The 60,948-nt window shown below is 39.7% G+C and overlaps 9 protein-coding genes and 1 pseudogene across 9 annotated transcripts; 4 read left to right on the top strand and 6 right to left on the bottom strand.

Moving 5' to 3' along the window:
- Positions 1–4,122: 4,122 nt before the first annotated feature.
- Positions 4,123–9,015, top strand: LOC115675386 (uncharacterized). The gene is made up of 7 exons (XM_030598013.2): positions 4,123–4,385; positions 4,682–4,743; positions 5,152–5,287; positions 5,668–5,740; positions 6,661–6,726; positions 7,260–7,516; positions 8,877–9,015. Exons 1-6 carry the CDS (start codon positions 4,249–4,251, stop codon positions 7,473–7,475), a joined length of 690 nt encoding a protein of 229 aa, XP_030453873.2. The 5' UTR covers positions 4,123–4,248; the 3' UTR covers positions 7,476–7,516; positions 8,877–9,015.
- On the bottom strand, positions 8,381–8,914 carry LOC115675564 (uncharacterized). The gene has a single exon (XM_056318456.1). It carries the CDS (start codon positions 8,912–8,914, stop codon positions 8,381–8,383), a length of 534 nt encoding a protein of 177 aa, XP_056174431.1.
- Positions 9,016–11,737: 2,722 nt separating the features above from the next.
- LOC115675563 (uncharacterized) lies at positions 11,738–13,001 on the bottom strand. The gene is made up of 2 exons (XM_030598288.2): positions 12,361–13,001; positions 11,738–11,909 (listed from the first exon to the last, which is right to left on the bottom strand). The coding sequence occupies exon 1, from the start codon at positions 12,925–12,927 to the stop codon at positions 12,379–12,381; it is 549 nt and encodes a 182-aa protein (XP_030454148.2). The 5' UTR covers positions 12,928–13,001; the 3' UTR covers positions 11,738–11,909; positions 12,361–12,378.
- A 10,829-nt stretch (positions 13,002–23,830) lies between these two features.
- On the bottom strand, positions 23,831–25,672 carry LOC115675565 (uncharacterized). Its single transcript, XM_056318579.1, has 2 exons — positions 25,309–25,672; positions 23,831–24,054 (listed from the first exon to the last, which is right to left on the bottom strand). The coding sequence occupies exons 1-2, from the start codon at positions 25,625–25,627 to the stop codon at positions 23,846–23,848; spliced, it is 528 nt and encodes a 175-aa protein (XP_056174554.1). The 5' UTR covers positions 25,628–25,672; the 3' UTR covers positions 23,831–23,845.
- A 3,495-nt stretch (positions 25,673–29,167) lies between these two features.
- Positions 29,168–32,414, top strand: LOC115675632 (transcription factor TRY-like). Its single transcript, XM_030598359.2, has 3 exons — positions 29,168–29,816; positions 30,032–30,119; positions 32,030–32,414. The coding sequence occupies exons 1-3, from the start codon at positions 29,756–29,758 to the stop codon at positions 32,151–32,153; spliced, it is 273 nt and encodes a 90-aa protein (XP_030454219.1). The 5' UTR covers positions 29,168–29,755; the 3' UTR covers positions 32,154–32,414.
- A 1,622-nt stretch (positions 32,415–34,036) lies between these two features.
- LOC115675629 (protein SEH1) lies at positions 34,037–38,678 on the bottom strand. The gene is made up of 8 exons (XM_030598357.2): positions 38,453–38,678; positions 37,858–37,969; positions 37,489–37,589; positions 36,837–36,914; positions 35,933–36,088; positions 34,990–35,102; positions 34,657–34,783; positions 34,037–34,346 (listed from the first exon to the last, which is right to left on the bottom strand). The coding sequence occupies exons 1-8, from the start codon at positions 38,609–38,611 to the stop codon at positions 34,218–34,220; spliced, it is 975 nt and encodes a 324-aa protein (XP_030454217.1). The 5' UTR covers positions 38,612–38,678; the 3' UTR covers positions 34,037–34,217.
- A 2,014-nt stretch (positions 38,679–40,692) lies between these two features.
- On the bottom strand, positions 40,693–41,978 carry LOC115675630 (uncharacterized). Its single transcript, XM_030598358.2, has one exon. It carries the CDS (start codon positions 41,849–41,851, stop codon positions 41,315–41,317), a length of 537 nt encoding a protein of 178 aa, XP_030454218.2. The 5' UTR covers positions 41,852–41,978; the 3' UTR covers positions 40,693–41,314.
- Positions 41,979–47,200: 5,222 nt separating this feature from the next.
- LOC115675585 (probable GABA transporter 2) lies at positions 47,201–49,019 on the bottom strand (annotated as a pseudogene).
- Positions 49,020–52,111: 3,092 nt separating this feature from the next.
- LOC130140085 (glu S.griseus protease inhibitor-like) lies at positions 52,112–53,020 on the top strand. Its single transcript, XM_056318457.1, has 2 exons — positions 52,112–52,205; positions 52,824–53,020. The coding sequence occupies exons 1-2, from the start codon at positions 52,112–52,114 to the stop codon at positions 53,018–53,020; spliced, it is 291 nt and encodes a 96-aa protein (XP_056174432.1).
- A 4,566-nt stretch (positions 53,021–57,586) lies between these two features.
- LOC115675584 (subtilisin-like protease 4) lies at positions 57,587–59,849 on the top strand. Its single transcript, XM_030598307.2, has one exon. The coding sequence runs from the start codon at positions 57,627–57,629 to the stop codon at positions 59,847–59,849; it is 2,223 nt and encodes a 740-aa protein (XP_030454167.2). The 5' UTR covers positions 57,587–57,626.
- The last annotated feature ends 1,099 nt before the right edge of the window (positions 59,850–60,948 follow it).

Here is a 60,948-nt window from a genome sequence, read left to right on the forward strand (position 1 = left end):
ATTTGCATAATTGATAAGTCAACTGCTTAGGAGATGTTGTGCGACTTTAGTAGTGGGACAAAATCACACAAGATACACAAACACTAGAGCGAATAAAAAACCAATCTTTTCTCGAAGATCATTTATATGGGGTCCCTACCAAGTGGTACATACCCTTTTCAGGTACGCAAAAAATTTCCTCCCCTTGGGAAGGCCTATATAAAGAGGGATTGAGAGCAAGCATGGGACAAGACAAAAACATGAGTGAAAAGAGGGGCTCATGACTCGTGAGTTGCAACTTTTACAAGGCATTGGTTGCTCACTCTCCCTCAAGGGCTTCTAGCCTACTAATCAACTCAAGAAGTGGGGTGCGTTCAAAATGGCTAGAAGAACTTGGGGGAGTACGAACAAACAGTGCCCTTGCTAATATCGGTTTCAGGTCAATTAGGGTTTGGTTGGATTTGTTGCTTCCTTGTTTGTGTATCATCGGCTCATCGAATCGTCCATACGTAAGAGCCAAGGTACGTCTTCACCTCACTCTCCCTCAAGGGCTTCCAACAACGGTGCGTTGCACGCATGGTCATGGGCGCACGATGCGATACGTTGCCTGAAGTCCTTGAGGAGAGTGAAGATGAAGGTGTGTTGTTCATGTAGGTTCTGTTTTGCCATAGCATATATGCGTCATTTCTATTTGTCGAGCTTGAGTCATCAAAGTTTGGCAAGAAGTGAAAGGGAGCGATCAAAGGGGTGGCATTAAAGTTCGCAAGTCGCTTGACTCGAGCATTAGTAAGCCTGTCCATTCGCCCATGGGGAACTCTTCTCTCACAAACTATCTTAGATGAAGCTTTGAAGGAACGGTAGGTTATTTTTTTACTTTAAAATAGGAGAGATCAATTTCCGGTCCGGTCTGATCCACCTAAGAATTGGAAACCGAATCAGGAGGACCGATTTCCAATTTCTGAATTGGGGATCAAGCTGGCTGGTCCTAAGACTAGGAACTGGACCCGCCGGACCGGTAGTCTGGTTCGGTCCAATGGAACCAATCACTTGATAATTTCACATCCATCTTGTTCTGATCGACAACCCTAGTATTCTCGAGCTAGAAAAAGATCAAGGAGGGGAGGTGGCGGTGACACCATGTGAGGGTACTTGACCTGATCGACAACCCTAGTGTTCTCGAGCTTGATGTTGAGGTACTGATCGACGGAGTGGAGGGTGCCTCTAATGGCCAGATGACTTCTCTGCCCACCAACTCCTTAAAGTAGGAGAGAACAACTGAAACACACAACACACGCTGCATCATCGAAAACCTCTCACCACAACACTAAGTTAAAAAATGAAACACCGCTTCGATTCTGAGCGAGCAACAGAGAATCGCGAGTGGCGAAAACCCTAGGCAACCACGCATCTGAACAACGTAATTGCGTCGAGTTAGAGAAGAAGAGGCTTAAGAGAGAAGTACCATCGATGTGACTGTAAACTCCCCAAATGACTCCGAAAGGGACGCGACTCACTGATTGAAAGAGCGAGGCATGAGATGCAAGAGGGAAAGACTAAAGAGCGAGGCGTGCGGTGGAGGCACTGAGGCAAGAGGGAAAGATTGAAGCCGCATGAGAGGAGAAGGAGAATAGAGATTAGTGCTTACCGGTTTATGTTGCTGTTTTTTAGGAATTTAAAAAATTAAAAATATATATAGTCGGTCCGGTCTGATTCCAACCTTAGAACCGGGAACCGAACTGAAAATCATCAGTTTCATGGAACCGAGAACTGGACAGGCACTCTTTGAAACTACCCAAAATCGTTTGGTTCGGTCCGGACCAATTAATTTCTGGTTTGGTCAATCTATCTTGCTCACTCCTACTTTGCAATACCACGTGAGTTATACCATGTTAGTTCACGTGCAAGTTTTACGGTTTTACCCAATAATTTACTTTTGACTGTCATTTTAGCAATTAATTCATGCAAATCTCCAAATATCCATCACTAATTCTTATGCATATTTTCCTAGCTAATTCTGCATCTATGATTCTTATGCTTATTTTGGTAATAGTTTTTAATCGATGTACGATAATAATAGAATCATGCATGTTTTGCTAGTAAACATTTAAAAACAATAGAAAAGTTGCTTGAAACGCATGAAAACGGGGGGTTTTGAGAACCGAAGGGATGACAAACGAGGTTCTCAATTGGGCACAATATAACATACGTAACGAGCTTTTTGCATTGGTAATATGGCCCTTGAAATTCTTCTTGACTAAAAAGTTATACCCTATTTATTCAACGATTATCAAACTCGTGTTCTAAGCCAGCCTTTTGATTTTCTGGTTATCCTAACACTCCTAAAAGCCTTCAGCGGTTGTGTCTACATCACTATTATATAATTAGTACGATTAATACCACCAAAAACCCAAAACTAGTACACCTATGATAAATTTACCTCGAACAGATTTTTTGACAATAAAAAACCTTAAACTTATACACCTGTGACAAATTTTACTCAAACTAATTTTTTGACCACCAAAAATCCAAAATTGGTACACTTGTGATAAATTTACCCTCCGTTAAATTGAATTAATATTACGAAAAATCACAAATTTGTAAAATTGTGACAAATGGAGGCGTAAAACCCTAAACTAATACACCTGTCAATTGCTGCGTGTCATCCAACTTAGCAATTTACCAATAAAATTTAACCAAAATTAACGAAAGGTAAATTTATTACGGGTGTACCAGTTTGGGATTTTTTGTGGTACTAACCTAATTATTAATGTATTTTGCAAAAAGTCAAAGAGCAATAAAAAAATTCTCTCTTTTTCTCCTCCTTTCAATATTAACCACACCTTTTTAGGTTATCGCCACCTTTCCATCGTATCAAATCTATACCAAGATTAAACTACCTAAAAAATTATCTTTTAGTTACCCTGTTGCCCTCCTCAGCCTCAAGTATTTGTAGAATTGCAATCAAAACTTTATCTTAGAAGAACCTATTTGTTAATAAAGTATTTCAAAATTTTATAGAAAAATAAAAATGGATGATATGATGCCAAATGAATATTCTCCATGCAATTATACATCTATTAAATTATCTCCCATAAACATTTTCCTTTAAATAATAAAAACTAGATAAATCTTCTTTCTTTAGATTCAAAATAATGTCCTTCCGGCATAGTTAGGCGATAAGTGATAAAGAACATTTTTCTTAGAACTATCTTATTAACACTTAGAAAACTATAAAAAAAAAAGGGAGGGGAAAATCCAAGAAATAATAATAATAATAATAATAATAATAAGGGGGAGGTAAAATCGGAATTTGAGAAGGAATCTAACTTAATATTTCCTCTGTCTGAAGGCATTAAAAACTTGGGATGGATTGAAAACAATTTTGAAATGTTAAGGTACTTCCGTAATATAATTAAAAGTTCAGGATATTATCAAAAATGTACTGCCAATAAAAAAAGGGAAAGTCACAACGATCATTTTTGCCATGCACTTTCTTGAGTGATATTATCGAAAATTTTGCCAATAAAAAAGGAAAGTGACATATACGATCCTGAATTTTTGCCCTGTATGCAATATAATTATTGAACTTTTAATTTGTTCAATGTGATTTTTGAACTGTAGTATAATGTGCAATGGGGTCCTTGAACTTCCAATTTATTCAATGTGGTATCTGAACTTTTGGTATATGTTCAATTTAGTTCCTGAACTATATGAAAATGTTCAATGTTGTTCCCTAAACTTAAATTAATGGAAGGAGAATAATGAATATTTTCTTATAGTTCGGGGATTAAGTTGAATATATATCAAAAGTCTATGGAACACTGTGAACAAATTAAAAATTCTGATACCACATTGCACATTAAGCTAAAATTTAGAGACCATTTGTGTCATTATCGTGATTCTAGCTCTCCATGCCTATTTACCTCGAACTAATTCCAAATATAACCATCAATTTTATCTTGAATGATAATTCTAGTCTGAACTTTTTTTTGTCTCAATAAAAATCACCTACTTTTATTCGAGTCTCAAATTTAATTCTCGTGAATATGAAATTTTTAAATAACTCGGGTAAGATTTGTGATATAAATGAAAGTTGGCGTTTTTTTTTTGTTTTGGGAATTAGACCTATTTCCCTCCCATAATCTGGCGCGCGAAAACACGCGGAAGAAAACCGTCGATCGTCGTCTCGATTCCAGCGAATGTGAAGAGGGAGTCGACTTCCAGTTCCAGCTGCTCGGCTTCCCTCTGCGATTTCAACGCCAAGGAACGATGGCTTCTTCTTCGCCTCCTCCTGCGAAGCGCCTGCGCGAGAGCGGCCCCTCGCCGCCGCCGCTCGAGAAGTCCTCCCCCGTGGTGGTCCTCGCTCACGGTGCCGGCGCATCTTCTTCCTCCGATTGGATGGTTAGGTGTCTCTCTCTTTCTCTCTCTCTCGCTCGCTCGCTCTCTGGTAATTTTCGTACTCGACGCTGTTCTCGTTAGTGTCGTCGATTTTGAGCGATTTGTTGGTCACGATTGTCGAATCGGTTCGCGATTTTTTGGGCTTTGTCGTCGGAAATCTCACTCGCGTCCGTGCTGGTTCATCTGCTTGGCGGAAGTTGAATCTGCGAAGGCGATCGTTTTACTGTTCTGCAGAAGAGAATGGTTTGGACATGTTTTTCCATCATGCTTGAGGACTTAAAGATTGAATCGTGAATTCGTGCAGATGGAAGGAAATGTTGGGCAAGGCACTGCATGCTGTTGAAGTTATCACCTTTGACTACCCCTGTATGTGAAGCTGACACTCACAGAAATTATTTTTTTTTCCTTTTAATCTCTCTATTTGCTCTGCTAACGATCTAATGCAGTTTTGTTCTTTTTTAGTTCCACATTAAAACTGGTATAGGCGTCTGAATTATTTACACTGTCTCCACAAGCAAGTCGATAGTTTGACATTATTTCGACGTTTTGGCCGAAGATAACTACTTAGTGCGCATGACCCTGCTTGTGGAATTCAATTTTTCCCCGTAAGAACGAATATTAATAAAAATTTCTTCTTGTTGTTATTCACATCTCTTGCTGTATGTGGCTTGTTTTACTGAGTCGAAGTCTAGCAGTTTGTCATTATGGTTGTTTTACAATGTCACTATTTAGCTACTTTCTTCATTGATTGAAGATGGATCTTAAATGTGGCAGATATATCTGGTGGGAAACGAAAAGCTCCTCCCAAGGCTGAAAAATTGGTTGAGTTCCACTCAGATGTTGTCAGAAAGGTTGTTGCTAAGTATCCCGGCCATCCGTTGATTTTAGCCGCGAAATCTATGGGTTCAAGGTTACACTTACTTTCTCACTAAACAAAGACTTGTTACAAAAATTTCTGCGTACTTGTTTGTCATGAATCCCAAACTGGTTTCCAACACGCATATGTGGGAGACTGCTGCCATTGCTTCTGTTCTCTTACCATGTCTGTAATTCTAGTTAGCATTTGTGTTTGGAAGACAACTCTAAGGATGCATCCCATTGATATATACCCATTAGTACACCTGGTGAAAAAAACTTAGTTTTCCTTCCTGAGATTTTGCGATAAATCTTCTCATTGCATCTCTGCTACCACCAGCTACTAGCTCATGCAACATATTTATTTGGACATAATGGTATCAAACTTGTATTGCTGCATTCTAATATTTATGGTTATACAATGTCCATTTGTAGGGTCAGCTGCATGGTTGCTAATGAGGAAGGTGTTTGTCCATCTGCAATAGTTTGCTTGGGATATCCTCTAAAGGTGCTTCTTCTATTCGTTTTCACTTGATGGTGAGCTTTACATTGCACTGCGACAGATTGCTTTCTAAGGTGTCCTCTTCATTTGGTCTGCTTAAGTTTGATTTCTTAGAATCTTCTCCTTTATAGTAAGATACTATTGTAGCAGTAAAAGCTTGTTAAATCATCATTTTAAACAATACCCCTTGGCTGAACTCTTGAATCTTCATGAAGTATCTGTTGACTGCTTTGATTTTATGATATCCTCTGAAAGAGGTGAAGAGAATTCTTTACCCTCCTTCGATGAGTCTGAAGCATTAGTAGCATTTATTGTCTTCCTGTATAGTATGTACTGTAACTTTTGCAGTCTCTGCTGAAAAGTATACTGGAGACAAGAGCTTAAGAAAACTAATGAATGAACAACTTCAAAATCAGATGATGCGTAGATCTTCTTTCTGTTGGGCAAAAAATTACCAAGAAGGAAATTAACTACTTCCTACAGCGGTTCCTGCTGCACTTGATTTTTTCTCAAGGAGTAAGAGTGATTCTCTTGAGACCAAAACCTTGAGTTCAGTCCCTAACTCTCCCTACATTAGTTGTCTAGGTAGAGAGAAGAAGTTATTTCTTCAGCTTGTTGAGATTCTAGTTTCAATCTGTGGACCAAATGGGTGCAGCGATGACCAAATTCAGAATATAGGTCGCTCTCACCCTCATAGGCCTGATCTATTTTGCAGTAAGGTAGTATGCAGTGACTAGGTCTATCTATGACAAGATCCAGTAATGAAGTTTGTCTTCCATTTGCGAAAGTCTGCAAAGTTTTATTCTTGAACTATCAAAGGTTGCTTTTGTAATCTTCCAAGCTTGGCACAATTCTCTAATCTTGCTTATCATATGCTTATCTGACTGAGAAACTTGTGATATGGATGTGTTGATGAAATGTTTCAGGGCATAAATGGAGCTATTAGAGATATGACTCTGCTGCAGCTTTCAGTTCCCGTAATTTTTGTGCAGGTAATGCTTTCTATCATTGTAAAAGATTTATTAATTAGACGTTACTGTCAAAAGAATTGAAGTTCTGGAAATACTGCACAAAGCTTCAGAGTTGAATTATGCTGAGGCAGACTCTTAATGAGAGTTGCCAAAAATTGGTTCATGTGATACCATCATGAGCTTAATAGTTTATTTTGGTCTTGAAGTGGTATTCAGTCTTTGGTTTTGCTTGTTTTGATATTTCTGTTTCTCTCTTCTTTGTGCTCTCATCTTTAACCAGCAAAGCTGTAGTTGCAATTGGGAGAAAAAACACGAAATCTGTTTGATCCAAGTACATTAGATTTTGGATTATAACTCCACTTGTTCATTGAACTGGACTTGATGTCTTCCCTATTATGTTCTCCCATCCTAATATTTTAGGAGGTTGCCTACAATAATGCTCTAGTATTGATCATGGTGTGGCCATAGTCTACTGTATGTGTATATTGGTTTTAAAAGAAGTACCTGCCAGCGTTTCATTCTTCACATCTAATCATAGTGTCTTTTCTTAAAAGGGTAGCAAAGATGGTCTTTGTCCCCTGGAAAAGTTGGAGGCTGTCTGTGAGAAGATGAAATCCACTACTAGGTTGTATGTGATTGATAGTGGTGATCACTCTTTTAAGATTGCAAAGAAACTTTTGCAAAGCTCGGGGTTGACCCAAGATGAAGCTGAAGATCTTGCTGTCCAAGCTGTTGCTGAATTTGTTTCCAATGTGATTAATGAAAGATGAAACCTCGTGTCACAAAAGCTTTACATGCAAGTGATGTGAAGGTTGCACTTTCTTCAGCCTTACCTCACAAATTTTTTTTTTTGTTTCTCTAGTATTTCAGATTTTTATCATGGAAACTACTTAATCCGCGCTGTGATTGTTGAGGATGGGACATTGTAGCTTGCCTGGCGTGTCTTGATTATTTTTCCCTCAAAAAGAATCAATTCCTTTCTTGAAGAGAGAGAGAGAGAGAGAGATCTGTACTTTATATGTTACATATACGACGATTGTAATCAGAAGTTATTTTATTCTTACTTTGCATAGCCACTTTACATATATGATGATTGTATATCAGAAGTTAGAGAGAGAGAGAGAGAGAGAGAGAGAGAGAGAGAGAGAGAGAGAGAGAGATCTGTACTTCATACATTACATATGTGAAGATTGTAATCAGAAGTTATTTTATTCTTACTTTGCATAACCACATTACATATATGATGTTTGTATATCAGAAGTCATTTTATTCTTACATTGCAGAGCCATCATCCTTGTAGTCAATGATGGAGACTCACATTTATTTAGTTTTAACATAACTTCTGATTGTGAGGCCAAATTTGTTCCCATGCTTTACCTTCTGCTTTTCACTTCTGCAGACATAAGAATATAGAAAATAAACAGTTTTGTTAAATTGAAGAAATATAAGTTAGCTCTTGATAAATGCATCATTCTTTCATTTTAAAGTAAGCTAAAGAAGTGTGCTTAAACATGGTTTATTGCTAGTTACTAGTGACTGTAATCTAGTAGATGTATATGTAATCAAATCTGTAGTGTTACTTGTGTCTAGTCATGAATTTTATCATAAGCAATTATCTGGCAATGGGGAAAGGGGGTCATGAATGCCTGCTTAGAGAAGTGGAAGATGCATATGATCATTTCATTGGACTTGCCTTTTTACGACAGTCATCATTGTCACTCTCACTGTCACTGCTGCTGCTGCTGCTGCTGGAGCTTTTTTTTTCACCACATCTGTAATCCTTGTTCTTTTTCTTGAAAAGGCCCTTCACTTTGTTCTTCTTCTCAGAAATCTTTTCTTTCAAGGACTTTTCTTTCTTCCCATGGCAATTCACATTATGAGCCGCCTGTTTCTTAACATGGTGGCCTTGTGCTTGGCCTTTGCAGTGAGATTGAGCCTGGGCCACATGGGTATTCCCATTGCAGTGAGTCTGCGCTTTAGGAATCCCTTGGTCTGGGTGGTGAGCATATGTTTGGCCACTGCGCTGGGTCTGGCATGCCACCACAGTGTGGCCAGCTTCTTGTCCCTGGTGCCCTTGGGGTTGTTTATATTCGCTGCTTGATTTATATACCCAATGAGTCATCTCAGTTTTTTTCTGGTCAGATGTGTGCTCATGGCTTTTCTGGTTGCAGGTTTGTTCAGCGGGCTTTTGCAACTGGCAGGAGGCCATGGTGAAGAGTTAGACTTGTTCTTAGGAGTTTGCTGGGCTTCTCTTGTACTCACTCAATTTTGATCAATGCCATGAAACGATTATATAGCCATCGATTGTGCAGTAGAGTGAATGAGATTCCTTCACCTTTTCTGATTAGATACTCCGCAATTAATTTGCAAGTTGGGACAGAGAGAACATATTCTGTTAACAAGATGCAATCAAACATTCCGTCTCCTTTTTATCTGAAAGGCATCCACTCACACTGATTCCAGCCATATTTTTCTGCATAAGGTGAGTGACTACGTACATGATACCTCCCTCTTTGTTCTTTCTCTGTACTATTATAATATATTTTATTGAGTGGGGATAAATTCTGTAAGATTGCTACCACACTCTACAACTTTGGGATTCTTCGAAAGGCGTAGAAGGCAATAGGAAGATATGTATATGTGTATTTTGTTGAAAGAAGGTTAGAATATGGTCATATTTGGACATATTTTGGTCTAATTAACCTGGCGTCTGGTTATTGGCCAACAAAAAGAAAACCTGGCATCTAGTTAGAGTACTTTATGCGACTGCTTTCGTATTTCGAGTCTTATGATGTCACTTCTATGGTGATGGGTTGTTAAGAATATGTGGACCGGAATGTCTACAGATGGTGAAAAAGAAACACGTCAGTCAAAGAAAGGATTGAGAGTTTCTGATACTTCAAGCAGTATGTGGTAACCTCTAGCCAGCCAAGATTGACTTATCTTTGGACCTTGCTGGCCATATTGATATACATTCGAAAGATAATGACCACCGCAAACAGTTCGCTTCTGCCTATATCCTATCGCAAGCATGATCAATTTACATTTCAGAAATGTCACAATAATGTGACACTATGGTATAATTACACGATTGAGAAAGGTATTGTGCACTCTTCGTCCACTATCACTCTAAGTTGTGGCTGCTCTTGCATATGGACCGCCTTTTACATGGTATACAAGTTTTGCATTTTTCTATCTTAAAGATTACTTTGTATTTTTTCTATGATCTAATTTTTAGTGGATTTTTTAAAATAAAAATAAAATGATTTTAGGCTCCGTTGGTTTCATAAAAAATGAATAATTTGAAAAATATTTTCGTAAAGATGATTGCGTGAAATAATTACTTAATGAAGAATGTTTTTATTATTGATAACAATTTGTGTCTAGATATCTTCGTAAACGATGAAAATATTTTTTAATCATTTATTTATGTAAGCAATATAAGTGATTATTTTTAGAAACTTTTTTTCAAATTATTCATTTTCGGCGAAATAAATTTGACAGCGTGAGCCAAAACTTTCTACTTACCAAGATGTGAGGGTTGACATAGCGCTTTCACAGACCTAAGTTGTCCTAGAGTTGGTCGAAAGTTGATATAATTTGAGAGTTATGACCCTTCGATTGGAGTTCCTCATATTTCATGCAACGCTGAGCGGATTAGACGGGGAATTTTTCGTGGAAATATTTATATCTTCATAGACTAGTTGAGGATCTTTCTTCAAATAGAATTCATTAATGTCGACATTAATCAGTATTCGAGAATATACAGTATGCTCCCCAAGATATATTAAAACCCATTTCAACCATTGTTGCAGTGGTCTCTGAGCTTAGCCGTGTCTTTTAGTTCTAATTACACATGGCCAACATACATAATGAACAAGCAATGATGATACCTTGCATTTCTTGGTTTAGTACCTTTTTCTTTTTCTGATTTTGATTAAATGGGGATGGCAGTGACAAGGATGCCTTAGTCATCTCTACTAACTTAGTATATTGCACTTCAATCGCTAGTGCTCACAAATTGCCCTTTAGAATCGTGGTCATGCACAGTAAACGACAAGATTTTGGCTATAAGTGGGGTTAAGGACGAATTATGGGTGCTTCAATGTTCACTTTGTAAGGGAGAAAAATCCGAGAAAGTGAAAGCTTTAGAAACTAATGGTTGCTAGCTTCCACATTCCTTCTTGGTTAGCCATTCTCCTCATATGTTAAAACATAAATTCGGTCTTTTTTTTATTTAGTGAGGCCAAAGTTTCTAAATCTCTTAACGAGGTGAGATGGTTGGGTTGGGCATTTGCCTTGGTTTAAGCTGATCGAACTTTTCTTAAGCAGGTTAAATGGTAACAGTGTAAAGTTGTTGAAGTATTCTTGCCCATTCTTGAAATGATCTTTATCCAACCCAACTTCTTAGGTTTATATCTTCATCATGTACTTTTCCATCATTGAGGACTCCCCTGAATACATTTTTTTTTTATGTACGCTACTTGCTGCTGCCTTTTGTCAAGTAGACTTGTGCACCGCTCTACAGTGCGTAATATTTAGGAGAAGCGGCCTTTGAAGGTGATGTTTTAGTGATGAAGAAATTCTTTAAGCTAAAAGAAAGGGTTTGAACAAATGCATGTTCTTTTCAACTTGATGCTTAATTGCTAGATGTTGTTAAGATCATGCAATTGAGTGCATCAACAATGTGATGTCTGCTATATCTCTCTTTCTTGCTCCAACGAGACTAGTAGTAAGTTCCAGGTCAATTACTCTGTTAGATGGATATGTGAATTCATCTTAGCTCATTTAGTTACATTCAACTGAACCTACATAAAAATGCTTCCCGATGTCTGTCAAAAGGGAGAACAATCTTGACGCTTTGATTTGTCAGCATCCCTCGGATTTATTTGTCAATTTCTTTATCAGTGGTATCAGTGGTGCTTTTAGTTCTGCGAAGTCAATTACAGCACAATAATTGTTTGAACGAGACCGCTGTTTTACCTGATTAAATTAATAATCAAGGGACATGAAGCAGAGGAAGAAAGAGAGATTTCCGAAGCAAATTTATTCATTAGCATTCGTAGTACAAGACACCATATAGGTGCAAGTTTTGCATCAAGGGTCTATAATAAGTCACGTCACTTTATTGTCCTTATTTATTTAGGATAGGATGACATGGAACTTTCTTCTAATCTGATGTCAAACAGCTGCTTCCCTTGAGCCTGCAAAACGCGGAAGTTGTTAGAGTGGGAGCTTGATACATATGAGTCTCAGATGAGACCATATGGAGGAGAAATTTTGGCCACCTTGTTCTTGTTACAATGAGCGTCTCATAAACTAAGACTGATATCTTCCTTGAGGCACTTGATCATATTTGCATTGGTGTATAAAAGATGTCGAGTATAAATATATTAGACAACACAAGTAAGGATACCAGCAGCTTTTCGTTTTTTAGGATATTTACCCTGGCAAATTTGACTGTTGGAGTTTTGTCTAGCCTGTGTTGTTTATTTGCATATGTTGAGATAATATGTAAAGATGTTTCCCTGTAACGAAGTTATCGTTCAATTGCTCAATGGATCACAAACCCTTGAGGAGTAATTATAATCTTTGTAAGCATATTCGTTAATCCTTAAGTTATGTGAAATAGTTAGCTACCAAATGGTTGTCTACCTTTTATATCTTCACCTTTCAGCAGCGGTCGTTGTCGCTCTCGCTCTCGCTGCTGCTGCTATCACCAGATTTGCATTCCTTGGATTTCTTCTTGACTATGGTCTTCTCTTTCTTCTTGTATTCACCCTTCTTGTTAGACTTCCCATGGCAAGAACTCTCTTTCTTGTGGCTATAAGCTTGAGTAATGTAGTGACTCTGGGCATGTTGGCCAGGGTGATGGCCATTCTTTTGGCCCATGCAGTGAGTCTGGGTTTTGGCCATGGCATACTCACTGTGGTGACCATGAGCTTGTGCCGTGTGGCCATGGCCATGACCCACGTAGCCGTGGCCATTGCCACGAGCCATGTGGCCATGGCCATGACCCATGTAGCCGTAGTCATTGACATGACCCATGTAGCCGTGGCCATTGCCATGACCCATGTAGCCCTGACCCAATGGAAGGTGTTTCTCACTCTGGCCATACCACTCGGTCTCGCTGTGGCTCATTGCTTGTTCCATGCGATTGCCATGGGGGCTCTGTTGGTAGTAGGTTTCCTCAGCATTCTTGAAGCACCGGACTGAGGCCATGGCAACTGAAGCAAGAGGGCTTTTGTATAGTTCTCTCAGGCTATTTTTTGTGCTTGCTTGCACTGTGAGGCAGTCATGCAGAGCAATTTATAGGCATGGGGTTGAGTGGAATTCTCTCGCTTTTGTTACATTACTCTTTGATTCGCTTTTGCAAGATGGGACAAGATAGCATCTATTCTGTCTCAATAAGGTAAAATTCCAAACTTTATTCTCACCGGACCATTGAAAATATTCCAATGTATATGGAGGAAAATATTTTCCAAATGTCACTAGTTTGCGTATCTCCATCTAAATAATTTGTTTCTGGATGATCAGAAATCATGTGCAAGTCACTATCACGAATCCAACCGGGAGTGTTCGCAAAACAACTTTTTTCATGAAACTGGGAAAGAGGAAATAGAGCTCTTTTGAACGGGTTGGATTCTGTCGAGTGTTACTGCTGTTTTCTTTCTTTACCTTCGGTTGATAAAATGGCTTTTTACTTGGCCTTCCAGTAGTTTGTTTTGGAACACAATGCTGCATAGCCTTTGATAAAAAGAAACATTCGCGACATGTAGATTGTAGGGTGATCTTGTTTAGTTCCTATGATAATTAAGCCAAACCACGTACTATTAACTCCAATTTCGGATTGACTGCAAAGTCGCGAGATTTCTGATGGACTCTGTATGCTTGGGGAAGGACATGTTTAATTGGAACTAGGAACGACTTAGAGACGCTATAGGCCGTAGCTCAGTGTCATGTTAGTGGATGGTCGAGATTCAGACCTCACAAAAGAGCGAAACTAGAAATTGATGCCTGTTTAAGAATGGAAGATATGCCATTGGCAACATACTGTCGATAGGCATGAGAAAGGGCTGATCCCAGTGTTTTGTGATTGCTTTAACAAGTGATGGAACCAAGAAAATCGACATGTTATGTGCGCTCCTTTCGTACTCATCATGATGTTATAAGTGCTCTCAAATTTCATCTTCTCTTCCAAGGGAATAGTAAGTTCGGGAGAGCGACTGTTATTTGATGATTGGATTCGGCAGATCGCCGTGCCTCATCTGAAGGGTAATCTTTCTTGGATGATGACCCACCTGACATCTTCTTTCAGACCCGGAAATGTTTACCTGAAGAACTGATATATGCTGTCCACGAATTTTCATGCATTTGCAAGTCTGTGCAAGCTTCCCTTTGATGTAATTCTCCATGCAAATGAAATACCATAGATCCTTGAACTGGTATAGGACTCAATAAGCTAATCACCTTATCCTCTGGGCTTTAGTTCATGTCCCTACAACCTCTGTTAATAGAAGGCATATTTTTCTTGAAGGTTTTAATTGATAAACCATGACCTAGAACTAGTAAAACTGATCAATCACATTTGAATCAATGTTTCCAAGATAATCTGATCGATATTATTTTTTTGTAAAAAAAAATTGTAAAGAACTAGTTCCAAGGCCCGTTTTAACTTGGAACTAGCCTCGAATTGCTGGAATCGCTCCCACTGAGCTAGGCTCAAAGCCTAAACTGAAGATCTAACCTCTCCGACCAATTTCAAGTTTTGGAAACTTGGACCCAAATCAATTCGCCAGGAACCGGCTAGGAACAAAAGCGACAATGCTGGCTCTGGCCAACTCTTGATTTCACCCTGGACCACTGGTAACCCCTATAATTCGAATGGTAGTCCTACCGCAACACAGGTCATGGAGATAACTAAATAAGGACCATAAAAGTCACAAAACAAAATAGTGAGGACTAAAACCTAACACCTACTGAACTTCAGGGACTCTGAAGTACTATCTTGAGGGTACGCCTTACACAGTTGTTGGATCACATGAGATTAAAAGGCCAATGCGATTGACCAGATGGAACAGACAAGAATATGGGGCCCAGGTTGGCGCAAAACTACCTCTTGGTTTCATCCTCAATCGCAGAATGTGCGCTTTCTGGTAGGCCCATGATCACAGGACCGTCAATCTTGGCGCACTACTTTTCCATATGAATGATACAGGCATCTTTTACTAAAATAACATGAGGAATACTAAAGGTAGAGGAAAATGTTACTAAAATCAGTGCTGAAGCAAATGAGACTTTGATGAAATCTCTAGTACGTGTAGCATTGCTTAAATACTATTCATTATCGACATAATTAACACCTATGAGGTGCTTAAATAGATCCTTTAAAGAAGTTCCGTACAATCCTCTTATGGACCCACTTTGCGACGATTTAGTAGCCGCAGATTCGCAAAATAATAGATCTCAACCATTTATCGAAGCCATTTTGAGTTTATGTATATTACGACACTTTGTTATATGAGTTACGACAATATATATTGTTACGATATATATGATAGAGAGAGTAATCTCTTGAGGACAATTACAATGTCCGTGTCTTTTATTGATGCACGTGCGAGGATATTAGTGGAAACAGAAGTCCCATGAAATAATCGATATGGCAAAGAACAATGAAATTATCTAATTGGTGCATGAATCTATACGATAATAAGTGAGAGACTTTTCTCCTAGAGAGCAATCTCTTCCGCAGTCCGATCAAACATCCGTTTACAGTTCAAGTAAAAGCTAAGTGTACCTCGTTGTGTTTCTTATGAGTGACAATGGTGGAATGAAATAATTTCCAGTTTGAACTTTGGCATAAAACTGAAAATAAGACTAGCCACTGCACTCAGCCAAACATTCATTGCTCTCTACGGGGAAGACTGGATAGTCAAGTTCCACTTCCTTCTCTCCGCAAGAGCTCTGAGAACGAACTGTCTAATCGGACCTCCAAAGAAGTATGCAGGTGGATGAAAGTTCCACAAGAATTCTCCAACACGCCATGCATCTTATTCAGAGATGAACATAGTGATTTTTATGCAGATTTTGAGGTGCCTAGCAAGGATCACTTAGAGGGGGGTGGATAGGAAATTTTAATGGTTCTTGATAAATTTAAAGCGAAATTCAATATATCAAGAACAAAGTCTGAACATAAAGTGCAATGTTCTCTCTCTAGATCACCCCTTTTAGCTCACAAAGAACAAGTATAGAAGATCGAAGGATACTCAGACTTTGGAATTGTAGATTCTAAACTTTGTCACTTGCTTCTGCTCCTCGGTACCTTGTTCTCCTTTAATACTCCCCACTTCCAATCTGGCCATTGAACAATCTCCAGAGGATCATCTTCCAATCTCCACGTTGGACAGATTTGTATTAAAAAGATTGAGTAGTCTTTAAGGGATAAAATCTGAATCTCCGTTGAATCCGATTGTCCATATAATTAAAGTCTTGATTTCCATAAGTAGAGTTTTCTTCACTTCGAAAGTGACTTGTCCCGAGATTCATTTCCCAATCATTGAAGATGTTTAGCATATTCAATCATTGCAAAACAATCTTCAAGATTTAGTTAATCAATACTTTTTAAATGTGAAATCCAAACCAGATCACTAGCCATTATATACGTTTGGAACTTTGTTATGATCTAAACTTGTGTCACGATATGATCTTACGTTCTAAACTTACATCCTGATCTTGTGTCAGGATGGGAACATAAATTGTTCTCCGATTTTGAAACTTATTCATATAAAGTTTGAAGTTCTTCGTTTGAGTCTAAAGTCTAAGCCTCTTTTTCTTGAGATAATTTTCACAATCTAAACTTGAACAAGATTAAGATTGTCATATCTTCTCTTTCAAGAATAACTTCCTGAATCAAAATACTTCAAAACATTTATCAGACTTATAAAACACGTGGATAATTTTGTCAATTTCAAAATCTATTATAAGATTTTTTCAACAGATTTCACTTCATAATGAGATTGGTAGTATCAGCTGAAGATGCCTAGAAATGTGGTTTCAGGATTTAATAGTTACTTCTTGTACCCATCTCAGAAATTCGATCTTCTTTCAATTTTTTTCATGGAGTAAATCGGACAAGTCAGAGGTTTTGTAATATCAAAAGGGTGTTCTACGTCCATATATGACATTTGTTCAATTACCAATCAAGTATCCATATCACAAGTTTTTGTTTAATTTGAGCTGCTAAGAAACATTTCACCTTACTAAAGTAGTGGCTCTTGGTATTCTTTAGTCGCATTGTTACTAACATTGACAAGAAGCTAAAACATATACACAATTTGATTAAAGCACAAAAAACATGGATTTAATACCTGCATGAACACAAGCACCAACTCCAAGGAACGTACATTCCAAGCTGAGAAATAGTGAACCCAAATTAATGTCCCTTAGAGAGTGGAAGGTCGGAAGCTGGGAGAGAACTATCATAACGGCCGTCACCATTGCTATGGAGTCGTACAGTTTAAGGGACCCATTAGGACAAAGGTTTGAGTAGTACAGTCCAAACAGGAAAAAAGTTGTATAAAAATATGGATTAATATAATAAAAAATCTCATACTGATAAACTTGTGATAAATTTATATAAAATTAATTTTTTTTGATAACAAAAAATCTCTCAAACTAGTACATCTGTGACAAATTTACCATCCATTACTGTCACATTACTGAGTTTGATGACACATGACAATTGACGGGTGTACCGGTTTGGGATTTTACCCTGTGTTGGTCACAGGTGTACTGATTTATGATTTTTTTTGTATTAATCCAATTTAACGGAAACTAACAGAGGGTAAATTTATCATAATTGTATCCATTTGGGGTTTTTGGTAAAAATTTAGTTTGTTGTAAATTTGTCACAGGTGTACCAATTTGGGGTTTTTTATGGTCAAAAAATTAGTTTATGGTAAATTTGTCACAAATATATTAGTTTGGATTTTTTGTGGTATTAACCCTAAAACTAAATCCATTTGTATCCAAATTGATACAAGAAAAAAAATAAATACAGCAGGCAGGAATACATCTAAATCATGAAATAAGCCTGCATTAACTTATTTTTTGGGAGACTCCCCAAGAGCCACATGTACGCCGAAATATTGCTTATGGACAACCTACAACAGTACTCTTTTTCACACTTAGTTCAAAAAGATTTCAAAGTTATAACTTGATTAGATTATCTAAGAACCATTTCCATTCCTGTTTGTTATGCGTGCTTTCAACCAGCACAGGCTTCATGAATGCTTCCGGGAGTTCCAAATCCTACAGTGAAGCAAAGCTAATAGACTTTGCCGACACCAGGGAGAAGAGTCATGGGATCTTCAATTAAAATTTCCAAATCCAAGACAGTCAAATGAGAAGTGCCAATCTGATTAGCTAGCTTAAACTCATGCCTAAGGAAGGCTTGTGCAAATTTATTCCCTTGCTTTACCTTCTGCTTTTCAGTTCTGCAGACATAAGAATATAGAAAATAACAGTTATGCTAAATTGAAGAAATATAAGTCAGCTCTTGAAAAACGCATCATTCTTTCATTTTAAAGTAAGTCATCTAAAGAAATGTGCTTAAACACGGTTTGCTAGTTGCTGGTGACTGAAATTTAGTAGATGTATATGTGATCAAATCTGCAGTGTTACTTGGGTCTAGTCATGAATTTTATCACACGCAATTTTTCTGGCAATGGGGGAAGGGGATGATGAATGCCAGCTTAGAGAAGTGGATGAAGCATATGATCATTTCGTTGGACTTTGCCTTTTTACGACAGTCATCATTGTCACTCTCACTGTCACTGCTGCTGCTGGAGCTTTTTTTATCACCACATCTGCAATCCTGATTCGTTTTTCTTGAAAAGGCCCTTCACTTTGTTCTTCTAAGCAATCCACATTATGAGCCGCCTGTTGCTTACCAAGGTGGCCTTGTGCTTGGCCTGTGCAGTGAGATTGAGCCTGGGCCTCATGGGTATTCCCATTGCAGTGCGTCTGCGCTTTAGGAATCCCTTGGTCTGGGTGGTGAGCACATGTTTGGCCACTGCGATTGGTCTGGCATGCCACCACAGTGTGGCCAGCTTCTTGTCCCTGGTGAACTTGAGGTTGTTTATATTCGCTGCATGATTTAATTACCCGATGAGTCATCTCAGTTATTTACTGGCCAGATGTGTGCTCATGGCTTTTCTGGTTGCAGGTTTGTTCAGCGGGCTTTTGCAACTGGCAGGAGGCCATGGTGAAGAGTTAGACTTGTTCTTTGGAGTTTGCTGGGCTTCTCTTGTACTCGCTCGAGTTTGATCGGTGCCATGAAACGATTATATAGCCATGGATTGTGGAGTACAGTGAATGAGATTCCTTCACCTTTTCTAATAAGACACTTTGCTATTTAGGAGGTGCATGATAATCATTCTATTTTCATTTATCTATTTTTCTATTTTTCTATTTTCTAACATATTTCGTAATGCAAATCGTTTTCATAACGCAATTTCATTTTTCTATTTGGAACAAATTTCTATTCCAAAAATAGGTTTTGAACAAAAATCAGAAGTAAAAATTTTCTACTTTTCTATTTCGCCCCGCGAGCGAAATAGAATTGAGAAATAAAAACTATTATCATCGTTTGCTCTCACTACTAGTTTTGGACATTTTTTATTTTTTATTTTGTTCACGCATTTTTTCATTTACAATTTATATAAATATTTTCCTCTGTCACCACCAATTGCCTCACGCCCACCACCATTGCCTCACGCGCCCGTCGCCTCCCACCGTCCGTCATTCTCTGCTGACCGTCGTCTATCGCCGTCTACCTCCCGTCGCCATCTCCTGCCGGCCGCCGTCCTTTGTCGCCACCCACCTCCCGCCGCCGCCCAACATAGACCACCTCCCGCCACCACCCAACACCGGCTGCCTCCCGCCCAATGCCAACCACCTCCCACCGTCCGCTGCCTCCCGCCCGCCGCTGCTCGGGAGGGAGAAATTTTATGTCGTTATCAAACGAATTTCTATTTTAGAAACAAAAATTTTATATCCTTATCAAATGCCTGTTTTGGCTCAAAAACTCATGCATGAAATAGAAATAGAAAAATCTATTTCTTGCCAGAAATTGATTTCTGGAACATATCATTCGCGCCCTTACTTACCAAGTTGGGACAGAGTGAACATATTCTGTTTACATGATGCAATCAAACATTTTGTCTCCTTTTTATCTGAAAAGTATCCACTCATACTGATTCCAGCCTTCTTTTTCTATATAAGGTGAGTGAATACGTACATGATACCTCCCTCTTTGTTCTTTCTCTGTACTATTATAATAGATTTTCTTGAGTGGGGATAAATTCTGTAAGATTGATACCACACTCTGCAACTTTGGGATTCTTTGAAAGGCCTAGAAGGCAATGGGAAGATATATGTATATATTTGTGTGTGTGTATATATATATGTGTATATTTTGTTGAAAGAAGGTTAGAATACGATCATATTTTGACATTTGTCTAATTAACCTGGTGTCTGCTTATTGGCCAACAAAAAGAAAACCTGGCATCTAGTTAGAGTACTTTATGCGACTGCTTTCATATTTCGAGTCTTGCGATGTCACTTCTATGGTGATGGGTTGTCAAGAATATATGGACTAGAATGTCTACCGATGGTGAAAAAGAAACACCTCAGTCAAAGAGAGAAATGAGAGTTTCGGATACTTTAAGCAGTATGTGATAACCTCTAGCCAGCCAAGATTGACTTATCTTTGGACGTTGCAGGCCATATTCTTTTTTTTGGTCGAAATTGCAGGCCATATCGATATACCTTCGAAATATAATGACCACCGAAAACAGTTCACCTTTGCCTATATCCTAAGGCAAGCATAATCAATTTACATTTCAGAAATGTCACAACTCAGAAATGTCACGACAGTGTGGCACTATTGTATAATTACACGATTGAGAAAGGTATTGTGCACTCTTCGTCCACTATCACTCAAAGTTGTCGCTGCTCTTGTATATAAGTCACCTTTTACATGGTATACGAGATACTTTGCATTTTTCAATAATTTATGTCTAAATATTTTCGTGAACGATGAACATATTTTTTGATCTTTCATTTGTGTAAGCAATATAAATGATCATTTTTAGAAAAAAATTTCCAGATCATTTATTTTCGACGAAATAAATTTGGTAGTGTTAGGCAAAACTTTCTGCTTACCAAGATGTGAGGGTTGACATAGCACTTTGACAAACCTAAGTTGTCCTAGAGTTGGTCGAAAGACGATATAATTTAAGAGTTACGACTCTTTGATTGGAGTGCCTCGTATTTCATGCCATGCAGAGCGGTGAACCATCAATCGAAACAAGGCAAGTCATGGATCAGACACGGGCTTTTTGGTGGAATTAATAAATTTCAACATGGTTCAGAATTAATAATATAAGATACCGCATGCTCCCCAGGATATTAAAGTCCTCTTCAACGATCGTCTCACTGATCTCTCAGAGCTAGCCATGTTTCTTAATTCTAATTACACATAGCCAAGATGCATGATAAACAAGCAATGATGATACCTTATATTAATTGGTTTAGTACCTTTTTCTTTTTCTGATTTTGATTAAATAGGGATGGCAGTGACAAGGATACCTAATGTTTACCCGATGTAATGCCTCAGTCATCTCTCTATTAACTTAGTATATTGCACTTCCATCGCTAGCGCTCACACATTGCCCTCTCGAACCGTGGTCAAGCACGATAAACGACAAGATTTTGGCTATAAATGGGGTTAAGGACGAATTATGGGTAGTTCAATATTCACGTTTGTTGCGAAAGCAAGCGATCGAACAATAAATTTGATAGAATAAAAAAATAAATCGGATACCAAATTTACGTAGTTCGGTCGTAGTGATCTACATCCACGGAGAGAGCAGCAATTCCATTATAAATCAAACGATACAACGGAAATTACAACCACACTCGAGTCACTCAAACACTCTCGGTATTTCCCAAGTCCCAATTACACCTAATAACTCAAACAGTATTTAGTCCTAATTCCTCACGAAATAATCTCCCAATCCCATGAAGGAATTATCCACAAATTTTTACCACAAGAATTTAATTGGCTTTAACACTTAAGCTTTTCTTTGAGGCTCTTCGCAAATAACATCCCCTTCATATATAGGCAAGAATTGGATCCAAAATCGGAAATCTCTTTTTAGGAAACCTTCTCCAATTAGGAAACCTTTTTCAACTAGGAAACTATTCAATTAGGAACTTATTCAAAATATGAAACTTTCCTTTTTTAGGCTCAAAATCGAGACATATTTTAACAACATTTTAAGGGAGAAAAATCTGAGAGAGTGAAAGCATTAAAACTAATAGTTGCTAGCTTCCGCTTCCACTTTCCCTTTTGGTTAGTCATTCTCCTCATATGTTAAAACATAAGTTTGGTCTTTTTATTTAGTGAGGCCAAAGTTTCTAAATCTCTCAATGAGTTGAGATAGCTGGGTTGGGCATTTGTCTTGGTTTAAGCTGATCAAACTTTTTTTGGGTGGGTGAACTAGTAACAGTTTAAAGTTGCTACCCACTTGCGCATGGCCGAGTTGGTGGGCGTTTTCCTTCCCTCAAAGAGGTTCTGGGTTCGAATCCCCGCTTGGTTCCGTAATTTAAGTAGGGGGCCCTGGCGGTGGGTTGCTGGGCTAGTCTCCTCTGAGGTATAGGCGCCACGATTACCTGTGCGGGCTCGTCCCCGGGAATGGTGGCGGATCTTCGGTTATAAAAAAAAAAAAAATAGTTTAAAGTTGCTGAAAGTATTCTTACCCATTCTTGAAACGATCATTATTCAACCTTACTTCTTAGGTTTATAGCTTCATCATGTACTTTTGCCATCATTCAGGACTCCCCTGAATAAAAGATTTTTTTTATGTACGCTACTTGCTGTTGCCTTTAGTCGAGCAGACTTGTGAAGCCCTCTACAGTGTGTAATATTTAGGAGAAGCGCCTTTTGATGTTAGAGTGATGAAGAAATTCTTTAAGCTAAAAGAAGGCGTATGAACAAATGCACGTTCTGTTCTACTTTATACTCAATTGCTAGATGTTGTTAAGATCATGCAGTTGAGTGCATCAACGATGTGAGTGATTTCTGCTATATCTCTCTTTCTTGCTCCAACGCGACTAGTAGTAGGTTCCAGGTCAATTACTCTCTTAGATGGATATGTGAATTCATCTCAGCTCATCTAATTGCATTCAATTGAACCAACGTTAAAATGATTCCCGATGTCGGTCAAAAGGGAAAACAATCTTGACGCTTTGATTTGTCAACATCCCTTGGATTTATTTGTCGATTTCTTTATCAGTATTAGCAGTGGTTCTTTTAGTTTTGCAAAGTCAGTTTCAGCTCGATAATTATTTGAATGAGATCGCTTTTTTTTACCTTATTAAATTAATGATCAAGGGACATGAAGCAGAGGAAGAAAGAGAGATTTCTGAAGCAAATTCATTCATTAGCATTCATAGTACAAGAGGCCATATAGGTGCAACTTTTGCTTTGCATCAAGGGTCTATAATAAGTCACGTCACTTTATTGTCCTTACTTATTTAGGATAGGATGACAGGGAACTTTCTTCTGATCTGATGTCTAACAGCTGCTTCCCTTAAGCCTGCAAAACACGTAAGTAAGTTGTCAGAGAGCGAGCTTCATACATTTGAGTCTCAGATGAGACCATATGAAGGAGAAATTTTGGCCACCCTGTTCTTGCTACAATGAGTGTCTCATAAACTAAGACCGATATCTTCCTTGAGGCACTTGATCATATATGCATTGGTATATAAAAGATGTCGAGTATAAATATATTAGACAACACAAGTAAGGATACCAGCAGATTTTCCTTTTTTTAGGATATTTACCCTGGCAAAATTTGACATGTTGGAGTTTTGTGTAGCCTTTGTTGTTTATATGCATTTGTTGAGATTATATGTAAAGATGTTTCCCTGTAATGAAGTTATCATTCAATTGCTCAACGGATCACAAATCCTTGAGGAGTGATTATCATCTTTATAATCATATTTGTTAATCCTTAAGTTATGTGAAATAGTTAGCTACCACCTGGTTGTATACCTTTTATATCTTCACCTTTCAGAAGCGGTCGTTGTCACTCTCGCTCTCGCTATCGCTGCTGCTGCTGCTACCACCAGATTTGCATTCCTTGGATTTCTTCTTGAATATGATCTTCTCTTTCTTCTTGTATTCGCCCTTCTTCTTAGACTTTCCATTGCAAGAAGAATTCTCTTTCTTGTAGCCATGAGCTTGAGTAATGAAGTGAGTCTGGGCATGTTGGCCAATAGGGGTGTCAACGGGTCGGGTCGGGTTTTCATGATACCCGACCTGATCCGAAACAATGAATATATGTGCTTGGCCCGACCCGAAACAAGACCGAACATGATATAGCCGCACAATCGGGTCGGGTTCGGTTCGAGTCGGGTCATGTTTGAGCGGGTACTTTTGACACCCCTAGTTTTGGTTACTTGTCAAACTGAACACACAGAAGCAAGACCCTTTTAAGTATTCAGAATGCTTTTGAATAGAAATTCTGTGTTAATTGTAGTTTAGACTGAAATCGACAGAGGATTTTGCTCCTGAAAAGCAAGGGTTCATCGTGATACTATTCAGTTCTTGATGTTGCGAGAAGCTGATCAATTTGGGAATTCTGATGTTGATAGGTGAGACTTCAAGAGTTGTTCAATGAAGAAGGGTGTGAGGCAAAGCTACGGTTGAGTGAAGACGGGAAGCCTCACGTGACAGATAACTCAAATTACATTGTAGACTTGTATTTCAAGACTCCGATTAAGGACTGTCCCGCCGCCTTGGTCATCTTGATTCGTGCCCCCGATTCGTGCCCCCGAGACGGCGACGCCTTGGTCATCTTGCGAGGATCGTGAGTCGCCGAGAAGCGATCGCCGCTCAAGAGGTCGTCGCCGATGGCGTCTCTGGACCGCTTGCGATGGTGGTTCCCAGGGACAGAGACGGCAGCGTTGTTGTCGCCGGTCGATGATTTCACCGCGCAGAACTCGGGGATGATGCGGTATTTCCGGAGGCGGCGGCGCGATGGCCGCGAGATCTGGTTGGACGGCGTGGTCTCCGGCAGAAGGATGAAATCCTCCGCCGCCTGGCTAGGGTAGAAACAGGTCGTCTCGTTGGTGAGCTTGAGGACGCCGCGGCCGTCGATCTCGGCGACGCCGCTGAGGGTGATGTTGCCGGCAACGGCGGCGCGGCGGAACCCGAGGAAGAAGAAGTCGGCGGCAGGGTCCTGGGAGAAGGAGGGATCTTAAGGGTTTTGGCTATTGTTTGGGTTGGCTTATTGTTTGGGTTGGGCTTGGATACCCAAGCCTAATAGATCCAAACAATACCCAATTCTTTTTATTGTTACCCAAACAAGTTAAGATCCAACCCGACCCAATAAGAAAATTTCGTGTTCGGATCGGGTCGGTTTGTGTTTCGGTTCGGGTATTGTGTTTGGTTTTGACACCCCTATTGGCCAAGGTGATGGCCATTGTTTAGGCCCATCCAGGGACTCTTGGCTGTGGCCATGGCATGCTCACTATAACCATTGTTTAGGCCCATCCAGGGAGTCATGGTTTTGGCCATGGCATGCCCACTGTGGTGACCATGAGTTTGTGCCATGTAGCCGTGACCATGAGCCATGTAGCCGTGGCCATTAGCTAGGTAGCCATTACCACTGCTATGAGCCATGTGGCCATTGCTATGAGCCATGTAGCCATAGCCCAATGGAAGGTGTTTCTCACCCTGGCCATAGCACTGGGTCTGGCTGTGGCTCATTGCATGTTCCATGCGATGGCCATGGTGGCTCTGTTGGTAGTAGCTTTTCTCAGCATTCTTGAAGCACTGGACTGAGGCCATGGCAACTGAAGCAAGAGGGCTTTTGCGTAGTTCTCTCAGGCTATTTTTTGTGCTTGCTTGCACTATGAGGCAGTCATAAAGAGCAATTTATCTGCATGGGGTTGAGTGGAATTCTCTCGCTTTCGTTAAACTCTTTGATTCGCTTTTGCAGGATGGGACAAGATAGCATCTATTCTGTCTCCATAAGGTGAAATTCCAAACTTTATTCTCAATGGACCATTGAGAATATTCCAATGTATATGGTGGAAAATGATTTCCAAATGGCACTAGTTTGTGTATCTCCATCTAAATAATTTGTTTCTAGATGATCAGAAATCGCGTGCGAATCACTATCACAAATCCAATCAGTAGTGTTCACAAAACAACTTTTTTCATGAAAATGGGAAAGAGTAAATAGAGCTCTTTTGAAACTGGTTGGATTCTATCGAGTATTACTGCTGTTTTCTTTCTTTTTCTTTGGTTGATAAAATGGCGTTTTACTTGGCCTTCCAGTAGTTTGTTTTGGAACGCAATGCTGCATAGCCATTGATAAAAGAAGCATTCGCGACATGTAGAGTGTAGGGTGATCATGTTTAGTTCCTATGAAAATCCAGACCGCATACGATTAAGTCCATTTTTTGAGTTACTGCGAAGTTGCGAGATCTCTGATGGACGCTGTATGCTTGAGGAAGGACATGTTTAATTGGAAGTGAGAATGACACAGAGACGCTATAGGCCGTGGCTCATAGTGTCACGTGTAGTGCATGGCCGAGATTCAGACCTCACGAAAGAGCAAAAGGCCTGTTTAAGAATGGAAGATGTGCCATTGGCATCATACTCTCGATAGGCATGTGAAAGGGCTGATCCCAGTGTTTAGTGATTGCTTTAACAAGTGATGGAACCAAGAAAATGGACATGTTCTATGCACTCCTTTTGTACTCATCATGATGTTATAGGTGCTCTCAAATTTCATCTTCTCTTCCAAAGGTATAGTAAGTTCGAGAGAGTGACTGTTATTTGATGATTGGATTCGGAAGACTGCCACTCCTCGTCTGGAGGGTAATCTTTCTTGGATGATAACCCTCCTGACATCTTCTTTCAGACCCGGAAATGTTTACCGGAAGAACTGAAATATGCTGTCCACGATTCTCATGCATTTGCAAGTCTGTGCAAGCTTCCCTCTGATACAGTTCTCCATGCAAATGAAATACCATAGATCCATGAACTGGTATAGGACTCAATAATTAAGCTAATCACCTGCATAGTCACTTGACCCTTGGGGCTTTAGTTCATGTCCCCACAACCTCTGTTAATAGAAGGCATATTTTTCTTAAAGGTTTTAATTGATAATCATGACTTAGAACTAGTAAAACTGATCATTCACATTTGAATCAATGATTCCAAGATAATCTGATCGATATTATTTTTTTGCAAAAAATAAATGTAAAGAACTAGTTCCAAAGCCCGTTCTACCTTGGAACTAGCCTGGAATCGTTGGAACCGCTCCCACCGATCTAGGTTCAAAGCCTGAACTGAAGACCAAACCTCCTCGACCAATTTCAAGTTTTGAAAACTCGGACCCAGATCAATTCGCCAGGAACCGGTTCGGAACAAAACCAACAAGGCGGCTCTGGCCGATTCCTGATTTCATTCTATAGTTCGAACAGTAGTCCTACCGCAACACAACTTGTAGACATAACTTAATAAGGACCATAAACGTCACCAAACAAAATCATGAGGACTAAAACCGAACACCTATTGAAGTTCAGGGACTCTGAAGTACTGTCTTGAGGAGAAAAAGTGTACACCTTACATAATTGTTGGATAAGATGAAACAGACAAGAATATAAGGAAGGATATGGGGCCTAGATTGGCGCAATCTACCGCTTGGTTTCTTTCTCAATCGCAGAATGTGCGCTTTCTGGTAGGCCCATGATCAGAGGACTGTCCATCTTGGCGTACTACTTTTCGATGTGAACGGCACAAACATCTTTTACTAAATACCATGTGGAATGCTAAACGTAATGGAAAATCTTACTAAAATCAGTGTTGAAGCAAAAGAGATTTTTAATGAAATCTCTGAGTACGTGTAGCATTGCTTAAATAGTAATCATTGTCAACATAATTAACACCCGTGAGGTGCTTGAATATATCCTTTAAAGGGGTTTTGTGCAATCCACTTAAGGACACGCTTCGAGCTGATTTAGTAGCCGCAGACTCACAAAATAATAAATTTCAGCGATTGATCAAAGACATTTTGAGCTTATATATATTACGATGCTTTATTATATAAGTTACAACAATATAAATTGTTACAATCTGTATAATAGAGGGAGCAGTTTCTTGAGGATCATTAGATCTGTATGTATTTTTTTATTAATGCACGTACGAGGATATTGGTGGAAGCAGAAGTCTCATGAAATAATTGAGATGGCAAAGAACAATCAAACCAATATATCTAACTGGTGCATGAATCTATACGATAATGAGTGAGACTTTTCTCCTAGAGAGCGATCTCTGTTGTTGTGTAATAGTGCTTGAATATGTAAAAACAGAGTTGTTCGACAAACTTGAAATCACGTTCTGACGAGTAATCTGAATGTCGACGAATGATCTGAGCCCAACGAATTCACGTTGTGTCCTTAAGACAATTTGTCCCATCTACCGGTACCCAAGGTTGTTGAACAATTGTCTCCCAGGATAGAACGGATCGCCTTTCTAAAGAAGCGGCACTTCTTCAAAGGAAATGTTCGAATGCAACTTCGTAGAATAATTGCACAAATGACAATGATGAAGAAACAGAAAAATGAACATGTCTAGAGTGCGTCGGGAAAATGTCTCGCGGGAATAAATATGCCACGAAGAGTCTCGATCGAACAGAACAGTTCGGTTATTTATGTGGCGAAAATGAAGAGTTGCGAGCAATGAAGACTCGCTCGAACCGAAGTGGTTTCCGTTCAGTTCGTGAACAGTCGCGAGCCGAGCCTCGAACCGAAATGGTTTTCGTTCAGGCAAACCGAACCTTCACAGACAGACATGTTTTTTGTTTTTTTAGTAAAGTAAGTAGTATATAACTTTTCAACGCGCAACTTATAGCATAGAAGGCCGAACACAAAAAACCTCGTACCACGAACAAATATGTTTGTTTGTCCAAAATAAATAAATCAATAATTTCTAAATAAACAAAATGTGTCTGTTTGGGAAAATATAAAAACCGATGGAATGGATCTGGAACCGAGCCGGCTGGACGGCGGCGGTGGGGCGGGGGGGGGACCGATCTAGCTTGGCGTAGGTCCTCTCCCTTCCACAAAAGTGGGGTACCCCTTGGGGCCCAAATCTATTTGAGAGGCTCATCTAAATAAATCATTTCCCATCACAACTTCTATTCAATGTGGGACTATTTCCATCCACACTTCTCATTCACAATTTATAAATTTTGGACACTAAAATCCCAACAATCTCTTCTGTTGTCCGAGTTCAAGTAAAAGCTAAGTATGCTCAGTTGTGTTTCTTATGAGTGACAACTGACAATGGTGGAATGAGATAACTACAAGTCAACACTCTCTCTCTCTCTCCAACATACTGTGTGTCGGGTCGCTAGCACCAGCCATTCCATGCGAGACTTTGCATGATAATCATTACCTTCCCCAAAACCAGTCTTCAAATATTTGGGCTTCTTGCGCAAATTTTTCCACATTTCTCCCCTTTTTCCTTGTCTTGTTTCTGGTCGTTCTTATCGTGATGTATTGCACAAACTATTTTCGATGTCTCTCATTGGCATAATATACATATTATATGACACTACTTTGTGGAGGCTTGCTTTCTCTGTTGAGCCCCTCCATTTCAAGCGAGAGTTGCCACTTTATCACCGAACATTTTATATAGCCCCATCTTCTTCTCTTTTGTCTTCTGTTTCATCGTTTCTTGTAGTTGGTGATATCTGCGAAGCTTACACTTCTGTTCCAGTTTCTTCCTTCTTATGTCAAGTCAACTCTTTTTCCTTTTCTTTCTCTTTCTTCTCTAAACTAGTTACTTGAGTTGATTCAAATCCTTAACCTAAACTCTCTCTCTCTCTCTCTCTCTCTCTCTCTCTCTCTCTCTCTCTCTCTCTCTCTCCTTCCCTCTTTCTGTGTGGCATGAGAAGAAGAAATGGATGAACGGGCACGCAAGCAAGCCAAAAAATCAACAACTTCAAGCACCAACTCAGAAGGTTCCCTTCTTACACTACCATCAAACTTTGCTCATTTGCTTCTTCTTGATTTATCTACACAAACAAATAAAAAGCAGCTCCTTCAATGTTCACTTTCAGTATTAATTTTGGGTTTCCTTTTAGCAAATTCATTGGCTTCTCTTATTTTGAGGGTAAGGATCGTAATCAGCTGTATCATTCTCTTAACGCAATAAGTACTATGGTTTAATTTGCAGAAGTGAGTAGCATCGAATGGGATTTCATCACAATGACGGAGCAAGAAAAAGATCTCATTTACAGAATGTACAGACTAGTTGGAGACAGGTAATTATCGGAATCTCAAGCTCAATGTCTCATGCTAATCTTTTGACTGGTTTGCATGGTTAATTACAACCGCAAGCTCTCGTGTGCGTGCATTTGTGTGAGCGTGCGCATGTGTATAGATGATCACATCATAAAGATCACTGGTTCGAAAGGGGATCCATATGGAAATAAGTGTACTTTACTACTTTTTATTAGCATGTATCATATTGGGTCAATTAATAACTCCTTCACAGACCCCAAAAGGACTGTTCTAAGGAGGCTCATGCTCAGCCATAATAACTTTTCATGTGGTCCTCTAGTAATGGATATTGAAGAAGGCATGCACTTCCCCTTGCTAGGCTACACACTTTATTTTGCTTCTTTTTTTTTTTTTTTGATAACCGAGGTGTCCGCGCGGCCGGCGAGCTAGGGCTCAAACCAGCGGTGATGCCCGACTAGTCCTCGAGAGGGGCTAGCGCAGCATCCCACCGCCACGACCCCCCACTTAAATCACCGATGGGCGAGTTTGAACTCAGGACCTCTCGTGAAAGGAACTGAGCGCAAACCAAGGAACTGAGCGCAAACCAACGCGGCCACCGATGGGTGGGTTATTTTGCTTCTTTTTTCTCACTTTTTAACCCAAAAATGAACAAACAAAAGAATCTTCTGGTCGCCCATGAGAGAGAGAGAGAGAGAGGTGATGATGAAGAGGTAAGGCAGAGGAATAATTACAAGAAAGGCACGCTATGCAACAGCATCATATCGAAAGGTTAAAAAAGGGGGCCCAAGGCTAGGAAATATTTTTATTCCATGACAAAAAAACAACTAGTTTGGTACGGTAATATATATTTGCATTGCAGCGACTTTAAGCTAGGAGATCATCAGTACATCTATTATTATGAGTATATTACAATTGAAAGGGTCCAGAGTGGGTCTTGATAAGTGATGTGGGGCCAATGGAGATCAAAACAGGTGGATCTTTTGCTTGACCTTGCATTTAATTGTTGCCAATTGTGTTCATGTTACAGCTCAAGGACACATGCGTTAGCTGCAATTTGCTTTTCATGCCCATTGTCACCCATGTCTAGATTGTTCATGGGGGATATGCCAACGCTATTTTGTTGTTAGAATCAACTCGTAAACAAAGTGGACACTTCTATGGTACACTAATGTACCATACAATTGTATGGTGATGTGTTATATCAAGTGCAAAAACGGGTACCATGAGATTTTCAGTTTTATGCTTTTACGACACGTTGTTATACCGGCTAAAAGTCGTAAAAAGATGTACGGTACACTGATGTACAGTAGAAGTATTCCAAATTGTTGACTTGGAGTGGTAAAAGATTAGCTTATTCCCTTCTTTCATATGAGCAGAGATTGCTGACCTTTGATTTGTCTGACTAGGGTGCTTTAGGAGCATACCCCTTCTCTCTCTTGAAAATGACTCACTTACAATCCACCGCAACATGTTTCGATAAATTGACTTTATATATATATTTGTGTTCGAGCATTACTCAACATATAGGAGGCTGAAAGATGTACAGTGTGGGAACATATGATAGAAAGAGACGAAGCTCCAATCATAAAGTTGATTATTTCAAATCGACTCCACTTGATATCGATGAAGATTAAAAAGTGTTTACTGCAATTCACTTTTCAGATAATATGTCAAATTTTAAGTGATGATCTTTACACAAAGGCAATTACCTTTGATCTAATTAGTATCTCTAATCTAGTTTACAATCTCCTAAGACCTTGAGAGGGGGTGCTTATATCCCAAGTGGATTCATCTGGTGTCATGGAGAGTTTTATTCTTACGCGATTGAACAAGTCAAAGTTAGTGACTGAGTTTTCCTTTACTGAGCAATTATTCACTGAGAGAAGGAGATATTAGTCGTGACATACGACAATGTGGCATATGACTGCAGGTGGGATTTGATAGCGGGTCGGGTCCCGGGTCGCAAAGCGGAAGAAATAGAGAGGTTTTGGATCATGAGGCACGGAGAGGCGTATGCAGAGAAGAGGAATGACTTCAACTCCAGGACTCGATGATGATGCTACTTCAGGAGCTCCTTTTCTTTTGGATGTTCACAAAAACAGGTTCTTCGGATTGGCTCTCCTCCGCACAAATCACTTTCACAAATATCATCTTCGAAAACTTTCCTTACTTAGATTGACTTTGTAGAGGTTGGATCAGTCTCATCGCAACCATCCCCATTAGTCATAATGGCCTCACCCTCTTGTAGGGGATATAACATGTTCATGCGGATTTCTCATCTGCATTGTGGGTAGTAAAGTCGATGACTTGGTTTCGTTGCTCTCTAAGATTATGACGAATGATTTATCATTATATCAACCTCCAAATTAGAAAGGATCTTAATCGAAACTGACTCGTTTTGTTGCAGGATGGAGCTTCTCTCTAGGTTCAAAAACATTCTTGCCATGCATGTTAGGGACATTCTTTCCTGATGTACATTAGAGGTCGACAAGTTTGGAAAAAGCCCTTTTGTCTCGTTCAGATGTTCTATCATTCCACGTTCCCCACTTTGTCCCGGTTGTCACCATGTCAGTATTGCTAGTGGAATCTGCACCACAAGAGGAGTGGTCAAAGAAGTTCTGACTTATACCTTCAATAGGAAACTATAAAAAAAAAAAAAAAGAACCAAAACAAAACAAAAACAAAAATGTCCTAGGCATATGAACTTTGAAGTTGTCAGTACTTGCACGGCAAAACAGTAAATCATTCTGCAGTAATTTTATATCAGGCCCAGCTAGAGAAATTCAGGAAGAACAAGCTTTTGCAAAGTAAAGCATATGGTGATATATTAGCAACTAATTTAAAGAGTTATCCGTAGGAGAAGCAAAACGCTTTTATATTCACATATAACATTTCACAGGAGAGTTCACGAATGAATTCATTGATCATCGTCTTTTTGAAATTCATACCATAAGATTTTGTAAGATAACGATCAATATTCGAAATGCCCAAAACTATTAAGTGAAGGCGTGACTTGAGTTTATACATTATTACACCTATGTAGAACGGTATATGAGTTTACATGTCAAATGACGAACCAGATGCGAGGGTTTGTGATTATTATAACCCTCGAAGTTGGGCTTAATCATTAGCAGAATAAGATAAGATTTTTATCTGTTGCATTGGCAATGTATCACTCTTAGTCATATTTCCTTTTTCTTAAACGACTGGACGATGGATTCCGTTCACATGCATCTAGGTTGGGCTAATCAGTGCCTGTCTTGTCGATTCAACCGATGGACCCAAGAACATAGCTAATTACCTTATAAACTCTGGCTAAAATTATACTTGATTTGGTCCCCCACTCCTGATGAACAGACATTATGCTGACTTGCCGAGTTAATAAGAGCGCTCTCCCGATCCCAATTGTCGTTTTCAGTGCAGAGTGCGTGTCGTATCGTCAGATGTCTGTCCAGTGTCCAACAGTATGTGCCTATCCAACTCTCTGTAAAAGTGACAAGGAATCGTCTCCTTTTTCTATTCATTTGATTTTGGATCATTGCATGGACGTCGTTTTTGAAATTCGGTGACCTGATTTTGCCCAGAAACACGTGACTGTGGATACATAGAGACAGCTCGGACGAGACCAAGATACTGAAATGCTCATCGTTCTGTGACAGTGTTCAAATGCTCATACGCATCTGGTCTTTAATTACTACTTTCAACATCCTTGTTTTCGCTTACCATCTGTCATATTTGGATTTCTGTTTAGTCGGTGATTAGTTCTTGTTTTATGAGCAAATTAGAAATGATCCAAGCTTCCAACGTGAGTCCACTGGCTTAATGGTTGAATGTCATGGGGAAGATGCTCCAGAATTTTATGAAGCTGATTTGGTCACTAATAAGCATGAGTGGATTGAGTTCTGGTTCTAGCAAGTTGGGTGAATAGATGATCAAGTACTCGCAAAAATTAATAAACCTTCATTGCTCTAAGTCGGGAAAATATCAAGATCAGCCACTAAAACTTCTGTTAATGAGCTAGCCTAACTAACACTTTGCTTTTTGCGAACTTCCTTCATTACAAGATATGATTACAATTACTGCGACAAACAAAACAGGCTTCAGAAGGATCGGTGCAGTTAAGTAGGCACAAATGTAGCTTGTTCCTGCCATGAACCGTTCAAGTTAGATTGCCACAGTTTCACCGAGCCGTCACTCGCAGTTGTTGCCAAGGTCATTCCGCTCATGTCCCATTCCATTTGCCACACCTACTCGAGAAAAATTCAACACGTGATTTTCCAACAACCATCCATCTTGTCTTACAAAAATGCTAAGGCAAAATAAAGTTACGCATAGCACTTGAGTATAAGTAGTTCCTACTTCTAGACATCTTAGCAAGATGCCATCATTTTAGAAACAACCCGACTTCTTGTCCAATTTAACGAAAATCCATGCAGTATTCTTACTTTACTAAATGCTCCTAACCAGTTGACTAATATAACAATATAGCCCGCCATTCACACTTGATACATAAACCTGAAGTTTGAAAAGTTTTAAGATTAGACTGGGAGTGCCTACCTCGCCTTCATGACCAGAAAGAGACGCAACCCTTTCTGCCGAGAGCCTTCCATCAACTTCAACATTCAGGCTAAGATGCCAGATTGAAATTCCTTTCTCAGTTGCAACAGCTATCACCTCATAAGGCCTGAAAAAGAATTTGATTGTATTTCCAGTGAAGAAGGCACTTTGTAGCTGATTGGGGATCCAAAAATTCAATATCTTCATTTTCAGTTATCTACTGCATGCATGATTATTCCACAGGAAAGTCAATTACCAACATAATGTGAATAACTTGCATCTTGTCTAAGTCATGGAACAAACACTAACGCCAGAAAACAAACTATATAATACCTTCCAATGTTAGGTGCCCATGCAACACTGTAAACCTGATCACCCCTGTCTTCAGGCAAAGCCAACTCTGCTACTGGGAGCCACCTTTGATGGGCCTGATCAAATTCCCACACCTGAAAAAAAAAAAAGGAGCTAAAAATATAATTTTACAGCAGCATCCTAAATCTCTTACTCACGGGTTTCCATCAAAACTAAGAATTTTTGGCACGATATCTTTAGTCTAACAATCTACGCCTGCTTCAACAGAAATTAACAAGTGAAAAGTTCTCCCATATGAACAAAATAAAATCCATGAATCGTAAGTAGGAAAAAAAAATTCATCATGGCATACATAGGGTTATACTTTTCTGAACTGGCTCAGAGCAGGTGAAGAATATATTATAATGTAATGATGGGCTGCCACAAGATCAAACACCTCCCACCCATCTCTCCCGGAAAAAGGCTAGCACAAAAAAGAGAAGGCAGCAGAGGACATTGGATCCCAAATCAGTCCCATATTTGTAAGAGGCAGCTGTGCGAACCGTTGGAAGAAATATCCAGGATAACCTTGGAATATTATTACAGGGGAAATCAGTAATCGCAATAACGTCGTGTTCATCAGTGGTGCTGACCATCCTCATTTACATAAGTGAATAGAATCTTTACAATATTTCGGCTTTATAAATAAAGTAATACGTTTTTCCAAGACCTAACTGGATGAGAAGCTCAACATAGACAAATGGGAGCACGGACAAGTTCTATTGGTGATATTATGTCAATGCCATAGATGTTCAACAATCTAGAAATGCAATCATGAGCATCTGACTCAGTCAGACACAAAGCAAGCATACAAAATGTGAAACCATTGATTCCACAGTGACCACTACATGCCTAAATAAAGCACTCTGTACCTGTTGATGGTACACATAGGAATTAGGAATCGAGTGAAAAGAATGAAACCTGCCTTGGAAGAAGTGAGTTGCGGACTATCTGATCTGAAACCCAAGATAAAGCTCGACCCCTGGCCTTCACCTCTAAGTGGATTCCAAGAAATTGATGCCAACGAGCACAAAGCCTTCAAAGAAGGGGAAACCAGATCGATGACATTCTGGAATTCGGCCTGGAAATAAAGAAGATTAAGGTTCTTGAACTATGGAAACACATCCAGAAAATTAGAGAATGCTGACCACCATCCAATAAATGATTGCACTGGACTTTGGAAAGATGGATACAATGTAAAGCAACAACTTAATAAGAGTAAAGACCACATATGCCACCTGCGGGCGCATCCATCAGCATATGGCATAGCCTCAACTCATATCAGTTCAGATCCCCGTAGCAGGAGTGAAATTATTAATAAAAAAGAACGAAATTTCTTTTTGACTGAAAAAGATATTTTTTTTTGGTTAGATCACAAAGGATAAGCTATGAAAAACGCATTGCAGAACAAACCCTCTTTCTCTTTTCATGCTGTTCTGGGGTAAATATAATTTCATAGTTCACATTTTTGAAGGATTATCATGACATATTCTACCTTAATATTTTACTCAAATCCAAAAGCCCAGGCCAAAAGACCCTCATTGAAACTTTTGCCTTTTTGGACAAATTTCTCTTTGCTTTGACCTGGCGAAAACACTTCACGAGATGCTATCAATATATCTAATAGAAGAAGCCACCATAAGAACTGGCAAAACCCCTCATGAAGTATTAAAAAGAGGAACCGTAAGCAGAAAAAAAGATGGCCCAAAAAGGGGAAAAAAGTTGCTTCCTACTGAGTGAACGGTAGATAGTTGATACTATCAACAGGTAACCAATATGATGAGCTGCCAAGTGTCATGTGTGTAAGCACGATTAGATAACATGATCACCTGAAGTTGCCAATTCTTCAGCTCCATGGGATTCATCAGCTCATAGACTTTCACATACCCATTTGAGGAAGCAACGACCTGTGAAATCATCAAAGAACTGCTCGTAAACTCCCTTTCGTTTCTATTTTTCCCTTAACTACAACAAATAAATCCCGAAGTTTAAAATCACAAAATGCTCTTGAATGCCTATAACAATATGAAGACAATCTATAAGAAGACCATTATCATCAACCTAAGAAACATATCACACTAAGAGAAGCTAAATGACAGAAATTATTGATGACAACTTTTCCAGAGAAGTTTTGGCCTCATTGGCATGAACAAAGGACAAATTCAGTTCAACAACTCGTCTTACCATTGCTAGTAACAACTCCAAATGCACATCACAAAACTAGAAACCAACATGGTCCCAAAAACAAGAGCTCCCTCCCTCCCTCTCTCTCCCTCCCTCTCTCTTTGCGTGCGCTTGCATGTGAAAATTCATATGATTACATGATTGGTTAATTAATACAGGAAGACAATGTCGAAACTTGCAACTGAAAAATAGGGGTTGCCATTGCCATACGCACAATGCACCAAACAACTAATTCTAGACATCACTTCAATAATATTTAGGTGATCCGTGGAGTTAAAAACATGAATTATGGCTCACCATTTTCAAACTTGAAGGAGAAACACCGAATTGGACATCCAACACCTTAGCCGAACTGCTTTTAAAGCGCTCACAAAGTTTCCACTGGAGGGGTATAGAATCTACATAAGATAAGAACGAGTTATAGTGAGTCATTTAGTAATCTTCAGGAGATCATTAACTCGTCCCATCATATCTGACGACAAACAAAACATATGTTCCAGCAACAAAACAACTTTGCACAAGGTTTTTGAATTCCGTTGCGATGAAGGTGGTAGCTACGGAAAGTACATTTAAGCATATAAAATTTTCACCTATTACAGACCAGAGCATATGCTATTCCTCCCACCCTACTAGTAAGTAAAAGAGAACAACAAATCCATGATTTACCTTCAGCGAGCTCTTCCCACAACGAGAAAGTTCCATCCTCGCATACACAAGCCACCGCATCGCCAAATTCTGGAGGAACCCAGACTATCTTGAAAATACTCCCCTCATGCACCTACAGGGAAAAGTTCGCGCTTCATCAAATAGAAAGCGCAGCCCCGATACATCATGAGCAATTCTAGGGTATATTTCCCGCTCAAAGCCCACAAATGAAATGCAAATATGGTCTAATTATTCGATCATGTAGAAAGAGTTAACTTGAATTCAGCTAACAATTTGAGATGAAGCCATTGTCCTCTAAGTCCGCCATCACATGTTCCAATTGCAAATAGAACTACAAGCAGCCAAGATTGCCGATTCGGCTGCTCCCTCATCAGTTAACACAAACTAACAAGTCCCAGTTTTTTTTTCCAATCACCTTGCCCTCTGAGGCTGTCGGGCAAACGCATTGCTCGAAATGCTACGGTTCAGGGCCATCCATCACCAAGCAAACCCAAAATTCACTTCACTCCCACCACGCTCTCGAATCGACACTTCACGCCATCCAAATGCAATCACGGGTACAAAAAAAGCAAACAAAGGAAAGTGGGGGGGAAACCTTGGTCCTGGAAGTGCAGGCAAAGGAAGAGGAAGCCGGGTGGCGCGAGTCGAAGACGGCGAGCGTCCCGTCGACGGAGCCGGAAGCCAACCGGTCGCCGGAGTAGCTCCACGAAGTGCAGGCGGCGCCCTTGTCCAGCTTCAGCAACGACTTCTCCATCGTCTCTCCTCCGGACGGAGTGCGTCGAGTGAGCGATTGATTTGAGTTGGGTGTGCGCTCGTTTCCGAGCCCGCCTGAACTAAAACCTGCGCGTCTTGTCTAGGGCTTTGTTTGGATTGTCTTTTTTCTGGTGAATAATAACATTAACATCACAGTGCATAGCATATCCTTAAAATTCATTGCCTATTTTTTATATCATCATCTAATTTCTCTAAAAAAAAGTTGGACTCTCAAATTATAGTCCTTCTGTTCATATTAGTCCTTTTCACTAAAAATATGTTGGTATTGTCTGGACTACTCGGCTGGAGCGAAACTGAAAAATGAAATTAGAAAAATTCAAATCCTAGAAAATTATTTCAAGTTCAACTTGGTAACAAAAAAGTTCGAGTTCGACTCATAAGCTATTTCAATTCAACTCAATTCTCATTCAGCTCAAGTAAACGGAGTACTTGATTGAGTCAGCGAATATGAATAAAAAGAAAAACCAGAATAGTTCACTCACTCCTTTTGTTATTGTGTGTGTATTTGAATTTTCTATTTTGTTATTGTGTGTGTATTTGAATTTTGCGATGATTTTTATATTTGCGTTTCCTTCTTGCTAATTACGTCTATCACATATTTATAAAAAAAAAAACCAATTTACTTCCCTTCTGAGCTGTTTCGATTGAATGTTTTCCCTTCATTGAGAGGACAGATTGAAATGTGGGTGCCTTCCTTCTATTTCGCAAGTGATGAACTATGGAGAAAGACTTTGAAGATAAAGTATTGGTGCCTTCTTGAGAACAAATAATGTTTGCAAGACCTCGTTCCATATCACCGTATAAGGGGAAAATTATCAAAAAAAAAATTATAAACCTATTGTAATCATACCAATTTAGTCCTAAACTTTTTTTTGCAAATTCAGTCTTAAATCTTTTGCATTTGCGCCAATTCAGTCCATCCGCCCAATTTTGGCCTGGCAGCGCTAACGTGACAATTTTTACATAATTTTTTCGATTTTTTATTATTTTTTTTCTTTTCTTCCTTCTTTTTTTCTGCAAGGCTCTGACAAGGCTAGATGGCCACTGGGCGAGGGCGGCGAAGCCCCTACTAGCCACTGGCAAGGGTCATAGCCCTCGCCCGCCTACGGCCTCGCCCAGATTTGGGCTAGGCCAGCCTCACCGACTGTGGTCGAGGCTACCTTCGCTCGCGGTCAACAAGCCAGCCTCGTCGCCATTGTGGAAAAAAAGGAGAAAAGAAAGATAGAAAATATTAATATTAAAAAATTACAACGTCAGCGATGCTCAGACGGTCAGCGCCGGTCGGTGTCCACTTTAGTGCTGGCCTGCTAAAATTGGGCAGATGGATTGAATTGACACAATTATAACAAGTTTATGATTTTTTTTTTTGGGTAATTTTCCCATTTACAAGACACGTGATATAATTTCAACACGTGATGATTGAGATTAGATTTCGGGAGAACGGCTCCTGAACTTTAATTTTTTGTCTAGTTTGGCCGTTGTAATATTTTATTAAAATAGATATCGTCTTTGTAATTAATTTGGTCCTTTTGGCATTTAATGTGACAATCTAACTTAGAGCAGCGCGCACAATTGATTGACGGCTAAGATTGACGTCCCTCGCCGACGTCCTTGCGCTAGCAATTGATCCTCGCACGGCCCATCGATGACTGGTCACGCCACCACCATCGAGCAAGGCCATTTGAACTTCCCTTCGTCATAGCCCTTCGTGGGGACTTGCATCACAAGAAAGCTGTCCAACCCTTCCTTCTTTTTTTTTAATTCCCCTTTGTTTAGTTAGTATCGCTGAATAATCGGACGTGCAATAGGAAACTCGCGTCTCGTTGCTGCGAAATTTCGGGGCGCTTACATCAGGAGCCCACCTAATTGGGAAGATCCAACGTCGGGATTTACCATAATTAATCTTACTTAGTCGTATACACGACCAAATGATAAACTATGCTTCGTGGAGAATGAACGCAAACATAGAAAAACGTGACACGTATTCATTACCCCCGGACGCATGATTCGTTCATCTTTTACTTTGATTGGATGTGCCCAGCAAGTGGAAACAAAAAGTAATGGGGGAAAACAAGTGGGATTAGGTCAAGTCGTCCTCCTCGAAAGGAAACAGCTACGTACACACCTAAAAAAGCTTCGAAACCAAGGCAACGAAAGGCCTTTCTCTTTCGTTAGGTCAATCCCACGAGGTATATTGACCCCGAAACCCCGAGCGCGACGAAGGAGAAAAGCCACGTCACCCCCCGAGCCAGCCAAAAAGCAATTTTGGGCAAAGACTTATCCAAGCACGAAAAATGGGAATTCCAGGAACCGATCATGCAAGCATCTCCATCCTCCATGGAATTACCTCGCCGAAATCGTTCGTTCGACGGCCATCATCGTCTCCTTCGTTTCTCTGCTTTCATGATCTGATGAACTTCATCGTGTGAACATGATGTCGACGCAGTTGTGATCCATCAAGCATAGCAGTAGTATTACTATTATCAACGGAGGTTTCCTTGAGCTCTTGACATGTCCCCCCCTCCAAAAGAGAAAGAACGTAATTTCATATGAACGAAAACCTATACAGAATCATCGCATGGAACTCCGATTATTTGACGAGCTAAACCTGACATCTGACGACTGACAACTTTTATGCACAAACCTACTCGTATAGTCCTCGCTATCGTGGATGATCCGCTTTTCAGGCGCATGAGATCCCGATGGAGCTTGGCGCGGCGAACCTCTCCGACGCCGTCTTCCTCACGAACCGATCCATCTCCGGCGGCGACAACTTCCCGAGGTACTCGACCTCCGGGGCCTCCGGGATCGTGGTGAGCGCGCCGGACTTGTCGCACACGACGTAGAACCGGTCGTCCTGGCCGACCACGGCGCGGGAGCACCGATCGCCGACGACGCCGAACGCCGGGGTCGAGCACGGCTTCGTCTTGAAGACCGACCGCAGCAGCTTCTGGATCGTCCGCGAGATCCTGGAGTGCTTCTTCGCCGCCGTCGGGGCCGCCGTTCGCGGCTGCGGCTGCGGCTGCGGAGGAGGAAGGGGGAGGGCGCGGCGGCCGGGGAGGTGAGGCATGGAGAGGGTGCGGGCGGAGATGGCGGAGTCGAGCTGGCGCTCGAAGGACTTGAGCTCGAAGGAGTCGTAGAGGGCGCTCCCGCAGTCCCACACCGTCGAGCTGGGACGGCCGAGCCGCTTCTGCTTGGACGAGTCCAGCGATTTCTCCATTCCGAGAGATGATGATCGAAGAAGGGGCGTCGCAGAGCAGGAGCGAAGGCTTCAGAGATGGTTGGCGGCGAACCAAACGCGTGGAGGTAGCAGACGAAGACTGACCGAAGGAGGAGGAGGAGAAGAAGGAGAAGAAGAAGAGGAGGAGAGCCTTTTTAACGCTTCTTCACGTCCACGTCCACGTCCACCCCATGTCCGCCATCAATTCCTTTCTTTTTTTTTCATTTTTCCTTTTTGGGTCCGCGCTGTGCATTTATTGAGAGGCGATTGCGGCAGAACTCGGAAGTGTTTTTTGTACCCACCTTGTCTTTTATTTTTTTATTTTTCATCTAATTTAAATTTATGTTTTTCACAGCAATATATTATAATTAGAGTTAATAGTACGAAAAACTTCAAACTGATACACTGTAATAAATTTACCATAAACTACTTTTCTGACCACCAAAAACTCCAAATTGGCACACCTGTGATGAATTTATCATTTGTTAATTTTTATTAAATTTTATTGTTAAATTGCCGAGTTTGATGATAAATGGCAATTTACGGGTATACCGGTTTGGAGTTTTACCCTCCGTTTATCACAAGTGTATCAGTTTGTGGTTTTTACGATATCAATCCAATTGAACAAAAACTAACAAAAGGTAAATTTGTCACAAATGTATTATTTTGGAGATTTTGATAGTCAAATTTATCACGGATTTATCAGTTTGGGGCTTTTTGTGATATCAATCCTTATAATTATAAAATTGGAATGTTAGCATGATTTGATTTTGATATAAGTTTCAGACGGGATTTATTTAATGTCTATTTTCCATTCCCCCAAAAAACAAATGACCGTTATATCATTTTCCATCTATATATATTTTCTTATTTTTTCCTCTCTTCAATTCATGATGTCCCCCCTCCTCTCGAAATTTGTTCCTAGAGATCAAAGAAACACCAAAAAAAAACATTGTCGTTTGCCAATCGTCCTATTAGTATTTGTCCCAAAGAAGGACAGCGACACGCTCTCCCAAATTAATGTCCCCTTTTATAGGTAGTTTTCCAATCATATGTATTTCCCTAATTTCACAATCTATTATATCCATCGTCGAATCGAAACATCTTAAGCCTCTTTATCGAGAAAAGAAATCCCTTTTTCACCGTGCGTACCACGCAAAAATCTAACTCTCCAGTCATGCACCCAAAATTAATCGCAACACGACGGTCTTAATTAATTAATTATAGAGTTATGTAATTTTGGGTACTATATGATTGAAGTAGATGTCATTTTCATTAGTAGGAAGACGATAGAGTCGTGGCAAGAGAGAAGCAAACAGCAGCCCACTATACTGATTAGTCAAATTAATAAATATGATTGGGTAAGGAACGTGGAGGGTTCGTTTGAGTTGCGTGCGTCGTGAGGACCAATTCAACCCCACAAAAATGAAATTATATTTAAATATTTTAAAAACCCCCCAAAAGCATTATAATTAGTGGAATTTAATTTTGTTGACCCTACACACACGGATTGTACAGTTGGAGTTGGGTTCGTTCTCGGAGGAAAGAGTACATCTTCATGATCATCATGACCAATGCAGGAGATGTGTTCATTAAAAATAAAATATTAATATTACAAAAAATCCCCAAATTGATACGTTTATACCTCAAGCTAATTTTTTAATCACAAAAAATTCCAAACTAGTATACCTGTAACATTTTTACCATCCGCTAATTTCTGTTAAATTTTACCGTTAAGTTTCTGAGCTTGATAACACGTGACAGTTGATGGGTATACCAGTTTGGGGTTTTACCTTCCATTTGTCACAGGTGTACCAGTTTGTATTTTTTGTAATATTAATCCAATTTAACAAAGGGTAAATTTGTCACAAATGTATCAATTTGAGGTCTTAGTTGTCAAAAAATTAGTTTATGGTATATTTCTCACATGTACACTAGTTTGGATTTTTTGTGGTAAAAAAATTAATTTGAAGTAAATTTGTCATGAGTGTACCAGTTTGGGGTTTTTCGTAGTAGTAATCTTTTATTTTATAATGTTAACAAGATATTTTGCAAAATCGGAATTTTATTGATTTAAAAGGACATTATAATCCTTAAAAAAAAGGGGGTGGGGGGTATGGAAGATCGGCACTGAGGTATTCTCCATTGTACTCTTTATAGTTTTCAAGGCAACTATGATTAAGCACCACAAAGTCCTTGATTAAGACTTCTAATTATTTTATAGTTCCATCTTTTCTTCCTGATTACTCTTAATAGAGCTGTCCATGGGGCTGTTCAATGTCTTAACTCGGCGTAAGACTAAGTTGTGTCCACACTTACAGAACTTTTTTGACTTTTCCTTGCTTTTTGATTTTTTTATTCTCATGCTCAAATTATTGGGATGTTTACCGAATCAGTCCTAAACATATTGTACGGATATCTATTCGTTCCCAAACTTTTATATTTTACCAATATAGTCATAAATCTCTTGCGCGAAATTCCAACATAATTCTTCTGGCCACTTGCCACCAGATATCGCTGAAGTGGACGACTTTTCTCGAAATGAGGTCCTTAGCGATTTCTGATGGTAAGTGGCCGGAAGGATTATAAAGAGGATTAGGATTACATTAGCAAATTTAAAAGTTTAGAAATGAGTTGACATCCGCACATTTTATTTAAAACCGAATTGGTAATTTTTTTCCCGGCTAGTATTATTATTTTAAAGAGTTGGAAATATTAAAGATCAATCCTATGGGATATAATTAGTGAAAGGATCTATGGATATGGATTAGGCGCATGATTTAAATTTAATTTCTGTACAACCTAGAGCAAATGACTCGTGTTTGAGTCATCTACCAAGAATTCGGCTCCTTGTGACTTCTGCTAGCCCGCCCCGTGAGATTAGTAGAGTATTTCAATCGATCCGACCAACCAAACTTGAAGTTCCACTTCAAGAAGAAGCATACATAGAAGTTGGGATGCATGAGTTGGAATCCCAATCTGCTCAACCATCAACTTTCTAGCTTGGATGGAGTTTAATTAGTATGAGGTAAAAGTGGCACATTTATCTTTGGAAGCATAAGAGAAAAAGGTTGGGTTTCATGCATAGTTCTCTTATATATTTCGAGTAGCCACAAAAATTAGCAATCTCCTCAGAATTCATGCACCCAAAATACTCAATCTGTCAGTCCCTAACTCGATCAAAGATTCAGGCTCCGTTCGTTTCGCGAAAATTATTTTCCAGGAAAACATTTTACGGTGTTCGGGGGAGAAAAATAAACTAACCACGGAAAACATTTTCCCTCAATGAGTGAAAACATGAAGAAAAGTAAGGAAAATGTTTTCCTCTTTTGAAAAGCAGAAAACATTTTCCGCCGGCCTCCTTCTTTCCTTGCCGACCGTCGGGGCCGCAGCCGCCGATCGCCGCCGCCGGTCACCGCCGCCGCCGGTTGCCGAGCACAGGAAAATATTTTCCTAAACTTTTTCAGATTTCAGCTGAACACCAGAAAATTATGTCATTTTCCAAAAAAATAATCTCCCAGAAAACATTTTCAAAAAATGTTACATTTCCGTCAAACGAACGGAGCCTCAATGTAAAGTTGAAGGACGATTTTAAAATACCATTTGAGAATAATGAAGTAATTTACCCTTGGTTGATGGTAGACATGTAACATCGGTTGTAAGTTCTAAATCATGTTCTACTTATCCGTTTACCTAGTAGCTTGTCAGTCAGGTTACCGGTTGTCGAATGATTCTAATGACTTACATGGTCAATATAATAGTAACTTATTAAGTTTCTTTTGTAAATAATTTTCTACTTATAAGTAAATCTTAGTTGTGTAAATACCAAGATAGTTATGAAATTAGTAATATACGAGGAATTTATAGCAGAAATAGCTATTTTGTTCGTAAGTTACTAATGTTACCCGATACTGCTAGTAGAGTATATAAAAGAATTCATAGTCTATTGGAGGAAAATCACGCTCCTTTGTTGAAATGAACGACTCTTCGTAATCTATTAGGGTATATAAACCTGATAAATAAATTGTTCCGTTAATATGTTACTAATAAATAAACGTGGTACTCGTAAAATCGAAAGAATGTTAATAATCTATTAGGAATTATAGTGGTGTGTATGTGTGTATCTATCTATCTATATATTTATTATACATTAAGTAGTCTACTAGCGAAAATCGCGCCCACCTGTTCTAGGAAATTTTTGGGAAATTTTCATTTGCAAGAACAAGTGGTGCTAGCTTCAATTTATTATTTATTTCAAATGTGCATAGCTATAAGCAGTTTGTTACTTGTTTTTCTTGAATGAACCTGGTAACGATGTCCAACGATGCGATCCCTCGCAACTACCGCAATGATTGCATCTGTCAAATTGATGTATTAGTATTACAGATACAACTCATTATACTTAAATATATTAGTGGTATAACCTCTCCTTTTGGTTCTGTCTACTAAGTCCCACTGCACGAAAACGATCGGATTTCTAATTGGAAACTTGACCAATTACTTGTTGAATGAGTGATGGAACTATCAAATGCTGAATAAACTGGATTGAAATTTAGAATAATTTCAGAAACGACTTTGGTTCATTGATGAAGATCGCAACAAACACAGGACGGTCCAAACGAAGCATTCGTTTTACTCGATTAGGTTTCTCTAGGAAGCGTCTGATGGCGTCTATCTAAACGTAGATTAAAGGACTGATTAGACACCGAAATGGTAGTTATAACTATAATGATGGATGATGGAGCGCAAGATGGATTAGTTTGACAACCTCACGCAAATCCCATGACTTGAGGAGGAATCATACTGCATGCTTTGCGAGCACTTTAAACTATCTGGTCAACTAACTTGTGTATGCACCCTCGGTCTGACCCATTCATTATTGTGATCGAAAAAGAAGGAAAATCAAGAAGAAAAATTGTCATTACCTGTCAAGAACGTGATCTCTGTTTGTTACACTAATGTGGTCTTGAACAAACCTAGATGTTTCCATCTTCTTTGATGAACTTGATAAACCTTTTCTTCAGCTGTATTCTGTCATCATGCTGCTCATTCTCTCACATTCTTCCGGTGGTAATTTGGAAACAAGAAACCTTTTAGCTTCTGTTCTTCAATACTTTTTTTTTCTATGAATCAAAGCATAAGAGACAATATGACTAAAATTTCTTGCTGGTAAAGATGTTGCCAACATCAATCATCATTTTTAGGACGTCGTTTGCATAAGAGCTGTGATTATAAGTAGTTGCTGTGAGGAAGAACTGGCTGAAAGGGGAATTGCTTACTATTGCGTTTTGCTCATATAGTTGTGCCGATTTTAATGAAGTAAGAAACAGCCAATCGAAACGAAAGGTGTTATGCATGAGGTCAGACGCAGCTGCGGGTAAGCTTAGCTATGCATTCACATCGCATAATCAATCAAGATTTACATGTCTGATGTCTTTCAGAGATCAGAGTACACAATGAAAAGCCTCCTTCTCTTTGCTGAATTGAAGCTTGGGATATCAACTTGTCTACACTTTCAAATGACGATGCCTAAAAATCTCCCATCTTTTTTCATTGGCACAAAGCAGAGGACAACTCTAGTATATATGAACAACTTATCGCCCCCTTGAATGTTCCTTTTCTTTTTGCCTTCAAAACGTGCAACTTTCTCCTGTAACTTTTGGGTGCAAGTACATTAGAATTGCAGAGTTTATTTTTCTGAACCTTAGTCCACCACGTTACTACTGAAGAGCTTGAACTGGTTGGCATCAAGAATTAACTTCCTTATAGAAGAAAATGCGTCCATTAGTCCTGCGACAGTGAAGACGATGATGATCGAGATGTTGATCAAGTAGGTTAAGGATAATTTCATTGGCTTGAATGTCCTGTTGTAGAGAACCGTCGGAAGAACGAAATCTAGAGGGATGAAGCCAATAGCTCCCACGACACCGTTGATGTCCCCAAAGAAGGAAGCATGGCCACCATGAACCCACAAAACACCACGTGCAACGTCCAAAGAACTATCCTAGGAATAAGGTTGCGCATGGAAAATATTCCTTGCTTCACATCGGCTGATTGGCTTTCCATGATCTCGTATGCCACTTGAGAGTAGACCTGTTTCCATGCCCTTGGAGATGAGTTTAGAAATTCCAATCAAATGAGTACTTTACTACCACTACTAGTGTGATTACCAGGCCAATGGCAAAGAGCTGTAGGAGGACAAAAACCACGCCGAGGCCTAGAACCCAAGTCGGAGCTAAAGCGGGTCCGTCATCTGGCAGTAGGCTTTTGAGTATGTTTGAGTTCGATTTGTTGCCGAAAACCCAGTATCCAGACACAGCAGCAGAATAGAATGTGACAAAGATCACTGCATAACATATGAGAAGGCCTTTAACCATCTTCCCAGTCACAGGTGGAGCCAGAGTTGCCTGCGATGAAGCGTAAAAATATAGAGCAAAGTTAATGTTTTTTAACAGCTAATGGATATGAACCTACATTGCTAGATAATACTAATCGTCAACATGTCTTTCTAGTACTTGATGTTTCCTAGCCCAGAATTTGAACTGTCTACGCACGCAAACTTATGTTGATTTTAAAAAGATGAAACAGAAGTCGAGGTTTACTTGTATTTCAGGCAGTATCCCATTCCCATAAATGGCAGCTATAATGGATATGGAAGTGAAAGCACTAGAAATCCTTGCTGACTCCGAAGATTCCAAGGCATAGTCTCTTGGAGGGGCATTCTTTGATAAACCTGCAAGATGTAAAAGTTGGTTAGATGGCCAGGATGGAAATAGAGTAGTTTGCTTTAGGAATATTGCTGCCACTTCTATGATTTCTATGTGGAAGAGGTTACAGAATTCATTTATGCCATAGCTAACTCGTGCCTGTACAAAATTTGACCTCCATGAAGAACATACATGACAAATTTCTAGGAGTTCAAAGTGAAATAGGAAATGTGAAAAGCTGGAAGACTAATTTTTCAGTTTGAACTTTCACATAAAACTGAAAATAAGACTGGCCACTGCGCTCAGCCAAACATTCATTGCTCTCTACGGGGAAGACTGGATAGTTAAGTTCTAGTTCCTTCTCTCCGCAAGAGCTCTGATAATGAACTTTCTAAATGGACCTCGAAGGAAGTATGCAAGTGTATGAAAGTTCCACAAGAATCCTCCAACACGCCATGCATCTTATTCAGAGATGAACGCAGTGATTTTTATGCAGATTTCACTTCCATATATGACATTTGTTCGATTACCAATCACGTATCAATATCACTAGTTTTTATTTTGAGCTGCTAAGAAACATTTCACCTTCCTAAAGTAGTGGCTCTCAGTATTATTTAAATTTATGTTTTCCACAACGGTGTATTATAATCAGGGTTAATACCACGAAAAACCTCAAATTAGTAAATTTATGACAAAATTTACCTTAAACTAATTGGTAAACCTGTGACAAATTTATCTTTCGTTAGTTTTCATTAACTTTTACCGTCAAATTGCTGAGTTGAATGACAAATGGCAGTTGACGGGTGTTCCAATTGAGGTTTTACCCTCCGTTTGTCATATGTGTACTAGTTTGTGGTTTTTCGTGATATCAATCCAATTTAAAGAAAACTAATTAAGGGTAAATTTATCACAAATGTACCAGTTTTGGGGCTTTGGTGGTCAATAAATTAGTTTGAGATAAATTTGTCACAAATGTATCAGTTTGGGATATTTGGTGATAAAAAAATTAGTTTGAGGTAGATTTATCATAGATGTACCATTTGAAGGTTTTTCGTGTTATTAACCCTTATAATTACGATATTGGAATATTAGGCTGATTTGATTGTGATATACGTTTTGTCCGGTATTTATTTAATGTCTATTTTCCATCCCTCCTAAAGATTAAAGAAACACAAAAAAAAAAAAAAAACCATTGTCATTTGCCAATCATCCTAGTATTTGTTCCAAAGAAAGACAGCGACACGCTCTTCCAAATTATCCTCTTTTATAGGTAGTTTTCGAGCTTTATGTATTCCCCAAATTTCACACTCTCTTATGTCCATCGTCGAATCAGAGCATCTTAAACCTCTTTATCGTGAAAAGAAATCCCTTTTTCACCGTGCGTATCACGCAAAAATCTAACTCTCCAGTCATGCACCCAAAATTAATCGCAACACGATGGTCTTAATTAATGAATTATCGAGTTATGTAATTTTGGGTACTATATGATTGAAGAAAGTGTCATTTTCCCACGACAGAGTCGTGGCAAGAGAGAAGCAGATAGCAGCCTACTACTAATTTGTTGATTAAGGGTGCGAATGATAACCATTATGTTTCTCTATTTTTTTTATTTTTCAATTCCCGGGAATAGGTTTGGAACAAAAATCAGTTTAGCGGCGCAATTTCATTTTTCTATTTCTACGACAAATTTTTAACCTAGAAATAAGTTTGGAATAGAAATGAGAAGTAGAAATTTTCTAATTTTCTGTTTCTTGAATATAAACAGAAATAACAATTCTTCTCAAAGCTCGCACTCGCCGCCCGCCGCTTGCCGGTCGCCGCTCGTCGCCCACCGATGAACGAATTCTACATCAATGCTAATAAACAAATTGTATATCGTTATCAAACACTACCTTCTGCTCAGAAACTCGTCTAGGGAATAAAAATAGAAAAATCTATTTCTAGTTAGAAATTAGGCCCGAAAACATAATGGTTATAATTCGCGTAATTAACAGTTCAAATCTTGGAAAAGGAATAAATATTAGGGTACTAGAAACAGGGGTATGGCCCAACCACGTGTTATTCAGTGGTACCCAAATCCCACCTCCACCAGCTGAGCGGAAAGTGTGATTTACAGCATTCTGGATGTAACAACAATGTAATTGGTGCATGGTCCTTTCACCTCTCAGCTAAGAGGACGACATGGTTACCATGGCCGGTGGTGCTTTTTTGAAGTATGCCAATGTGCCTGGGAATGGTTATAATAGGTCAATGTCCTGTGATGACTGGCTGACTCAAACTACAACAAAATCCAACACGATTCACTCATCAATGCGTATGACCTCCTTGTGTTGTAAAGCGGCCACTCACAAATGTATGATCTCCATAGGACTTTCTTTTCTGGACCAAATCCCAGCGCTGAAGTCACATTATTTTGATCAGACTCTTGGTTTGATCTGCAACAGCATTTATCGAAGTGCCATATGATTTGGGATTATGATGCATACATGGAGGCTGGTTAGAGCCTACTATAAGGGATCGATCGATGTTAACGGCCAAGGGACGAAGATGTCACGTGGACGCATGAAAACAACAAACACTGGAGATCAAAGATAAATAAACCTGAGATGCCACTCGACCAGCTCACGAACACCACTCAACGTTTCTAAGTGCATGAATTGGTACACTTCACATGATTATACATGTTCCACGTCCTAAAGGATAGCTTCAGTTTCCACAAACGCCAAAAGAAGCATGGAAACTTTTTAGGTATACTTGCTCAATACCTCCAATTGAACTTTGGCACTATTATGCAATAGCTCTCGAATTTTGAGAAATTACAAATTATTCGCTCAGCACCATTGTTCAATAGCTTGCGAGTTTTGAAAAGTTACAAATTACTCTCCAAGCTTTCAAATTTTTTTTTTTTGCAACCGTTAGTTTTTCCGTCTGAATTGCCGTTAACTATTACTTGAAAAGAGAATAACTCATTTGTAGAGATCTGTGTAATTAGATAAATTATACTTACAACCTTTTTCTGTGAAGGATCACAACGAACCTCTCCCGTTCCACTGATGAAAATTTTGATATATTGCTTTAATTAAATGAAGTTGTCCTATGTCAATTTTTTGGGAAAAGAAACATAATGACTCTGCCATTAGGCATAGAAAAAAATCTGACTTTTTTTCTATACTAGTTAGTATGAGGGGTATCCATCTAGATTCTGTGATTCACTTCTACAAAAGACGAGCATGTACTCTTCATATGTAGATATTTTAGAAGGAAAAATCATGTCCATCACTAAGCATAGGAAAATCTTGACATATTGCTCTAATTAGATGAAGTTATCCTCAGCTACCTTTTTGACAAAAGAAACATAATGATCCTGTCATGTTACGCATAGGAAAAATCTGATTTTTTTGCTATAATAATTAATATGAAGGGTGTCCGTCCAGATTTACTGATTTATTTCTATAAAAGACGAGCACTTACTGCATATATGCAAGTCATATTGGATCTATAAATATGTACGTAGGAATGTGTCTTTCAGTTGTACTATCTACTTCCACTTGAGATGGCAAAAGAAAAGTGCATCATCAGAGAGGTCCCTCGTTACCCTCCTTGTTTCAGTGGTTATTGCTGCCAAGATCCGCACTGCTGTAGTAAAGGTATACATTCATATTCCCTACACACATGGCCATATGACGTTTGCTCTTTTGTTAGTCTTATATTTCTCCTGAGGAACTGATGTCCCACCTTAAAAGATTTGTTGTTTCCTTGAATTACAGAAGATGGGTTAGTCGAGGAATTACCCATTGAACTGAAAAATTCGATCTTGCGACTCGATCCATGATTTGGTGCCTTCCAAAGGACCCAACAGTATGGAGCAGTAGTCTCTACTTTTATGAGACTCTTTAATTGTTCTCGACTCATCCAACATCTGAAAGGATCTTGTACGTCCTACAGAAACAAGAAATGAACCACAACTTCACAATAAACGTTTGAGCATCGAATATTAAAATTTGAAAAGGCATTGAGAACTAATATTTTTGTCTTTATATTTTGTATATCATCTTTGTTTAAGGGATCTCATTTACGTATCATTTTTTTTGTCTTCCTGCGAGTTGTAACAATCCACCATTTCGTCAATGATGCTTTATATGTCTGGCCCGAGCACATAATGTTCTGGATCTTAAACGTAGTAACATTAGTCGCTAACAATACACACACAGGTGTAGTGAAGTAGAGATTAAGGTTTCGTAATCATTTCTTACTAATTTTAACAGGGTACAAATACAGTTGGCCAGAGCTTGTGGGATATAACGGAGACAGCGCAAAGGCAACAATTGAGAAAGACAATCCACTGGTGACGGTTTATCAGATTCCCGAGGGAGCTTATAGGCTCACGGACTTCTGCTGTAATCGGGTTTATTTGTGGGTTGATGGTAATGGCAATGTCACTCGGGTACCCACCGTCGGATAGTGTTCAATAGTGTGAACTCAGTTGTTAACCCTTCTCAGAATAATAAAGCTTGTTGAGTTACAGTTGAGAAAATATGACATTACATGTTATTTCGCCGGAATTTCGCCTGCTCACCGAAAGTCGTTCTTTGGCTTTAAATTATAGGAGACAGGTTTTGCATCGACTCCGAACAAAAAATATCACAGGCAAATAAGGGAATCAACAGCTTCAATTCAAACAAAACTATACAGACGTAAATTGTGTCGGAATTTAATTGATGACGCAAAAAATACCTAGTATAGAGATACACGCAAAAATTTAATCGACAATGCGAATCTGAAAACTACAGCTAAGAAACACGTCATAATTTAATCGACGAGTCTTGAAATTAAAAATACAACGCAAGAAAGTAAAGATAATTGAAAGATTGCATTTTGTTTTGGTTTGTAAGGGGCTCCTCAATGGATGGCCAACGGATAATTTTCGTAGCTGCCTTCGAGCGGTTCCTAACGGTTGTGCCCATGCTCCGCCATTTTCAAAAGTCTTGTGCCCATGTCGCCCTAATCTAGTTCTTGTGCAGTTATTCCTTGAAAATTTCATATCAGTTACTCCACGATCTCGATTGCTTTACTTCCCAATAACTTTGAACTGGTATCCATGGATACTCTCTGTGCACTCAACTTTCCTCTAACATCTCAGCCGCTTACCGATTCCTACTTATCGATACTCTTGTTAATTGTTTTCACCCAAACGTCATTCACCTGCCTACTTACAGATGGTAGATCCCAAAATTCTTATTTTAGAAAAGTTTTGAAAATAAAAAATTTAATTCAGAAGAAAATTAATATATCAGACAGTGGATCTTTAATGTTTTCTCTAGTCAAGCCAAAGAATTAAAACAAAGCTATGATGATTACAAGTGAAATCCAGATTTTTTTCTTTGATTGGCTTAATTCAAAGTTATGAAGCTCGTGAAGGTAAAGGGATAAAACTTTGACAGTTTTCATTTCTATGAACTATTAAATATGTCTTGAATTTTATGTACCCGGTCCGTTCATCACCCGACCCGACATATTTTTTGTGCGATCCAAAAGTGGAGAAAAAATTGAGATTTAGTTTGTGATGCGGAGGGTTGGGCTGATAGGCCCAACCCGGAGCAAGCGAACAAATCTTTATGGCGGTCCGCCCAAGTTGGAGTAAGCGAACAAATGTCTCGGGGGGTTCAGGGGGCTATGCCCCCAAGGAAATTTTTTGGGGAGCCCTATTTATACTGCGGCTAGGTTTTTTCATTGATTAAGAGAGATTTTGTTTTGGGAGAGATTTGTGAGCCGTGAGGTTTTGTAAAGTCGTCTTTCGACTTCTGAAAACTGTACTCTCTTTGATTATAGTGGAATCTTGTTTTGCCTCGCCCGTGGACATAGATCACTTTGTGATCGAACCACGTAAATCCTTGTGTTCTGTATTTGTTTTTCCGCGTTTGTTTCGAACATGAACAGTGAAGCTCATTAATCTATTTGCTATTAGACTAGATATGCTGAAATATTTAGAATCTTATCCAAAACATAATAAGGAATCACGCTATCGCCATCTCCGCTAGAACTAAGCCACTTTTTCCCGAGCAACAATCGGTCTAATATCATAAAAATCCCAAACTTTAGGTTCGGTTCTCTACCACAAACCTTTTTTTGTCTAAAAAAAATTAACTTTTCCTTGAGTCTCAAATTTATCTCCTATCAACCGCGGATAAATGAAAAAGACAAAAAAAACAACTGTGAGCCCTCAGGATGGTAGACTGAGGCGATAGCCAACTCCACCATTACACTTCTTTCTCTGGTATCCTACATATTAAAAGCTTGACTGAGAGAGAAGGAGACCCACGGCCCGAAGGGACGAATGGCAGCTTCGATGGCTGGAGGAGGGGCAACGCACGATCCTAACGTCAACGGCTAGGGTGGGTGGCTTGAGGTGGCGTTGAGCTTGGCATCATCATAGAATGGGGGCCTTGAGGTTATCGAAGACAAACAACCCAAAATCGGTTTGAAACTCGCAGCAGCCGTGGCTGTCGAGCCCGAAGCGCGAATGTTAAGAGCTGCAGCGAAGGTGGCTGAGCTTCGAGGGCCGCCTTCTTTCAGAGTCAAATAACACCTATAACAGTTCAGAGCAAGACATGTCGTGGTGCAGTTAGTTACCACCTCCGCCACCAGGAAGGTCTCTGGTTTGAATCTCCGCGTTGCCATTTTTTTTTTCTTCTTTTATGTTATCTGACATGGCATCCAAATTACATGGCGGCATGTATATCAATGAGTTATGCCATCATCAGCAAACTGAGATCCGCATGGAACCTACCGACCACCATCTCTTGCGCCCTAAATTCAATTGTGATGAAGTTCTTGGGGGCCATGAAGGCTTCTACTGCCTATATTTCTAATAGTGACCGAAATAAGAAGAACGTCTTAAAAACCATTCTTCTTGCAGTCAAAGACGGGGTTGCCACTTGAACTAATAATGATAAGGAGCTTGAAAAGTTTGTGTCGAATCGTTTTATGAATCTTTGATCTTCCTCTTATGTTTGTACCTAGAGAATCCCTGTGCGCTGGGTCAAATCTCTTCCCATGAAGCTATTCAGGGTCTTCAGGAGCTTGCGACGACTCTTAATACCGTTAGAAGAGCTTCTTGGGAGCCCCGGCCTTTGACGGTGACGGGCTTCGCACGATCTTTTTCCACTCCCAAAGGGATGGGATCGGCAACTGTTCGTTCGCTTGTCACGGATATTATTAGCTCTAGAGTCGTGCCCCGAGGTCCTCGTGACACTTTGATTTCTCTTATTCCCGTGCTTCAAGTCGTCTGATCAGTCCGCGTAATACGAATTATAGAATCATCTCAAAATTTTTCGAGCAAAGACTAAGACCTTTCCCGGATGACCCGACTAGTCCTAGTCAATCTAGTTTCATCCCGGGTAGGAGAACTCATGAGGATATGGTCGTTGTTAGAGGAGTCATTCATATGAGGAAGCTACCAAGGGCAAAAGGAGCTTTCCATTTTAATCTGATGTTGTGGGGTGCGGTGCGATCCTATTCTCAAGTTTATCTCGTCTCCATCCACCCCATTCTTATTAATGGTAATCTGTGGGAGCCTTTTTTGACGAGCGGAGACATTAAGCAAGGAGATACTATGTCCCTTATCTCTTTATCATATGCATATGCATGTAGGTGTTGACATCTAATTTTTTTATCGACACATCAAGTAAATTCCTTTTTTGTAAAAAATATGAAGTAGTAATTACAATGTCAACTCTCAAGACATTCTGCAAATGTCATAAATTTTATAACTTCTATTATTTTACAAAATTGTACATGCACATAGGATAATTTTAAGTTGATCTTTTGCTGTTCTATTCACCAGGCATCACAAATATTTTGATGTTTTCATCTTAATATTTTACTTTCACTCATATTTCATATTGTACTTCATGTGAGATGTTGGTATTTTCTGAGATTTATGGCATTTCGCTCGAGTAAAACAAATCAATTTGCTAATGTAATATGCCCAAAATAGTATTCAAGTTATCTTCATTTGTTAAATTGACAATTTTTTACTGGTACATGTAAATGAAAATTGTTGCCACTGAGCAGGGAAAAGCTCTTGAAATAAACACATATTCAGAAAATTAGATTTCACGAAAATCGCACGGTCAACTACAAAAGTATGATGAGAAATGATGGGCAAAATCTTAATTAAAAAAAATCGAATCTTTACAACATCAAATTATGAATTTTTGTAGAACCTCTAGCAGTTATTCAACTTTAAATCTTTCTTATTTAACAAATATTCAAACTCACCTAACAAATAAGACCGAACCTTTACAAACTAATCCGAAGGGTGGACATCGTGCTGTGTTTTCACTATTCAGGGACAAACCGGACCACCTATTATAGGAGATAAATAATGGTGGTCTGCTCATAATCGACAGATGGAAACGCGTATATACAAATATAGGTTGTAGGTGTTTGCTTAGTTACAGTGCGATATTTCATTGGTGTCGATGTATTGACTAATTTTCAATATGAACATACTTATGGTACATGTAATATATCGACTAATGGGTAATTCTCTTATTATATTTCGGGGCCGTTTCCTTTCACAGGAGGTGGCACAATTACCTAAGAATGAACGGTACGAAATCAAAGATGTGCTGATCGAGGCTGAGGTAAGCAAGCTATCTCCATCTGGGAAAATGACCAAATTCGATGTGTGAAAACTTGACCATCAATCCTTTGTTGGTTAGATTAAATCAAATTCACACATCGATAACGCGCATCGTTAAATTTGGAAAAATGCGATAGAAATTAGATCGGCCCATCGAAACATTCAAAAATTGTTAAGAGGTTGCTCAATATGGTTAGCTAAGCATACCGCATCGATAACTAATTATAGTATTGTGCTTTGACATTCGGATGAGCATTGACAAAAGAGTTGCATGATTCAACTTTCATTAAAACTTTACACGCCGAAGAGAAGTTACAAATTGTCAAATGCTATCCAAGTAGGATCCGGCCGGAATCTCACTATTAAACATCCCATCCCCCAACACAGAACCTGCAGAACCTTCACATACACGCCTAGACTTATGGCTTCCCTTCGCAATTTTCTCCTCGACGTCCTCGTCCTCTTCATCCTCCTCTCAAATCTCATGTTTATTGTTGCCAATCACCTGTCATCTGACAAACCACAGACTTACATTATCCATGTCACACACCCTGAATCTGACGTAGAAGATGTTCAGTCTTGGTACGACGCCTTCTTGCCAGAGAGATACTCTCCAAACTCAGAGAATCGATCCCGAATTCTCTACGCATACCAACGGGTCATGACGGGTTTCGCAGCGAGACTCACTCGTGGTGAACTCGCTGCGATCAAAGAGAAGAGGGGATTTATTGCAGCTCACTTGGAGAAGACATATCATCTCCAAACGACCCACAGTCCCCAATTCCTGGGCTTACCACAGCAACCGGGATCCTCGAGGGGTTCAAATCTGGGGAAGGGGATCATCATTGGGATCCTCGACACTGGAGTATCGCCCAACCATCCTTCGTTCAGGGGAAACGGGATGCCTCCACCGCCAGCTAAGTGGAAAGGAAGGTGCGATTTTAAACCTTCTGAATGCAATAATAAATTGATTGGAGCAAGATCTTTTCAGATGTCAGTTAATGGCAAAGAATACGCACCTCCGATGGATCATCAGGGGCACGGCACTCACACCGCTAGCACCGCTGCCGGTGCTTTTGTGAAGCCCGCAGACTTTCTCGGGAGTGCCAGGGGCACAGCTGTGGGAATGGCGCCAAAAGCTCACCTGTCAATATATAAAGTGTGCAATGAAAGTTTCTGTTCGGCGGCGGACATACTTGCAGCTATTGACGCTGCAATCATAGATGGTGTCGATGTGCTCTCCCTCTCCTTAGGAGGTGGATCCATTCCGTTTTACAAAGATTTTGTGGCAATAGGCGCATTTGCAGCCATTCAGAATGGCGTCTTTGTGAGCGCCTCTGCCGGGAACTCCGGCTATTTACCAAGCACATTATCAAACGAGGCTCCATGGATCCTCACCGTTGGGGCAAGCACCATTGACAGAGACTTTGTAGCCACCGTGAAACTGGGAAATGGAGTGGAATATGACGGCGAGTCAATATTCCAACCACACTTCCCCTCGGACTTACTGCCCCTCGAGTACCCAGGGATGATCACTAAAGAAGGGGCTGGATTTTGTACCCAGGGATCATTAGAAGGACTGGATGTGAAGGGGAAAGTAGTCTTCTGTGACGGAGTTCTTGACCAAGGGCAGGCAGTGAAAGACGCCGGTGGGGCTGCCTTGATTTTGATGAGTCAACAAGCTGATGAATCCTTCATCACCCCTGGAATTTTTGTCCTCCCAGCATCTAGAGTCAACTACTTTGCCGGGATGAACATCAAAGCATATATTAATTCAACCGAAGATCCTACTGCCACCATTGTGTTCAAAGGAACTGTGTTTGCAAACCCAACAGCTCCTGCGGTGGCCCCCTTCTCCTCGAGAGGCCCCAGCATGGCTAGCCCAGGTATTCTGAAACCCGACATAATTGGTCCTGGTGAAAACATATTGGCCGCATGGCCTTTTCCAATTGCCAATGAAACAAAATCAAAGCTCAACTTCAATATGGACTCTGGCACTTCCGTTTCTTGCCCTCACCTCAGCGGAATTGCGGCTTTGGTAAAGAGGGCTCATCCCCACTGGACACCTGCGGCCATCAAGTCTGCCATCATGACTTCTGCGGGACAACTGAACCTTGGGAAAGGACCCATCCTTGATGAAAGGCTTCAACCTGCGGATTTATTTGCCATTGGGGCTGGCCATGTCAATCCACGGAAGGCCATTGATCCAGGTTTGGTTTACGACATTCAACCTGATGATTACATACCTTATCTATGTGGTCTAGGATACACGGACAAGCAAGTGTCAATGATCGCTCACAGACCAATCAAATGCTCTAGAGTATCAAACATTCCTGAGGCAGAGCTGAACTACCCGTCATTTTCAGTTGCCCTTGGACCTCCACAGACATTTACCAGGACCGTGACAAATGTTGGTGAACCATTTTCATCTTATGCAGTCACTGTTGTTCCCCCACAAGGTGTGTATGTCAACGTGAAGCCTGCCCAACTCAGCTTCTCAGAAGTTCTCCAGAAAGCAACATACTCTGTCACTTTCCGCCGTGCCAATTCCACTTATGAGGCTGGCAAATACACCCAGGGTTATCTGAAGTGGGTTTCTGGAAAATACCTGGTTAGGAGTCCAATATCTGTTAAATTCAATTAATGAAGTATGTGGTAATAATTGCTAGCATCATCGATGTATGCAGACAACTTTTGGCAGATGACAGGTTTCTGATCTCCAATGTTCTGCATCTTAATAAATTCCAGAGTTTCCACAAATGAAACTAGCAGATGTTCTTCAATATCTAATCGCCACCCTTCAACAAGAAGATATAATAAATGAAAACTTTGTGCTGTAGTATTTTTTTTCCCACCACCATAAGCTTGGAGTCAAATGCCCGAGAACAACGAAATACAAAAGGGGTTTCATATCAACATGCCGTATACTATCCGACTGGTGTTGCGTAGTATATACAGAAAGCAAACAGCAGCCCATATAATAAACCATAAGTAACGGTATAATCGAGCTAGTTTTCTCCATTTACACTTCACTAGTCCCATCCAAGCACTTGTTTTTCGCGAATTCCTAGCTATCAAATAATCATTACCGCTAACTACCATATATTATCTATAAGCTAGGAGAGGTAGCATTAAAGTCTATTCATTCTTCATTGATGTCCTTTTTCGTAAGCTATTTTGTTATACTTGCGAATCCAGGAAATAAGACGAAATGTTCTCGTCAAGCCCAAGCGCATGTTAAGAACAAGCAGATCGCTCATAGCAATGTCGCAAACATTTACATCCCCTGATGGCTGAATTCAACCCAAGCATCGGCGTTGGCACCTAAATTTTCCCCTAAAAATTTTTCATTCCTTCGGTCAGAAAACTAGGACGTGATTTGACTTCTAAACAAAAACATTAATTATGCATGATCTTGCATCTGCATTTCTTACTGCATTTTCTCTACATCTAGAAGTTAGAGTCATTTTTGCTTAGGTGTCCGTGTCAGATATCAACTGAGGCGAGATCATAAATTTTTGTGAGCCGACCCATTATGCCACCCGATCTGGAATTTCCGAAGCATTGGACGCTCATTCCAAACCTCGGTGAGGTGCGAACATGGCTCAGCACCGCCTGAAACCGCCACCATCAGGATAGTCTTGAACAGCCTCGACCGGGTGCTACTGTGTTTCGGCGTAGCCCATCATCACCGAGTCCGAGAGTTTGCGAGCTCTCCAGATGTGCTCAAGGTCGGTGATTTG

The sequence above is a fragment of the Syzygium oleosum genome, unplaced genomic scaffold (genome assembly GCF_021117445.2).
Source record: "Syzygium oleosum isolate NSW1041296 unplaced genomic scaffold, Sole_v2.1 Sole_v2.15, whole genome shotgun sequence".
Lineage (NCBI taxonomy): Eukaryota > Viridiplantae > Streptophyta > Magnoliopsida > Myrtales > Myrtaceae > Syzygium > Syzygium oleosum.

Coding starts and splice junctions, on each gene's coding strand:
- LOC115675565 (XM_056318579.1), bottom strand. CDS start 25,627: ATGGCCTCAGTCCAGTGCTTCAAGAATGCTGAGAAAAGCTACTACCAA. Junction 24,055..25,308: donor GGGCCTAAACAATGGTTATA/GTGAGCATGCCA, acceptor CCGTTGACACCC/CTATTGGCCAACATGCCCAG.
- LOC115675630 (XM_030598358.2), bottom strand. CDS start 41,851: ATGGAGAAATCGCTGGACTCGTCCAAGCAGAAGCGGCTCGGCCGTCCC.
- LOC115675563 (XM_030598288.2), bottom strand. CDS start 12,927: ATGGCCTCAGTCCGGTGCTTCAAGAATGCTGAGGAAACCTACTACCAA.
- LOC115675584 (XM_030598307.2), top strand. CDS start 57,627: ATGGCTTCCCTTCGCAATTTTCTCCTCGACGTCCTCGTCCTCTTCATC.
- LOC130140085 (XM_056318457.1), top strand. CDS start 52,112: ATGGCAAAAGAAAAGTGCATCATCAGAGAGGTCCCTCGTTACCCTCCT. Junction 52,206..52,823: donor TCCGCACTGCTGTAGTAAAG/GTATACATTCAT, acceptor TAATTTTAACAG/GGTACAAATACAGTTGGCCA.
- LOC115675632 (XM_030598359.2), top strand. CDS start 29,756: ATGGATGAACGGGCACGCAAGCAAGCCAAAAAATCAACAACTTCAAGC. Junction 29,817..30,031: donor TTCAAGCACCAACTCAGAAG/GTTCCCTTCTTA, acceptor TTTAATTTGCAG/AAGTGAGTAGCATCGAATGG. Junction 30,120..32,029: donor TACAGACTAGTTGGAGACAG/GTAATTATCGGA, acceptor ATATGACTGCAG/GTGGGATTTGATAGCGGGTC.
- LOC115675564 (XM_056318456.1), bottom strand. CDS start 8,914: ATGGCCTCCTGCCAGTTGCAAAAGCCCGCTGAACAAACCTGCAACCAG.
- LOC115675629 (XM_030598357.2), bottom strand. CDS start 38,611: ATGGAGAAGTCGTTGCTGAAGCTGGACAAGGGCGCCGCCTGCACTTCG. Junction 36,915..37,488: donor CTCCTTCAAGTTTGAAAATG/GTGAGCCATAAT, acceptor ATGATTTCACAG/GTCGTTGCTTCCTCAAATGG. Junction 34,347..34,656: donor TTTCTGGTCATGAAGGCGAG/GTAGGCACTCCC, acceptor TTTCTCGAGTAG/GTGTGGCAAATGGAATGGGA.
- LOC115675386 (XM_030598013.2), top strand. CDS start 4,249: ATGGCTTCTTCTTCGCCTCCTCCTGCGAAGCGCCTGCGCGAGAGCGGC. Junction 4,744..5,151: donor TATCACCTTTGACTACCCCT/GTATGTGAAGCT, acceptor TAAATGTGGCAG/ATATATCTGGTGGGAAACGA. Junction 5,741..6,660: donor GCTTGGGATATCCTCTAAAG/GTGCTTCTTCTA, acceptor GAAATGTTTCAG/GGCATAAATGGAGCTATTAG.